General features: G+C 33.2%; 5 protein-coding genes and 2 pseudogenes across 7 annotated transcripts in view; 2 read left to right on the top strand and 5 right to left on the bottom strand.

Moving 5' to 3' along the window:
* The window catches only part of LOC116132157 (ABC transporter G family member 21), a 3743-nt gene extending 2706 nt beyond the window's left edge, over positions 1 to 1037 (bottom strand). The window contains exons 1-2 of one of the 2 annotated variants that reach the window (XM_031417817.1): positions 598 to 1037; positions 1 to 463 (exon numbers count right to left, since the gene is read on the bottom strand). The exon at positions 1 to 463 is cut by the window's left edge and continues 339 nt beyond it. In XM_031417817.1, coding sequence (XP_031273677.1) covers positions 1 to 463; positions 598 to 798 — 664 coding nt within the window. In that variant the 5' untranslated portion in view covers positions 799 to 1037. Of the gene's footprint in view, positions 501 to 597 lie in introns of both variants that reach the window. The other variant, XM_031417818.1, reaches the window with a different exon arrangement.
* Positions 1038 to 19273: 18236 nt separating this feature from the next.
* Positions 19274 to 29706, bottom strand: LOC116132097 (phosphoenolpyruvate carboxylase 4). 2 transcript variants are annotated; one of them, XM_031417772.1, is made up of 20 exons: positions 29389 to 29706; positions 28355 to 28518; positions 27695 to 27809; positions 27313 to 27390; positions 27139 to 27207; positions 26901 to 26979; positions 26719 to 26795; positions 26548 to 26643; positions 25586 to 25727; positions 24760 to 24891; positions 24248 to 24321; positions 23881 to 24141; positions 23350 to 23475; positions 23113 to 23214; positions 22893 to 23039; positions 22360 to 22458; positions 22146 to 22234; positions 21193 to 21319; positions 20900 to 21106; positions 19274 to 20383 (listed from the first exon to the last, which is right to left on the bottom strand). In XM_031417772.1, the coding sequence occupies exons 1-20, from the start codon at positions 29542 to 29544 to the stop codon at positions 19559 to 19561; spliced, it is 3165 nt and encodes a 1054-aa protein (XP_031273632.1). In that variant the 5' UTR covers positions 29545 to 29706; the 3' UTR covers positions 19274 to 19558. The 2 variants fall into 2 exon arrangements, with proteins under 2 accessions (XP_031273632.1, XP_031273633.1); XM_031417773.1 differs by having other exon boundaries at positions 24248 to 24322; positions 24788 to 24891.
* Positions 29707 to 38471: 8765 nt separating this feature from the next.
* LOC116132119 (nudix hydrolase 1-like) lies at positions 38472 to 39255 on the top strand. The gene is made up of 2 exons (XM_031417791.1): positions 38472 to 38598; positions 38960 to 39255. The coding sequence occupies exons 1-2, from the start codon at positions 38472 to 38474 to the stop codon at positions 39253 to 39255; spliced, it is 423 nt and encodes a 140-aa protein (XP_031273651.1).
* A 378-nt stretch (positions 39256 to 39633) lies between these two features.
* LOC116132165 (DTW domain-containing protein 2-like) lies at positions 39634 to 40664 on the bottom strand. The gene has a single exon (XM_031417825.1). It carries the CDS (start codon positions 40630 to 40632, stop codon positions 39886 to 39888), a length of 747 nt encoding a protein of 248 aa, XP_031273685.1. The 5' UTR covers positions 40633 to 40664; the 3' UTR covers positions 39634 to 39885.
* Positions 40665 to 43628: 2964 nt separating this feature from the next.
* LOC116132164 (protein MIZU-KUSSEI 1-like) lies at positions 43629 to 45049 on the top strand. Its single transcript, XM_031417824.1, has one exon. It carries the CDS (start codon positions 43916 to 43918, stop codon positions 44687 to 44689), a length of 774 nt encoding a protein of 257 aa, XP_031273684.1. The 5' UTR covers positions 43629 to 43915; the 3' UTR covers positions 44690 to 45049.
* Positions 45050 to 63428: 18379 nt separating this feature from the next.
* Positions 63429 to 65466, bottom strand: LOC116132118 (annotated as a pseudogene).
* Positions 65467 to 71225: 5759 nt separating this feature from the next.
* LOC116132117 overlaps positions 71226 to 72089 on the bottom strand; it is a 1498-nt pseudogene continuing 634 nt past the window's right edge.

The raw sequence follows: 72089 nt of genomic DNA, 5'->3' as shown, positions 1-72089 counted from the left end.
CCGATATGCCCCGAAAGAGAGGTCCTCCCACCACATTATTTCTGCATCTTGTTAAACCAAGCTCCACGATAACCAACTCAGCTTGTTCGATTTTCTCTTCTCTAGAGAGCTTCTTTGGTAGCCTCAACAAAGCAGCATATGTCAGCGTCTCTAACACAGTGAGGTGTGGATAGAGCACATCATCTTGTGTAACAAAGCCTGTTTTGCGTTTCATGGAGCTGGAAAATGGCTGGCCATTATATGTTATGGTGCCTGAAAGCTTTCCCGGTAAGCGGCCTGCAAGAGCGGTTAAAAGAGTGGTTTTACCGCTACCAGACGGACCAAGCATTGCTAGCAACTCACCAGGGCGAACAATACCACTAACACCATTGAGTACAATTCTTGTTGCTTTAGGCTGATTTGAAGCGAAACAGTTACTTCCCTTGCTGGTAGTCAATTTAATATTATACGCTACATCTTCAAACTGCATCATCAATTTCCATAAATGGATAAGACACACACTAAACAGGAAAAAGAAAAGAAAAGTAAATTTATAGTTCTAAGACATGCATACACGACAAAAAAAAGAAATTATGATAAGCTGATTAATTGTTTTACCTTGAGTGTTACGGGGCCTAAGGATTCACGTAGAATGGAGAATCTAGCCGGGGTTGCTTCTTGTCTTTGGTCTGAGATTGGATCTTCAGAACATGGACTTACATTGTTAGCAGATATGGATGGTTCAGCATGAACCAAAACGTTCTCGGTTCGGTTAGTGAGATTAATGGTGTTAGTTTCTTGCTGATCAGGGGGCATCATTTCAACAGGTTATGAAAGAAAAAGGAAGAAAAAGAGGAAGAAGACGAAGATGAAGATGAAGATGAAGAGAAATAGTAATTGAGCAGAGATATTGGAGAGGAGAGAAAACTGATCACATGCAACAACGGAGTCATGTGATTATAAAGTGAGGAGAAGGCACGAGAAGTAGAGCCGTGGGTGGTGATTCATGGCACAGTACTAGCCTTAACAATTACTACAAATTAAAACACCAAAAATTAAAAACATTATTAGGCTCTAGGGGAGATGTATTCATAATTTACAGTGCTGTGATGTCATAATAATAAAAAAAAAGAATTGAAACCTTCATCAAATCCAATTAATTATTCACTGTATATATTATTCGATGGGGCTGTTTTCTTTTTAACTAAACATCGAAATCGTATTATTCTTTATATTTGTAAACGCAGCTGCACGGTTATTGGACACGAAGGTATATCCACCAGTGAAGATGGGAGTTGATAAATCACCATGATTCTTTTGATGTCTTCTCCGTTAGAATGATTCACCATCCCTAAATTATTTTCGAATAATCACTTTACACTACCAACTCTGCTCTCTAATCCTTTATTTCTGAACGACACATAGTTCCTTTTTTTTTTTTTTTTTGCCTTGAAACTTACTCAAGATTTTCGCTTTTCAGTGATCAGAAAACACTTAAAGAAATTTGATATAGTTTTAAAAAAAAAATTAGGATACAAATTTAATACATTCTAATGAAGACCTTTCTCTTAAAATTTTTATGACCTTTAATTTTGAAACCCTAAAAAATATCTTATCTACTTGCAAATCAAACGTTAACTTTAATCGATATTTATCTGCATCATAATATATATTTAATCAAGCTTTTGGTTCCTGGACAAGATGTATGTGATCAGAAATAAAATATATGACTAGGGCCTCCGAGATGGAAATCAAAAGGGGTAAGAACTAAGAATTGACCCCTCAAAAACACATGATCAAAATCATAAAACAATTTTTAAGCTGGAAAATATACTATAGTACACAGAATATATACAAAAATTGATCTGTTTGATTTGAACAGCGATAATGATGAAAAAAGTGAAGGGTTTTAATCATCATCCACTGAGGTGTCGAGCTCAAATACAACTCCAACCAACCAAACACCAAATTTCTTTTATCATCAACTCTCTTTTTTCTTCAAAGGAGGTATCTTCTTTATTAATTTTGAAGAGTTTGCTTTTGAAAAATTAAAATAGGTTCCTCGTGCCCTTTATAGGTGTCAAATTTCCATTCAATAAGTAAGATAGTGGCTCAGATTGTGTCGTGTTTACTGTAAAAGGCTGGGTTGAAGAAGGATGTCACCATCATCGAAAGGTCTATGCTTTTCTCACTTCTTTTTTATTTTCTAAAATTTGTTGGAATCGATAGTCTCCACTAATTACATACGTGTTGGAGCCAAATCATCAAGACAAAGTTTTATGGAATTGGATGAATAAGTATCTTGTCCAGGAGAGCAATGATTTTGTTATTTAAAAAAAAAAAGCTGAGATTGAATTTTCTTATATTATTAATTAATTGAATAAAGATTGTACCGTCTATTATTTTATTACGAGCAAAATTGTAGTTTTTTATTCAAATTTATCTTATTACAGGGTTCGGTCAGTGGTGGACCCATGATTTTTTGGGGGAATGGGGCCTCTGCCACTCTACCATTATTTGCCAAACAACTAGTAAAATTTTTTAATAAATCATCAAACCTTAAGCAAAAGAAATGATGCAATATCAAGAATCTGAAAGGAAATAATGCAATAATATAGTACTTTCTTACTTAAATAAATCTATACGAAACAAAACATAGATAACATAAATGATAACTCAAATTTCTTTAATAATTTTGAGTAGTTAAACAGTAACGTTTAAAATATAGAAAAGTGGTGGGTGAAAGGTGAAGTGTAAAGAATAACGTCTAGTAAAATATTGTTAATGTTTAATTTGGGAAAGCAGGAATATTCGTAGACACAAAACATAAAACAAACTCATAAGATCCATGCCTTTTACCATCAAATTAGAATAAAAAATAAATAAAAAAATAAAAAACCTCCAAAAAACAAGCATGATTTAACCATAATATAAATTAAATTGAAATGAGTAATACACATACCTAAAATTGATAAAACAGAAAATGGAGATAATTGTAACACCTTGAGTAGTGAAAGCTTTAACAATTTAAGTCTTCAAAAGTTTTAAGAGCGAATAACATGAGAAAAAGAATAAAAAAGTAAAGAATTTTCGGGATAAAATTATAAAAAGCAGGTGAAGCCATGGAGAATAGTGAAGAGAGTTTTAAACTTTTAATATGATGTGGGCCTTAAATATATATATTAATAGCAAGTTTTTTGTGTGCCTGGATATAAGTATAATAGTTCTCATTTTAAAAAATTTGAGGATAAGTCTGGGTATATATATTAATAACAATTTTTTTGTGGATCTATATATTAACCATTTTTTTTTTTTTTAAACTTGAGGGTAAGCCTAGGCCTACCCTCAAAGGGGTTGGGTCTGTCCCTGGGTTTAGTATAGTATAGTATAATTTAGAAAATACATAGACATCAAACGCATAATTGAAGTACTAATTAAATACATGGGATCTATTTGATAATTTGATAAAAGACTTTAGAAAAATTGGATATAAAGTCTCCTAACCCAAGGCTTGTCCTTAGGTAGGAATAATATTGTGTATAGTTGCTCATAGACTTGTTTAGGTTTTTTTGGATCGTATCCTAAGACATGTCCTATGGTAGGATGTATTTATCTTTGTATTCTTTTACTTGTTCGTTTCCTTTTGTCTCTTATCTTTCACGTGCTTAAGAAAAATAAACCAAAGAAGATTATGTTTTCAGTCCATTAAGTTTATGTTTTTGTTCTTATCCTAGGGTCTGTCCTGAGATAGGATGACCCTTTTTTTATGGTTTCTCTGTATATTCTTTCTCTCTTTTATGATACTACTTACTTACCAGGAAAAAAATAAATAAATAAATAAATCTCTTAGCAATAGGTTACGTATCATCTTTAACAAGAGAAACAAAGATTAAATTCTCTTTCCATTAGTAGAAGGGTCGTGACCTCCTTGTCTAACTTAATTGATGCCATATTACATTACTAATTACTTCATAAAGAAATCATACAAAAAAAAAAAGAAAAAAAAAATTTGATTCAAAGGTATCATCGTCAATGTCAGATTTAACACGGTTTCTAATCCTTATCCTTTACTTTTAATCTTACCCTTCAAGGAAAAAAGAAAAATATATTCCTTTAATTTACCTAATTATATTCTCCTTATATATACTTTGTTTTTGGGCTAGCTTTAGTACTATTTAAATAGAGATTGATAGTAGAAAACCTGCGAATAAATATAAGCAATATGCCAAATATTTGGTACTGGGGACATGTATTCGTCTCCAAGATGGCTTAATATTCTGAATGGACCTTACAATGATGCATAAATAGTAACAAACACCATCTACAATGCCCCAAAAGATCAACTTCAGATGACTCTCAAATCTAATGGATTACAGTTTCAAATTGGTCTTTCCTTGGATTCTCCCGTTGAAATATCTGGGTGATGTTTACTTTTAATTTCTATTTACGTCTGTCACAGTAAATTGGATTCTCTAGTACTGAATTTGCATTTGGGAATACTTGACAAGTGTTCATGCTTAGCTTGAAGGTTCGTTTACAAGACTGTTTTTCTTTCTTTCTTTCTGCTTTGTAATCAAAAGGGTTGATATAACTTTTACACGTGGCGTTTGTCATTTTGATAGTGCTTCCTTGTTTATCTTCTCTCCTTTTTTACATTTAATTTCTATATGCATGCAATAGTGTGATGCGATTGGTTCATAAGATCCTCTATTACTGAAATTGGAATGAAAATTCCCTAAATTCCGTTTCTAATTAAATATATATGAGATATTTACAGCATAATTCTGATTCTAATTATTATTGTTATATACTTTCATCAAAGATAATTTTTTATTATAGTATGGTATGCCAGAGAGGACGAGAAGGGATGCTAGCTTTAGCTTTAATTTAGAATTACGAAATCTGAGATTGTTAGGTGCCAGCAAAGTGTTAATAATTTACCATTACTTAAATTTGTCTTCGATAAAAAAATATAGGTTTATTCCAATTTCCATTTGCAATCATAATTACAAATAAAGTAATACCTCAAAATGGGCGATTTCAATTAATGCAATGACGAATTGAACAAATATAATAATATATGGCCCTCCAAAATAAATAAGAATTGAACTTGAGATCACTTCTTATTTTTATATGTGGGAAAAAAAATGAAAGAATATCTTTTTCATAAAGCAGAGAGATTAGCTGTCCATTAATTGAAAAAATTAAGGGAAGATGATGAGAACATGACACGTTTTTCTTGGAGAAAAAAAAAAAAAGGGAGAAGATAGGAGAATTCAAGAAACGATAATTTTGGTGGAGGGTAATATTACTAACTCTTTTCATCGACGTTCTCTCACAAATATGATGTGTTAGCTCGCAACTAATCAAGTCACAATCGGTCTCGTATATCCAACAATAAATCTCTTCTGATCAAATGCGATCTACCACATTATATTTGTGAGAGAAAGTTATGAGAAGTATTTGTTAATTTATCTTTATTCTTTGGTGTAATATTAATAGTTAAGTCTCTTAATATTAACTTATTAATTTAAGAAACATATTAAATGTCCAGTTAAATCAATGATGAGGCTACTAGGAAATAAAAATTTTATCGCTGTAATGCATTATAAAATATAATCTACAGTATATGTGTAAATTGTACCTAAAAACCCGCCATGTGTATTAAACGAAGGAGTGATATTAAATCCAACGGCAAAGAGATATGAAAACAACATATTCGATTTTGTTTGGCTTATATAAAGCCTATAGTCTGAACAAAAAAAGTGGTCTTAGGCTACATAAGATAATGTGTCATTTGAAAGATTAAAGTTGATTGTGTTAGAAAATGATTCAAGAACTAGTTCCAAATTGCATTTATGTTCTCATTCACTATACGGCAAAAGCAGACCATTCTTCAAGCATATGCGGTGTCAATCGCATGCAATGCAAAGCGGTATTGAGAAAATTGATCGTGTATCTATATATTGTTGCCGACGCAAATCTTTTTAGGATTATCGGAAGAAGAGTTTGTCAAAAATTAGAAAGCAAAGCATGCCCACGTTTTTTATTGTGGTGGAATTTCCCCCAAAGAGATTATATATGTATATATATATTGATGATGAAAAACAGAAATTGGATACAATAATGTAGAACAACCGTGCACGTACGGTGCAGTGTATGAGACATTAAAGGAAACATGTAGGGAAAGACCTGCGAAAAGCTTGACCAAATAATAGTTGGATAGACTTGGACTATGGTGCTTGCACACACTTCAAACACTCTTATTGGTTATTTCTCACTTTCATCTATTTTTATTGACAGCCTTTTATTTCTTTCTGGCTAGCTTTCTGTAATTTTTTATTTAGTGGCCATTCAGAGTCACGCCTGCTTTTGTAACACCTATTATTTTGCGCAACTGTGACTTTCTTGTCTGTTTTGATTTGATAAATCCGATAAAGAATCTATTAGAATCAATATAAACGTCAAATTTTGCCTAGTCACAGCGCTAGAATATCTTTGATAAATCTAGTTTTATAGAGCTCAATTGTTTCACGATTTTCTTTTACACTACATGCATGAACCATACGCAAAAAATTTGTCCAACCACCCCTTATTACGAAAAAAGTTTTACTTCACCTTATATTATATGTTTTTAAGAGAGTATGCCTAAGATTATAATAAAAAGTTACAATGGCGTGAGATGATATATGATCATCTGCCTGACTGCCTCCATTATAACTTGGTTTGCAAGTGCATGCGGGGTGAGCAAATTAAGATGTACTTGAATCCAAAGCTCTTGCTGCAGCCACTAATGTCACATCTTATAATTGTCGAGTGAGAGACACAATATACTGTAAATGAGAGGCAGGAAAAAGTGGAGAGGACGGAAGATGGATTGAGTAGTCCTTCCCAAAATCCTTTTCCATATGGACACATTAATATTTGATTAAAAGATACAATATGACTGTCCACTCTCCGTTGGCATCTTATGCTCCTTGTCTATTTACTGATCAACAAATTAAACACCAAAGAGCCATGTCGAATATGCCAAAATCGGTGTTGTACTAAAGTGAGGCTTCCACTTTTATCATATGCTGAGATGAGATTCAACATATCTTCGTGCTTCTGAGCACTTTACAATCCTCACTAAAGAACCCATATACAGTTAATTTTTATAAATTTATGTCCAAAGGAGAGGTCTTCGTACTATTCATATAATATCCGTCTATCAATTCCATTAAATCATATATTTAAAAATTACTTTTCATCTATTTTAGTCAGTATTAACATAGTTGCATATGGGTTCTTCTAGTATGATTATGCTTTCACAGATGCAACTTGTAGCTAGCCAGCGAGGAATACTAGTATTTGAAAATGCCTTGAGGAATGGGGAAACCAAACCCAACCCTCCATCAAATAAGAAAATGAATATTCATCGTTGTTCATGCACACAATAAGAAAACAATGGAACATGCATACATTGATAGCAAGCAACTTGCTTAATGGGATGTTAATTTGTCGCACAACAAATTCATTATCACACGATGTTCCCGGTCCAGTTGAGTTGAGAAATGCTTTCAAAACACTTAACTTGGTGCAAAAGACGATAAGGAGACGTAAGAGTGTTGTTATTATTGTGGTTTTGAATCTTAATTGCTGCATGATAGTGTAACTACCGTGGAGTTTAAGCACTATGTTTAATGGACGAGTCAAAATTATCTTCACCAAAACGCATAGTGCCTTCTAAAACTGTAAGTGGTCTTAATTGTTGGTGGTGTCAATTCAAATTTCTGACCACGGATCAAGACTTGTTTGTGATCTGAGTAATTGTATATCATGTAAAGATGTTATTTGTAATTAACAAAAATGAAAATTATACTTAATAACAATAAATAAATGTATATACGAAGATCCCATCAAGCAAGTTGCATGATGCGCGGCTTTGTTACCTACCACAAAGTGGTCTGCTAATATAATAGCAAAGGAGGATCTAACATAGTCTTCTAAAGAAATTACGAAATCTGAGATTGTTAGGTGCCAGCAAAGTGTGTATAATTTACCATTACTTAAATTTGTCTTCGATAAAAAAATATAGGTTTATTCCAATTTCCATTTGCAATCATAATTACAAATAAAGTATACCTCAAAATGGGCGATTTCAATAATGCAATGACGAATTGAAAAAATATAATAATATATGGCCCTCCAAAATAAATAAGAATTGAACTTGAGATCACTTCTTTATAGTGGGAAAAAAAATGAAAGAATATCTTTTTCATAAAGCAGAGAGATTAGCTGTCCATTAATTGAAAAAATTAAGGGAAGATGATGAGAACATGACACGTTTTTCTTGAAAAAAAAAAAAAAAAAAAAAAAGATAGGAGAAGTCAAGAAAATATCATTTTGGTGGAGGGGAACACTACACCGTAAAACACTTTTCACTGATTTCTCTCACAAATATGATGTGTCAGCTCACAACTAATCAAGTTATATCAGTCCCGTATGTTAACAATGAATCTCACCTGACCAAACAGTTATGAGAGAAAATTGTGAGAAGTGTTGTTAACTTATCTTTATTCTTGGTTATAATTGAATAAAGATTGTACCGTCTATTATTTTATTACGAGCAAAATTGTAGTTTTTTATTCAAATTTATCTTATTACAAGGTTTGGTCAGTGGTGGACCCATGATTTTTTTTTTTTTGGTGGGAGGGGGGGGCGCCTCTGCGGCTCCGTTATTATTTGTTGAACAACTAGTGAAAAATTTTAATAAATCATCAAACCTTAAGCAAAAGAAATGATACAATATCAAGAACCTGAAAAGAAATAATGCAATAATACAGTACTTTCTTACTTAAATAAATCTATACGAAGCAAAACATAGATAACATAAATAATAACTCAAATTTCTTTAATAATTTTGAGTAGCTAAACAGTAACGTTTGAAATGTAGAAAAGTGGTGGGTGAAGGGTGAAGAATAGCGTCTAGTAAAATATTGTTAAGGTTTAATTTAGGAAAGCAGGAATATTGGTAGACACAAAACACAAAACAAACTCATAAGATCCATACCTTTTTCCATCAAATTAGAATTAAAAAAAAAAACCTTCAAAAAACAAGCATGATTTAACCCTAAAATAAACTAAATTGAAATGAGCAGTACACATACCTAAAACTGATAAAACAGAAAATGGAGATAATTGTAACACCTTGAGTAGTAAAAGTTTTAACAATGTCAGTCTTCAAAAGTTTTAAGAGCAAATAGCATGAGAAAAAGTATGAAAAAATAAAGAATTTTTGGGATAAAATTATAAAAAGTAGGTGGAGCCATGGAGAAGAGTAAAGAGAGTTTAAACTTTTAATATGATGTGGGTCTTAAATATATATATTAATAACAAGTTTTTTGTGTGCCTGAATATAAGTATAATAGTTCTCATTTTAAAAAAAAAAAATTGAGGGTAAGCCTGGGTATATATATTAATAACAATTTTTTGTGGATTTATATATTAACCATTTTTTTTTTAAACTTGAAGGTAAGCCAGGCCTACCCTCAAAGGGGTTGGGTCTGTCCCTAGGTTTAGTATAGTATAGTATAATTTAGAAAATACATAGACATCACTAATTAAATACATGGGATCTATTTGATAATTTGATAAAAGACTTTAGAAAAATTGGATATAAAGTCTCCTAACCCAAGGCTTGTCCTAAGGTAGGAATAATGTTGTGTGTAGTTGTTCATAGACTTGTTTAGGTTTTTTTTTATCCTATCCCAAGGCATGTCCTGTGGTAGGATGTATTTGTCTTTGTATTCTTTTACTTGCTTATTTCCTTTTGTTTCTTATCTTTCACGTGCTTAAAATAGATAAACAAAAGAAGATTATGTTCTCAGTCTATTAAGTTTATGTTTTTGTTCCTATCCCAGTGCCTGTCCTGAGATAGGATGACCCTTTTTTTATGGCCTCTCTGTATATTCTTTCTCTCTTTTATGATACTACTTACTTACCCAAAAAAAAAAAAAAAAAAAAAAAAAAAAAAAAATCTCTTAGCAATTGGTTACGTATCATCTTTAACAAGAGAAACAAAGATTAAATTCTCTTTCCATTAGTAGAAGGGCCGTGACCTCCTTGTCTAACTTAATTGATGCCATATTACATTACTAATTACTTCATAAAGAAATCATACAAAAAAAAAAAGAAAAAAAAAATTTGATTCAAAGGTATCATCGTCAATGTCAGATTTAACACGGTTTCTAATCCTTATCCTTTATTTTTAATCTTACCCTTCAAGGAAAAAAGAAAAATATATTCCTTTAATTTACCTAATTATATTCTCCTTATATATACTTTGTTTTTGGGCTAGCTTTAGTACTATTTAAATAGAGATTGATAGTAGAAAACCTGCGAATAAATATAAGCAATATGCCAAATATTTGGTACTGGGGACATGTATTCGTCTCCAAGATGGCTTAATATTCTGAATGGACCTTACAATGATGCATAAATAGTAACAAACACCATCTACAATGCCCCAAAAGATCAACTTCAGATGACTCTCAAATCTAATGGATTACAGTTTCAAATTGGTCTTTCCTTGGATTCTCCCGTTGAAATATCTGGGTGATGTTTACTTTTAATTTCTATTTACGTCTGTCACAGTAAATTGGATTCTCTAGTACTGAATTTGCATTTGGGAATACTTGACAAGTGTTCATGCTTAGCTTGAAGGTTCGTTTACAAGACTGTTTTTCTTTCTTTCTTTCTGCTTTGTAATCAAAAGGGTTGATATAACTTTTACACGTGGCGTTTGTCATTTTGATAGTGCTTCCTTGTTTATCTTCTCTCCTTTTTTACATTTAATTTCTATATGCATGCAATAGTGTGATGCGATTGGTTCATAAGATCCTCTATTACTGAAATTGGAATGAAAATTCCCTAAATTCCGTTTCTAATTAAATATATATGAGATATTTACAGCATAATTCTGATTCTAATTATTATTGTTATATACTTTCATCAAAGATAATTTTTTATTATAGTATGGTATGCCAGAGAGGACGAGAAGGGATGCTAGCTTTAGCTTTAATTTAGAATTACGAAATCTGAGATTGTTAGGTGCCAGCAAAGTGTTAATAATTTACCATTACTTAAATTTGTCTTCGATAAAAAAATATAGGTTTATTCCAATTTCCATTTGCAATCATAATTACAAATAAAGTAATACCTCAAAATGGGCGATTTCAATTAATGCAATGACGAATTGAACAAATATAATAATATATGGCCCTCCAAAATAAATAAGAATTGAACTTGAGATCACTTCTTATTTTTATATGTGGGAAAAAAAATGAAAGAATATCTTTTTCATAAAGCAGAGAGATTAGCTGTCCATTAATTGAAAAAATTAAGGGAAGATGATGAGAACATGACACGTTTTTCTTGGAGAAAAAAAAAAAAAGGGAGAAGATAGGAGAATTCAAGAAACGATAATTTTGGTGGAGGGTAATATTACTAACTCTTTTCATCGACGTTCTCTCACAAATATGATGTGTTAGCTCGCAACTAATCAAGTCACAATCGGTCTCGTATATCCAACAATAAATCTCTTCTGATCAAATGCGATCTACCACATTATATTTGTGAGAGAAAGTTATGAGAAGTATTTGTTAATTTATCTTTATTCTTTGGTGTAATATTAATAGTTAAGTCTCTTAATATTAACTTATTAATTTAAGAAACATATTAAATGTCCAGTTAAATCAATGATGAGGCTACTAGGAAATAAAAATTTTATCGCTGTAATGCATTATAAAATATAATCTACAGTATATGTGTAAATTGTACCTAAAAACCCGCCATGTGTATTAAACGAAGGAGTGATATTAAATCCAACGGCAAAGAGATATGAAAACAACATATTCGATTTTGTTTGGCTTATATAAAGCCTATAGTCTGAACAAAAAAAGTGGTCTTAGGCTACATAAGATAATGTGTCATTTGAAAGATTAAAGTTGATTGTGTTAGAAAATGATTCAAGAACTAGTTCCAAATTGCATTTATGTTCTCATTCACTATACGGCAAAAGCAGACCATTCTTCAAGCATATGCGGTGTCAATCGCATGCAATGCAAAGCGGTATTGAGAAAATTGATCGTGTATCTATATATTGTTGCCGACGCAAATCTTTTTAGGATTATCGGAAGAAGAGTTTGTCAAAAATTAGAAAGCAAAGCATGCCCACGTTTTTTATTGTGGTGGAATTTCCCCCAAAGAGATTATATATGTATATATATATTGATGATGAAAAACAGAAATTGGATACAATAATGTAGAACAACCGTGCACGTACGGTGCAGTGTATGAGACATTAAAGGAAACATGTAGGGAAAGACCTGCGAAAAGCTTGACCAAATAATAGTTGGATAGACTTGGACTATGGTGCTTGCACACACTTCAAACACTCTTATTGGTTATTTCTCACTTTCATCTATTTTTATTGACAGCCTTTTATTTCTTTCTGGCTAGCTTTCTGTAATTTTTTATTTAGTGGCCATTCAGAGTCACGCCTGCTTTTGTAACACCTATTATTTTGCGCAACTGTGACTTTCTTGTCTGTTTTGATTTGATAAATCCGATAAAGAATCTATTAGAATCAATATAAACGTCAAATTTTGCCTAGTCACAGCGCTAGAATATCTTTGATAAATCTAGTTTTATAGAGCTCAATTGTTTCACGATTTTCTTTTACACTACATGCATGAACCATACGCAAAAAATTTGTCCAACCACCCCTTATTACGAAAAAAGTTTTACTTCACCTTATATTATATGTTTTTAAGAGAGTATGCCTAAGATTATAATAAAAAGTTACAATGGCGTGAGATGATATATGATCATCTGCCTGACTGCCTCCATTATAACTTGGTTTGCAAGTGCATGCGGGGTGAGCAAATTAAGATGTACTTGAATCCAAAGCTCTTGCTGCAGCCACTAATGTCACATCTTATAATTGTCGAGTGAGAGACACAATATACTGTAAATGAGAGGCAGGAAAAAGTGGAGAGGACGGAAGATGGATTGAGTAGTCCTTCCCAAAATCCTTTTCCATATGGACACATTAATATTTGATTAAAAGATACAATATGACTGTCCACTCTCCGTTGGCATCTTATGCTCCTTGTCTATTTACTGATCAACAAATTAAACACCAAAGAGCCATGTCGAATATGCCAAAATCGGTGTTGTACTAAAGTGAGGCTTCCACTTTTATCATATGCTGAGATGAGATTCAACATATCTTCGTGCTTCTGAGCACTTTACAATCCTCACTAAAGAACCCATATACAGTTAATTTTTATAAATTTATGTCCAAAGGAGAGGTCTTCGTACTATTCATATAATATCCGTCTATCAATTCCATTAAATCATATATTTAAAAATTACTTTTCATCTATTTTAGTCAGTATTAACATAGTTGCATATGGGTTCTTCTAGTATGATTATGCTTTCACAGATGCAACTTGTAGCTAGCCAGCGAGGAATACTAGTATTTGAAAATGCCTTGAGGAATGGGGAAACCAAACCCAACCCTCCATCAAATAAGAAAATGAATATTCATCGTTGTTCATGCACACAATAAGAAAACAATGGAACATGCATACATTGATAGCAAGCAACTTGCTTAATGGGATGTTAATTTGTCGCACAACAAATTCATTATCACACGATGTTCCCGGTCCAGTTGAGTTGAGAAATGCTTTCAAAACACTTAACTTGGTGCAAAAGACGATAAGGAGACGTAAGAGTGTTGTTATTATTGTGGTTTTGAATCTTAATTGCTGCATGATAGTGTAACTACCGTGGAGTTTAAGCACTATGTTTAATGGACGAGTCAAAACTATCTTCACCAAAACGCATAGTGCCTTCTAAAACTGTAAGTGGTCTTAATTGTTGGTGGTGTCAATTCAAATTTCTGACCACGGATCAAGACTTGTTTGTGATCTGAGTAATTGTATATTATGTAAAGATGTTATTTGTAATTAACAAAAATGAAAATTATACTTAATAACAATAAATAAATGTATATACGAAGATCCCATCAAGCAAGTTGCATGATGCGCGGCTTTGTTAACTACCACAAGGTGGTCTGCTAATATAATAGCAAAGGAGGATCTAACATAGTCTTCTAAAAGAAGGATCTAACATGACCTCTCAAATTCAAGTCCTCTTGAAGATAAAAAGAGTAAGATAAAGATATAACATCGTTTCCAAAGATTGAGTTTTCACTGTTGCTAATAGGGGTGGTCAATTAAGCTCCTACCCAATCGATAATTCCAAGATCCTAATAGATTAATTAAGGTGTGTGTAAACTGATCCGGACACTACCTGTAAAAAAAAAAAAAAAAAAAAAAAAAAAAAAAAAAAAAAACACTCAGGGAAAGTTGATATCAAGAAACAAATAAAATTCCTCAAACGTGTTATGATTATAAGCATTATTCACGTACGTCCCACTTCGAACTCTGTGATAAGTTGGTTATAATGAGAAAAATGAGATTGTTGTCAAATATATAACCTTCACACAAGTAGTAAGTTTATCTAATGTGAAAATTAATATGGTTCGTGGCTAGCCCCAATTTATACGCACCACTTGTCCTTGATTACAATCTCCATTAGTGCCAATTACTTCAAGTGTTAATTAATTTGACACATTCTGAATGAAATATGGTCGATGTCAACTCCTCAAAGGGTCAAACCATATTATAAAATGCCACACACACACATATAATTATATATAGTACGATGTTCTGATATGGAAATATAAAAACGAAAGGTGTACATGTCACCAACTAAAAGGATGTATAAGTAGTGTCTTGACTTGTGGGAAAGGATTTGGTAACATTGAGGATTTGGCCTTAGTCCACCTACATATAATATTTCTTTTTTTTTTTTTTTTTGTCCATATAATAGACAGTTTAGACATGGCCAAAGAAATAATGTTGCATCCATCATTGCGTCTAACTTTCCCACATCTGTTTCTAAACAAAAACGCAGACTTCGTAAAAGTAAAATAATTCATATATTAATTATTTTAAATAAAAGTAAAGCAAGAAATTAAGGAGCTAGGAGTAATGACTGTTAAAATTGACTTTTGAAGTTCAAAATAAAGTCATTTGGTGATGTGGCAAGTCCAGGATCTCATAATAGAAATAAGGGTAAACAACGTTTTCCCACCCAAATAATAACTTAATGACATTTTTCACTCATAAATTTTTAAAATACAATTTTATTATCCATATTTATGTTCCATTTTCAATTCTAGCATTATTGCGATCTCACATCACTATCATTCTTTTTCCTGATTATCACTCATTGAAACATCTCAAACCCTACTCCTGTCAACTCTGCCAATCACCGACAATTAAGTGATTAGGATTTGCGCAACCATTTATTCCAAGTCAAATTCTGATCAATCTCAACCACTAAATTCAACCTTCTACCATCAAAAGACTCATCAGCCCACTCTCTTCAAAAATCCCAACAGTTTGGACTAAGTTTGCTCTTTGTTTGCCATTAGAATATAAATTTGGATAGTAAAATGGTATTTTAAAAGTCTATAGGTGAAAAAGTATCATTATGCCATTATTGAGGTGGGAAAAAGTCATTAACTCTAAAAATAACAAAAAAAAATGACTCCTAAGCACCCCCTCATATATGATATATACATTGATTCCCATGTAATGGTGATTAATTAATACACGTTTAATTATATGGTTAAGTAATATATATTTTGGCCTTAAAATTCCACTAACTTTACTCATTAATATCATACCCCTCTTGGCCCATGCTCCTGCCTATTTTGCCACCTTTGTACCACCTTTCTATTTTATATAATTTTAAACATTTATAGTTGCTGATGGATGTAGGTGGAAATTAATATTTAAACACTTTGATGCTTTGTAAATCAATTAATAATTAAGGTCAAAGATAGTGATAAATATGGGTTGAGATGTGAACATATATTGAAGTCTTACTTTAATCATGCACAAATAGTCCAGTTTTAAAATTAGTTTAGAGATAATTAATTAAGCTGGAAGATCAATAATTAGTATGTGTCATTATTTCATGTTAGATTAAAAAACACCCAAACTCAAACCCAAATCCCCTAAACTAAGTCTTATTTTAATCATTATTTCATGTTAGATTAAAAAAAAAAAAAAAAAACAAATCACCCACGCTGCCCATTAGCAGGTGCGTGGGGTGATTTTTTATTTTTATTTTTTTCTAACCTAGGCTTGTCCTGAGGTAGGTTTTGATGGCTTCCTTGCTTGTTCATTTTCACGTGTGCTTTTCTCCTAACCCAGGGCTTGTCCTAAGGTAAGTTTTGGTGCCTTCCTTGCTTGTACATTTTCGTGTGTGCTTTTTTCCTAACCCAAAGCATGTCCTGTGGTAGGAACAGGTGTTTCTTTTTTGTTTAGTCTAAAGGCTTTTATTTCTGCCATTTCCCAAGAGTTGTCCTGTGGTAAAATGTGCATTGGTTGTTTGAGATTTTGTATTGCTCTCTTGGCTTTTTTAGGCTCTTGTTTTTGTTCCGATCCTAAGGGTTTGTCCTGCGGTAGGCTGACAGCCTTTTAGAGGCCTCATTGTACATTCTTTTCTCTATCTATTCCAAGCCTAATTACCCAGAAAAAACATTAACAAACTAAGTTTTGCCTTGATAACCCAACACGTGTTACTCTCTGGCTGATAACTGGTTGCTGGAATTGATTTTAGTATGTATTTTGAGATACCCATATCATATGAACCAATTACAACAAGTTGCAGATCTGAAAAAGGGTACAAAGGAGATTTGATTAACTTGCGTGTTCACAGGCGCTGCCTGCAGCATCAATGGAAATTAAGGGCAGTGGTTTGGTGACGTTTGTGTTAAGGAAGAGTAGTATAGTGGTATTATCCAAGATAGAGTATTCGGGAAACATATATAAACACTGTGGCCATACAAATACTAATTGTGTCCGGAATCCATTGAAACTTGAAAGACAACAAAAGATTTCCACTGAGAGCATTTGAGATTGAACATCCGTCGCTTATATCACTATCATCTCTTCAACTTGTGTAATTAAGGCAACTAGCTAGCTAGTACTTAGCCTTTTGAAATTTTATAAACTAAGCTCCACTTTATATCTAAAATTGATTCTCCTGATAATTTGCACGTCAATTTGACAATTTATTTATTTATTTATTTGATTGCAATAAGCTCCCCCCGCGTAGGAGCTTAGTTGTTGGAATAAGCGTTCCTGAATTTTTGTCTAAAGCTGATTTGTATGTCTTAGCAACAATGTTTCAGTTTGGTAAGCTTGTGAATTAAATTCTTTTTTTTTTTTTTTTTTAATAAAAGCGGCCGCGAATTATGCCCCACTTTTTGAAGCATATATCATCCACACTTTAATTTATTTCCGTTAATTTGCATTAACATAACTAGGAAGATATATTATTATGAATGGACAAACGAACTGGCACTTAATTGTTTAAAAGTTATATGTCTCAAAAAGAGTTAATGAATTTTTCTCACTCAAATAATGGTTTAATAACACTTTCCCACCTATAGATTTTTAGAATACCATTTTGCTATCAAAATTTATATTCCGATGGTGAATAAAAAGCAAATTAGGTCTAGGCTGTTGGGGTTTTTGAAGAGGAGAGACCGATGAGTCTTTTGCTGGTGGAATGTTGGATTTTGGTGGTTAGGATTGATTGAAATTTGACTTGGGAGGAACTGTTTCGTAAACCCTAATCGCTCAATTGTCGGTGATTGACGGGATCAGTGGGAGTAGGGTTTGAGGGGTTTTGGTGAGTAGTAATCAGGAAAACGAATTGTGATGGTGTGGGATCGCAACAATGCCGGAATCGGAAACAGAATATAAATTTGGATAATAAAACAATATTTTAAAAGTCGATGGATGGGAAAGTGTCATTAAGCCATTATTTAGGTGGAAAAAAGTCGTTTAATCGTCTCAAAAACCCTTACTATAAATCAAAATTCAAAGGTTGGATCATTGAGATATATATAGTTAAACGTAGAGATCATGTGGTGCTCAAGTTAATTAATTGGAATTCAGAAGTTCAAGTTTAATGTCATTTCCATAACCGGAATAACCAAAAGAACCTAGTTAACGTGATGATACAACATTAAGTAGCTAACAATACAGGCTTTTATGATTACAAAAATAAATGTTCTTGAACAGGCATTGTCGGCAAGAAATAGAATTATTCAGAGTTTCCCCTAGAAGAATAAATTCTTGGTATACAAAGATATATGCATTATGAATATGATCATGTTTTAGTCGTACAAATAAGCTTTAAAATTTAGGCTGGTTTGCACTGAACAAATATAGAGTATATATAAATATAAATTTATATAAGTTCAATCATGCATTTAGACCTAAAAATGAGGGGTAATGGAATTCAGATTCTGATAGAAAGGAAAAACCAAGTGACTTCCCACTCAACAACACGTAAAAGACACCCTAGTACAAGATAGCTAGCAATAGCTTGCTTTGCGTGATCACCATGAAAGTGAACTGAGAGAGGTACGTAGCTTGGATCAACATTCAAAATAAAATAAAGCTGGACACCACTAAGAAGCTTCAATTGTGGTTTGTATGCAAAACATGTTGATTAAACATCACCTCCATTACCTCTGACATGGTATCTCCTTTAAAGACAATAGGCATCTTGTCAAAAAGCTTAATGGTGAAAAAATTAAAATAAAATAAAAAAAATAATGAAATAAGCAACTGGATGGATGTGATCAGAGTCCTTGTGTGGTGAACATTACAAGAATATCCTCTTAAAACACATTAATATCTAACTAGCAAAGGGTACTATACATTTATCTCTTACAAATTCGCGAAAAATCATGTGCAGCAGACCAGAGGCTAGAGCTATATATGTTGATATGCTTTTAAGTGGACAACCCTCGACAATGCTCGTACGGAGCATTTGAAAATGTAGCAAAGCTCAGCAGTGTTTGAGTACAATCGAACCGAAAATGCCACTTATTTAAGACATGTTATGGGTTAATTGAATTAATGTTAACTTGCTAGAGGTGGGCTTGGAAATAGCAATACATGTACTCAGGAGTCCATGCTGAATGATATGATGCAACAATCAATCAATGGGCTTTCGGAATGGCCTATTGGATATTGCAATTGCAAGCTTACCCAACGGCAATCACGTTGAATGAACAATTTTAGCTTGTCCCGAGGTGAATTAGTTTCTTAACCACTAAAACACCCCCCCACAATATAATACACACAAGTAAATAGATTTTTTTTTTTTTTTCTAAACAACACCTGAATTCTTAAGTATTATCTCACAACCAAGTCCATATATTACACAAAACAAATACCGTTCAAGAGTAAATGAAGTAGCTTAGAAAAATCCCACCAAAACTGTAAACTAATTTAATATCTTATCCACAAAAGCTAATCTCTCCGAGTTCAGTTGTATCAAATGATAACTAAGCCAGATATATAGAAGCAGAGTCTAATTTGCTCTCTTGAAAGTACAACCAGTAGACGTGAAGAGATTTCACTTAAACCAGTTAACCTGTATTCCTCATCCCAGCAGCTATGCCGTTTATACTGATAAGTAATGCATCTCTGAGTTTATGATTATCGTCATCACGTCTCAACCTCTTCAGTATTTCCACTTGCAACACGTTGATTGGGTTGAGATAAGGGAGCCTGTTCTCAATCAGCCTCCTCAAACTGCGATTATTCTCAGACAATATCTCATGCCCACTAACCACCAACACATACTTCTCTGTTTCTAGGAGCTCCCTCCTCAGTTCAGCACCAAGCTCTTGCCTGCTCTCTGAAACGAGCACTTCATCATAGTGCTTGGCTATAGGAATATCTGCCTTTCCTAAAACCATCTCTATAAGATCTATGGTAGATTGAAAGAAAGGCCACTCACTGTACATTGCTTTCAAGTCTTCAGTATGTCCCTTCTCGCAAACACCTTTTAACCCTGCTCCAACTCCAAGCCAAGCTGGAAGAACAAATCTGGTTTGGGTCCATGCAAATACCCATGGAATGGCACGGAGATGGCCAATTCCTGTTGAACTTTTTCTTCTAGTAGGGCGGCTTCCTATGTTAAGGAAGCCAAGCTCAGCCTCAGGTGTAGCCTCATGGAAGTAGGCAAGAAATTCAGGGTTTTCATAGACTGTGTTCCGGTAATTTTGACAACTAATATTTGAGATCTCCTCCATGAGATTTCGCCATTTTTCTTCTCGAGGTGGTTGAGGTGGTCGCAGGGTTGCAAGCAGCACAGCAGTTGTATATATCTCTAGCTGTCTAACAGCTGTGTTTGGCAACCCAAACTTTGCCTGCACCATCTCCCCTTGTTCAGTTGACCGAAGTGTTCCCTGCCAATTCAATATAGCATCAAAGTTACAGATTGAAGAGACTGTTATTATATTTCATTCCCAACATAATTTAAGCTCTAAAAGTGTTTGCTTTGCTTTCTTACAATAAGTTGTAAGTCCAGAAAACTCAATGAGGGCTTCTAAGTTTGAGACTTTTGAGTTTCCTAGACCTCAATTATGAAAGTTGATGATGACTAAGACGGTTTTAAACTAGAATTAGCAGAAATCCAAAGTTTTAATATACATGACCCATTATTAGGACAATCAAATGGTTAGAAATTCACTGATATCAATAGTCTCAAGTTTGAAAAGTAGCAGTAGCATTTTAAAATGAAATGAGCAAACTGGCCGAGTTTACATAAAACATATTCGACAATTACAGTATCAAATGTGAAGGTAAAATCAAGAAATCTCATTATTGTTTCCAATGAGAAAATTCGTTTTCAAATGAAATAGACCAAAAGGAAAAAATGATATTATGACAGTTCCATGATTTAAATTATATAAAAAACTCACCATTACAGAGCCAGGTGGTTGGGATTGAATGGCAAGATATGTAGGGCCACCACCACGACCAATACTCCCTCCTCGCCCATGGAACAAAGTAACTTTGATGCCATACTCATTGCATGCAGCCACAACATCCTCCTGGGCTTTGTAAAGTTCCCATGCAGCGGTGAAGCGACCAGCATCTTTACCAGAATCAGAATATCCAACCATAACCTGTACAGAGTAACTATATGACCTCCGCAAGATCCATGGGATCTTAAATAAAATCAATCCAGAAAATTGCTTTACATAATGCATACCTCTTGATGCCCATTATGATTCTTTAGAATGTGCTCCCTGTACCAATCGATTGATAACAATTTCCTGATCACTGAACCCGCTTCTCTCAAGTCCTTCACAGTTTCAAACAGAGGAACCACACGCAACCTATTGCATGATGTATATAAATCAGTTAAATATTCGTAATTCTTTCTTCTTAAAAACATGTTTAGGACAGTCAAACATAACCTATTGGATAAATGACTGGAGAGCAAACTCTAAGTTCCAGTGAAAATAGCTTCTAACAGAAAACTCAAGCACACACACACACAGATCTATGATCAAAAATAGGGAGCAGCCAACCGAGAGAGAGTGAGAGAGAGGCTGAGGATGAAGGTGAAGGCTATTTAGGATTTCAAAATTCAAACAATTTCAGAGTTTCCATTAATGCAAGATAAAGACATAATTCTGTTGTAAAACAAAATATGCAAATGTCAATCATAATGGTATTGCTCCTATGAGCTTATCAGCACAAAATAATCAATTTAGACAGTCCTCTGCGGTTCCATCAATGCTCATTATATACACAAGTGATTATTTATGTGTGTGTGCATACATGTGTGTAACATGATAATAGATGTCAACAGCATTCCTGATCTCACAGCACTTTTCCCTTTTACAATAAGTGAGAAGTGGCTTTAAAGCCCTGGATATGACCTCAGTAACAATGGAAAGGGGTTTGGATACTTCGATGATTCCCAAAACAAAATGAAAATAGTATCTCCGAAAAATCCCAAATTTATCTCCCCATGCATCAAAAGCTTCAAATGCCACAAGGATTATATATATATATATAATTTAAACACTATATAAAATAAACTGGATTTATCTGATGTCTACATGTGATACATATGTTTCAATAACCATGAAAAGAAAACAAATCCCATGTCACAAATTTTATGAGAAAAATATTAAACAAGAGATGAAAACTTACGTTCCACCAGGACACGGTCTCCCTAGCTCCCCACTAACAGCAAGTCGAGCATCTTTCTGCAAAAGCTCCACAGCCAGGACATCACTTGCCTGCCAAAGAACAAGCACAGGTAACTTTATTGTTTACTCTGTACATGTAGTATCCAAACAAGATCTACCTTTGATTGCACATTATGAAATGATTTACAAAACTAATTAATAGTAGTTAACCACACATTTGAAGCCATAGAAATGACATAAGCCCCAAGTGAATCACTCCCTAGCTCAGCAGCAACACGGAAGGTATCCAAAACTTCTTTAACATCAGGAGCAACCTGAAAAGACCATACCAGAGGGGAACAAATTTATTAAAAGCAAATGATGGGGAGAAAAAAAGGGTAAGAATACAAAAGGAATGTTTAAACACAAACCACTTGGGCGTACAGAAGAGATACCACCAAGAATATATTGTCCCTTAAAATGTAAATAACTGTATTTAATACCTACTTTGAATAATATCATCTCTTATAAAGAAAAACCAACCATGCTATTTGGTTCAAATCTGGTGGCTGACAGAGGGGCACGAGTGTGCCACGCTGTTCAAATTATTAAGATCCTATAAAGATAATGAGAAACCAACATTTGCAAAATTCTCATTAACTTTTTAACTGAATCCTTGAAACAAAAAAAAAGATATTTATCCAATGAAAATTCCAAAAGTTTCTGACTTGTAGGCTCAGTGATCACTGGAGTGCTCTAAACACCTTACCTCAATTGTAGGAGGAACTAGAGGCCGCTTCCCTTTTAGCTCTCTTGTCAAAAATTCTAGTTTCTTTTCTTCATCCCACTCACTATACGTACCCATATCCAAATATCTTGTAATTGCATCAAGTGTTTCAGCATGTCTACCAGATTCCTGTACATTAAAAAGATTCAGTTAAAGCAGTTTCCACAAGTAAGTTGAAGAAGAAAATCTTAAGAGACTGCACCTGACGCAAGTCAAGTTTCATTAACACCATTCCAAATGTAACAACTCTTCGAATAAGATCAGCCAGCCGACCATCAGCCAGAACACCAGATCCACATGATTGCTGTAAGTTTGCATCAATAGATAATAAGTGCACCATAAATGGATATTCCGATCTTGTTTATCCTTTCACTTTTTCTTTGGGATTTTTTTTATTACAGCATTAAAAAATTCAAAAAATAATAAGGTAAAATGTTACCAGAGAATCATGGCACATAAGTAGTGGTTCCAAAAGTTGATCCATTGTTTCATAGTAATCCCAGGAATCATATTCACAAGGAAGATCCTCAAGAAGAAGTTCCAAGCGTCTTCGTGTCTTCATAAGCTAAATCGTGCAAAAACAAAAATCTATTTACTTGACAATATGACAATCATAATTGATAATCATAGCAAGAAGTATTGGGTAAAGAGTTTCATACAATTATAGATGCATCCAGACAAACCCTAAAATGATAATCCTTTTAATAAAAAGCCATGTCCTAATGTATGGGTCCTTTTACATGCAACAAGCAAGCTTTTTTGTATAAAGAAGAACCTCTTATATCTAAAATCCGATATGTAAAACAAGAAGAAGCTATGGAAATATGTTACATATTTCTTAGCCCACAATTAAAACAAGCGCACAAAAATCTTGTTGACTACTCTTGTAGTAATACTAAGAAAAGGGATCACACATTTCCTATGAGGAAACTTAAATCCTTTTGAAATCAACTTGCCCCATAATTCTTACCTTTTCCTTCACATTTCCAAGAACAATTCTATAAGGAGCAATTCCAGGACGTTGAGATAGCCTTGGCTCCAGAAGCTTCTGGAAGCTGGACCTTCCTATCTGAGATTCTGCATATAGTTTCCTTTGAGCAAGTAGAGGAACAGAGTTGAAAGAAGAATTGTGTGACAACCCAGCTGACTGAGAACCAGTAGAATTTGCAATGCTTCCATTTGGAAAGGATTTGCCCAGTGAAGATTCTGGGCTTACAGAGTCCTGACCGTCCTAGATTATTTGAAAGAAACCAAAAGGTATATATATATATATATATATATATATATGAAATTATTATCAATGAAGCCAACATTGCAAACAAAAAATCACGCCTTACCTGACAATTCAGTGGCATGTAATCAGTCCCAGGAACATCTAGTTTGGGATAGTGAGATCCACCATTATTACATTCTACATAAGGGGGAAGTTTAACAAGAAATTATTACTCATTTGGGTACAGATTATAAATTACATTGGATGGCTAATAAAAGAAATAGCTTACCTAAAGCATGGTCATATAACTACCAAAAAAATACGAAAAGAGCCATAATTGTGAATGGCATGCATAGAAGAAGACAATATAAAAATGTTGCATATGTTTAAAACATTATAAATCCTCACTTAAATTTCAAATGGTTTCATAACCTGTGAATTCTGTTATAGTCCGACGATGGAGAACATTATGATTTGACAAGGCTAATACCGTCACTGAGTTGGTCAACTTTTCATGAATTGAACAAGGATTTCAAAGAAAACAATAATCAAGAGCTAAAAAAATCCCTACATTCATCAAAGATTCAAAATTAAATCATTTCTGGCAGAAAATATCCCGACTCCAGTTTTCCTTACCAGTGCAGGAGGGTAGATCAGCCCTGGCAGGAAGTTGAGTAGGAAGCGATGGAGCCTGCTGGCTGTGATGCTTCAATTGAATTCTGCTAAAAGCTTGATTCCAACCCTCATGTCGATCCTCTGATGAAGTTTCTGAAAAGATTTTAACCAACTATCAATACACATTGCAGTAAGAGTTTTGCAAAAGTAAAGGGGTCTAATCTTCACATATTAGAAAACGGCATATTGAAATTCCTCAGCACTACACTCAGGTCATTTAAACATACTTAAACACTCTGAAAAACAAAAATTTCATAATGGGTACAAGTCGTAGCCACCTTTCAAGTCTACAAAAGTAGCAGATGAAGGGACTCCACGGCTCAAACTTTAATATCGTTGTTTTGGATAATGCTGAGCCTATGTTGAGTATTTAAGCTCTAAAAACTATTCACTCAAGAATAGATATTATTGATAGAGGAGTAGATATAGAGAATAGAGAAGTTGAGAAGACAGATAGAATAATAGAAAGGGAAAAAAGAATATAGGAGAAAAATTAGAAGACAGAAAAGAAATTTAGATGAAGACTTAGACAGAGCTCAAAATACAACTAATTTTTCGTGTAAAATAAGCCCTGCTTATAGGCTTTGGATCCAAACCCTAATGGAAACATAATTCTAAGGAAATAAAGTTTAAAATAACTAGAACAAAATTAACTCTTAAATACAAAAATACAAAGACTAAAATAATAGCCATCAATTGGCATAAAATGACTAAATCAAATAACCATAATTTGCAAAAGCTTTCCACCAGAGCTTCAGAAAAACTTAAAATGACAAATGACCCTAACCTTTTTCAAGAACTTCATGTGCCACTCTCAACAACCTGTCACTGCATTGGTTCATGGATAACTCAAATCTGAGACTATCAACTTCCCGAATGTAGAGGTCAATGGCCATCCACCTAGATAAAAGTGAAACATCCCTTGTGACCTGAAACAATCAAAAAGTCCATTGGTGACACTCCATGCATGACAGCACATTATTAAGAATAACTATTTGTCAATCGACTGATAACAATGATTTACAGCATATCAATAGGTAAAAAAAAAACAGCTGAGTTTTTGTCTCATTCATGAATGAACTGTATGGGAAAAGAAATTTTTTGTGAATAACACTGAAATAGTGAAGAAACCTCCTGTATCCTATGAATTTTCATAAACATAATTAAAACATAACATTTGTATGATTCTGTTAAATAGTGTACTGATATTTTGCACACACACACATGGTTTTCTATTTCATTTAGGGGGAAAAACAGAAAATGAAAAAAATAAAAAAGAATAAAAATTCAAGATTAGCTTGTCAAAAAAGAAAAAATACTAAAGTTCAAAGGCTGCAAATAAACATGACACACTGAATGGTGATGGTTAAAAGTAATAAAGCATACACTTGAAATTGTTCATTAATTTTCTTCATATCCTTTTAAAAAAATAAGATTAAATATCTAGTAACTAATGGGAAAAAAGAGCAAAAATAGAACAAATTATTTGAATTAAGGATGCTTTCAGTTCACACACTAATGTTTATTCATAGAAATCACTGCAGCATGGTAGGATAATCAAATATACGAACTATATTTTTTCCTTTTTTCCCAGTTTAGTGGAAGTAAGATACCACCACTAACTCTTCATCTAATAGCACTGTAACATGGTGTGATAAGCCCATGAATGATGATACATATAACAGCAAAGTCATAGACCATATAACCACAGAAAATTCGCAATGGATCAGACAATTGAGAAAGCCTCACCTTTGCTGTCACATTTGGATTTCCATCTCTATCACCTCCCATCCAAGACCCAAATTTTATTGGAGTGCAAGTTAAAGGAAGACGCTTTCCTGTATGCTGAATGAACAAAAACAATATGAGAACATGAATGGCAAGGAACACTGTTTTTACTGAGAAAAACTGACACTGAACCTTTTTTAAAGCATTGTTGACCCGTCGCAGATAATCTGGAACAGCTTTCCAAAGAGTCTGCTCCACAATGTTCAAGCCTAGGATATTAAAATAAACAATTAGTATACCCCGTCTATGATATCAATTTTACATAGAAACAAAGTGTGCATTATTGTGACATATCCATCACTCAAGTAGTTTACCAGCCCTTGCTTCTTCTACTGGTGTAGGTCTATGTCTTCTTAGCTCATCTGTCTGCCATATTGAAGTTATCTCCCTCACCTACAAAAGCCAGAATGAATTACAGGTCATACAAAGATGCTATGAATACTTCCACATCAGCATACAAAGATGCCCCCTCTACTAAAAATGTAGCATAAGAAAATGGTCTATTGAGGCTTTTAAATAGAGGAGTGAAATGTTTTGGTACAGAAAGGATACCAGATCTTCAATTAGCAATTCTCGATCTTCATGACAAAGATCAGGTCGATCATTATAATCTAAAAGATGCTGCAAGAAAAGCCAGGCTCATATTCAGAGACTTAGTATTTACACAACAGTCAAAAATATCAAATTTCAACATAAAAAGAAAAATGAAAGCCCTTAACAACTTACAGCAATTCTAATGTGTTTATATTGTAAGGTACGTCGATTGATTTGGGTGGGATGTGCAGTAAGAACAATTTCAACCTCCTACAGCAACAAAACTTTAGTACAGGAAACTGAAAAATTAGAAACTTTCAATAAAATTATGCTCAATTTGGTTGCTGGGTGGAAAATCTGGTAAAGAGAACGAGATATTAATTTGACTCTGGAGAATCTCTACTCAACTAACCATCATATTAAAATTTTGGCTCTGCTGAGGTCAGATTCACATTTTTCCAAAACCAGAAAAATAAAAGTTATACAGTCAAAAACATTATTCACTTTTCTAATTGTTCATCTAAGCAACCAAATGAAGCATTGAAGAAAATGAGAATCCAGGGCGCCAAGAAACCTGCTTGCAAACGGTGTTATAAAGGTCATCTGGAGAAATCCCACCTTGCACTAGCTTACTGAAAATGTCATCACAAGATTTTGACAAATTTACAGCATTTCGTGATTTACGAACCCTGCAAAATGTATAATTTATCCATAAAATCGATATAAAGAGTATTTGAAATTAAAACTGAAAGTAGATCATAGACCTTAAAAAGTAAAGAGAGAGAATGTGAACTTCTAAATTGCTCGGGACCTTGCTAGAAAGATTAGTCCAGTATTTATATAAATTACAAGGAAATAAAACATCTGCAAGTAGGTTGCTAAACATGTTTTAGTAGGATTTCACCCAAAAATGACTGGAGCTCACAAAAACTTTACACTGAACTAATTTGCCAAATGCTCCAAGGGAAAAAAATAGCGAAACGCTCATGACTTAAATCTTTTCATTCCTTCTCTCTAGCTTGCAAACAAAAGCACGTCTAAATCCATGCTTTCATATTTAAAAAATATTAATAAATAAAAAAATCCACATTCCTTGTTATTACTTACACAATGAATGGAACCACAGAAAGCAACACACTATAAACAATTTCAACGTTTGCATCCTCAAAACAACATTGTTGTCCAGGATTTTTTAAACTAAGTGATCAAACAAAAGATAATAAAAACAACTTACCTGTGATGAGTCTCAGCTATTCCCATAAGATTGAGGTAATGACTGAATGCACGAGCAAGTAACAGTGCTTCCTCTAATGTCATCTTTGATATCTCCAATGCAAGCTGCTTTTCAAGCAGCTCTGCCGAATCCTCAATCCCCGCCAACCGCATATTACAAGCACTCTATAAAAAATAAATATCATTTACTTCTCAGTATCAAATAACGAGGATAATGCTAAAAAAAAAAAAAAAAAAGGTTGAAATGGTAACATATCTATCCTCTGTAATCTAGACTAATCAAGAGGAGTTTCAGAAATTATTTATAACAAAAAGAAAAAATCCACGGGCCTAAAACAATTATAAACTACATTTCAGCTTTGTAACAAAAACATTATAAAACGCCTACTTTTGTTCAGTTCCAATACTTTTAAGTGATTTCTCAGCAAACAAACAGACAGAAACCACAAGAAAATCTTATCACAACAATGAAAAAAAACAATAATAAAAACTATTATGCATGTACCTTTAATTTTTATGATCTACCAACTAACAATTTCTAAGCGCGAAAGTATTTCTAGAAAAATATGCAAAACCGCTTCCTAGAAAGCACCTATTACGAGCTTCATCAGAAAACACGAATGCTTCACTCTTAAGTAACTTTTTTATTATTATAAAGCATTAACCTGTATTTTAACAAAATATTTTAAAAAAAAGTTTCAAAAACACTCTGTTACAAAATTATAACACAATATTAAAATATTATGGAACAGGAAAAAAAACAGCTAAAAAAGATACGAAACCGATATATCCTTCTGTTATTTTTCCTATACTTTCTAAGTAACCAAACGAAATTATAAAAGAAAAATATTAAAACTGGAAAAAATAACACACAACTAAAAAATAAGATAAATAATTCCAAAAATAAATAAATAAAAATTAGCATGCACTCAAAAAAATCCAAATCTAACACTGTTTACTGCATCGTGACCTCGATCACTCAACAGAAAATAAGAAGAAAAATCATGCTCCGTTCAGTAAATAAATAATATAAACCTGAGCGAGGACTCTGTTCCGTTCAAATTTTTCCATGAATCCAGAACCAACTTCTCTCTGCAAGACATCGTTTAACAGATTTCCAAGCAGTTTACAATCATCTTCAAAGCTCTGGAACGAAATCTCCTCCGCTATGTCGTCCGTCGTATCCGTCATTGTGATGAAACGACACCGCTCACAAGAACAGAAAGCTGTGGACCAAAAATACGGAAAACAAAAACACTGAAAACGAAACTTAAAAAAAAACAAAACAGAGAGAGTGTATGTTTTATAATGGACTCTGAAGCAGTGACCAAGTGGAAGTGAAGGACAAGGACTCTCTGGGGACGATTATAACTGTGTTAATGCGGGTGTGTTTTTGTTTTTTATTTTTATTTTCTTTGAAAACGATTTTTATCTTCTCACCTGAGACTGCCAACTGTTAGCGTACACGTGGCTGTCAGTGAGGAAGTGTAGCGTTTTATGTGGGATTGAAACGCTGATTTACCGTCCCGTAAATCTATCCGTACCTTACAAATTATAAAATGGTGGGAGTCGATGCTCCGGTCCGTCCGAATTTAATCTGCGTTATGTTGTTGATCCTTAATATAAGAAAAATATATTGTGATAATTATAATTTCCGAAAATGAGTGAGAGTACTTGAATCATGATGGGATTATTCCAAAAGATTCTTATTCGAATGCTTTATGAAAGTAAAATACTAAATATAAGATAAGAATGCATATACTTTTTGAATTCTTAAAATTGTTTGGATTATGAATCAAATCATGTCATTAATTAAGTTTTATTTAATATTTTTCTAATCTTATAACATCATAATGGTAGGTCCCAACATTTTGTGCTTCCTTAACCTTTTTGTAAAGATAAATAAAAGAGTGCCACGTTTTCAGTGTCGGCTTTCAGTCATGTCGATTGATTTATAGATCATCAATTTCATTTATAAAATAATTCTAATAATATTTATTCCAAACTATTTAAGATAAAAAAATTTAGAACATTAATAATAAAAAATTGTTATATAACGATAGTTATTAACCATATAAACAATGCGCATATAAATCTTTTTTTTTTTTTTTTTTTTTTGTCATCAGGAGTGTTCACACCATTTTGCGTCAATCACAAGTAATTTATCAAGATTTTGAAGTTAATTATCAGATAAGTCTCTTAATAATCACCCCTATTAGAGTTTATAAAAACTCAAATTTAAGAGTTTATAAAATTTCTTTTTTTTTTTATCATTAAATCATTCAATAATGATTCACATAAATCATATATATGAATTATATGATTTTTTTAATTAAAAAAAAAAGTTGATATAATTTTGATGTGTGGATTATACATTTTTTTTAATTTCGAAAAGCAAAATAATTAATATGATGATATGTACCCGTACCTACCACACAACATATATACAAGAAAAGCAGACATATCACATATATAAAAATTTTAAAACAACTTGATTAATAAATATATGGTCCAGACGGCATAGCTTTCAAAGCAGGTAATCAAACTAAAACAATTGAATCACAATCAAGAGCCAAAAAGCAAATGTCGTTATCCTTCATTAAATTTGTTATCTATATTCGAAGTAATTGGACAAACGTAGTAAGAGTATGGCCAAAACTATAAATTGGGTTCATGCTTTTTATTCTTATTAGATCCACCCAATATACTTTTATTGTTGTCACAATTTTGTTGAGACTTTTCATTGCTATCAAACATCATTATTCCACTCAAGATCTGCATGTTCGGCCATAGATAATGGGATGAGATTCAACTGGCCTTCAGCTTTGGTCTCTTGGGCCTCTTGTGGAGCCATTTTCTGATTTTGCACGCATTTCGCCATATTTGAGGCCGAGGGTATCTATAAACGAAAGCAAAGATAAAAGTTATAGCAACATGATCATTTAATTCATATATACCGGTAAAACAATAAAATATCATTTGATAGGTAAAATCTGAGATGAAAACTTGGAATAAAAAGCATTATTCAATTCTCAAAGATAGTTTGTTAAAGTTCACAAAGTGGGTGTTACTTTTTATTCTCAAATGCGGCTGGGTGTTACTTTTTTCCACCCAAGGTTTGGCTTAAAGAAGTTTCTCACCCAATAAATTTCAAAATACCACTTTCTCACCCAAAGTTTATATTCTATTAATATCCAAAATACACTTTACTTTTTCAGCCGGCGTTCGGCAAGTTATCAAAAGCCAATATAAGAGGGGTTTTATATAGTGGAGGCCGGTGGATCAAATCATTGTGATCGATTGAATATTCGTCGTCGAAAATTAATTAAGAACCAAAAACTCTAGCTTCGCGATGGTCGATAATCGGAGAGAAATAGTTGCAAAGTGAGAGGGGTTTTGTAAAGAAGAAATCGGATGTTCAAATGGTGGTGACTAAGAGAATTTTCATCGTCAGAATCGACTTTGGGTAATAGCGGAATATTAACTTTAGGTGAGAAGGTGGTATTTTAAAACTCTTGGAGGCAAAAATGTTATTAAGGCAAACCTTGGGTGGAAAAAAGTCATTTACTCTACATATAATATCGAAGTTTTGGGATAATTTCAGTTAAATTTGAATTGATACGAGACTAAGACCAAAAAACATTACCAATACTATTAGAAAATTATTTTTGTTATTTAAAAAAAGAGTAATACTATACCTATAATATTTTCATATAACATGATGTAATAAAAGATGATTGAGTGAAATTTATTTTTAATTTAAAATCAATTATTTATCTTTTGTCACATCATATTATATGAAAAATATTGTATAAAAATGTAGTATATATAGTATCATGCTTAAAAAAAATCCAAAATTGACCAAATAAACATTCTTAGGTTATGCTTGTTTTTGTATGTGAGCTTAATGCATTTGTTAATTGTATCAGTCTAGATGTATAAATTATATATTTGTTTTTTATTATTCCACGTCTAATTATAAGTGTTGAATTTTTTCTTTTATGTACCGTAAATATCTTAAAATTATTTTTGACACATATACCCTTATTAAATATTATATGATTTTTTTATAAGCTTTAAACAATTTTAAATTATTAAATTATGGAAATCAAAATAAAACAAATGTTACATATAAATTAAAGCTAACTACGTATGTTATTATATTGTTTTAATTTACTATTAAAAAATGTATCATAACAAAAAATTAAAAAAGACAAAAAAATAATATAATGTACGAGGGTTTTATAAATATTGGAATCATATAAATTTGAAAGAGGGATTGTTAACAAATAAAAATTATTATTAATTAAGATGTTTTTGTATTCAATAAAGGTAAAATATTTTGACTTTTGACTTATATCTTATCGTCTAATACATGTTAAAAAACAGACAAATATAGAACATTTTAATTTATTAACATTGGCTGCATTCAGACTTAAGTTGAAAAAACAAACTAACTTTTGCTATGTTTTTTTTTTACTCATCAGGGTCTTCAGGGAAACATGCTTGCAACTCAACTAATTCTTCGAGGCTTTAGAATTATCAATCAGATAAAAGCCCTAATAGCCACTCTATTAGTGTCTAAGGAGACTCGAATTCAGGAGCTCATAGAACTTCTTTTGCTCTTTTACCATCCGACCACCCAATGGTGGTTCTTACTATGTATTTTAAAGAGTAAGCGACATTTTCCCTCCCAAGGTTTTCCTTAATGACACTTTCCCACCCAAAGTTAATATTCTATTAATATCCAAAGCTAATTCCGGTGACGAAAATTATTTCCGTCACCACCATTTGGACCTCCCGTATCCTCTTTACAAAACCCCTTTCACTCTGACACTTGATTTCTCACCGATTGCTTGCCATCGCAAAGCTACGATTTTTCTATTCTTAACTAATTTCCAACTGATTCCTGTGGCGAATATTCAATCGGTCACCACTATTCGATCCGCCGGCCTAATCCTCTCTTACCCCTGGCTCCTAGTAACTCATCGATTGCCAACTGAGAAAGTGAAGTGTATTTTGAGTATTAACGAAATATAAACTTTGGGTGAGAAAGTGGTATTTTGAAACTTTTTTGTGAAAAAGTGTTATTAAGGCAAACCTTGGGTGGGAAAAAGTGGTTTACTCTATTTTGAAAAGTTAAAAAAAATAGGTGATTATGTGCCTAATTCAATCTCTTTAGTTTTAATTAGTTTTATAATTATAAATTTACCTCTTTATTAACTAACCACTAGACATGGGGCTCGCGCGTTGCGTGAGTATGTTTATTCAATGTTTTTGAAATAGATTGTAAACAAATTTATTCTAACAAAATAAACTAATTAGATTAAGACATAATAAGTGTTAAATTATGCAAATTTTAAAGTAAATATAAATTGTATATATATACAAAGTTGTGTTAAGATAAAATTCATAATTGTATCTATATAATTATTAATATCAATTATAGGTAGATGTTATTAAATCATTCATCCAACTTGAGAAGATCATCTAAATATCATATGATCTAATTATATATTCAGGATCATCACCTTGTACAATTAATATTATTTTTGCAGACATGTCTTTTATATTCGATGTCAGTATTTTGTAATGAATTATGTATGATATTTAATATCACCTGAATATTATTAAGATCAACTATTTAAACTCAAAATTTATATTGACCTTCCGTAATTTCTGTAACTTATATTCATTTTCAAGTTGCGTTGTGCATATATGTTTATTATATTTTTTTTTTTTTACATTATTATTGGTTTTTTTGTGATTTAAATATATATTTTCTATATTGAAGTTCATTTTATATTGAATTGATAATTCAAAATCAATAAATAAAATATTCACAAATTGAACTCAAAGTTTATATCATCATGGTTCTTCTCAAATATGTTACCATTTGACATTTGCTACCAAAGTTTAAAACTTTATCAAGAAAAGCAAAAAAAAAAAAAAAAAAATTGCAAGATAATCCACTAGGTATTATTGGTAAGTTTATAAATTAATCAAGGAAAGAGAAACCTTATTGAAAAATATGAGTTTTAAGCAAGAGGCTTGTAGAGCAAAAGGAAAAAATTGATTTTGATTGTTGAGAAGAAAAAATGAATTATTTTTATCATTATTATTTTATAAATTAAAAAAAAAAATGTTGAGAAGAGAACTCACATAAAAAGCAATAACAACTCCAACAGTATAATGTGAAGTCAACTTAATTGAAGCATTGAATAAGTCATAAAGATAAATGTCCTATGACATAAATCCATTTGCTGCAATTAGAATTGACCACCACCTATAGCAAAAAAAACATTTGATGGTAGCATCCTAAAGAAAGACTATAATTGTAAAACTATAAATCAAACAACAAAATCAATCAAAAAATCAACAAAAAGAGATAGAACAAGCACAATTAAAATTACATATCAATATTCGTTTTCCTTTGTCATCACTAAAATTGAATTTGTTTTATGTATGTGATGATAAAATGAATGGTTCGGCAGTAGGTCTATAGTTATCCTAATTCATCATATAATATATCAAATTAAATCTCAATCTTTCCAGTTTCCAAAGATTCAAACCGCTCATCAATTGGATTTTTATTGAGCAGGTTATGGCTAATTTACAATTGACTATTTAATGAAAATCGAGAAACAGGGGAAACTGAAATGTGTGTGATGATAAAAGAAATGGTTCGACAGTAGGGCTACAATTATCCAAATTAAGCGTATAATATATCAAATTAAAGTTTTGTCTGTCTAGTTTCTAAATGTTCAAACCTCTCATCAATTTAATTTTTATTGAGTAAGTTATGACTAATTTATTACTGACTGTTCAGTAGAAATCGAGAAATAAGGGAAACCAAAATATTTGTGATGATAAAACAAATAGTTTGGAAGTGGGGCTACATTTATCCAAATTAAGTGTATAATATATCAAATTAAATCTCTTTATCTAGTTTCTAAAGATTTAAATCTCTCATCAATTGGAGTTTTATTGAGCAAGTTATGGTCAACTTACTACTGACTGTTCAGTGAAAACCAAAGTGTGATGATAAAAAGAATGGTTCGGCAGTGGGACTAAAGTTATCCAAATTAAGCGTGTAATATATCAAATTAAGTTTATGTATGTCTAGTTTCTAAAGATTCAAATCTCTCATCAATTGGAGTTTTATTGAGCAAGTTATGGTCAAATTACTACTGACTCTTCAGTGGAAACCAAAATGTATGTGATGATAAAAGAAATGGTTCGTCAGTGGATCTACAATTATCCAAATTAAGTTTATGATATATCAAATTAATGACCTATCTGTCTAGTTTTTAATTATTTAAACCGCTCATTGGTTGGATTTTTATTGAGCAAGTTATGGTTAATTTACTACTGATTGTTCAATAGAAATCAAGAAACTGGAGAAACCAAAATGTGTGTGATGATAAAAGTAATGGTTTGAAAGTGGGGCTAAAGTTATCCAAATTAAGCATATAATATATCAAATTAAATCTTTGTTTATCTAGTTTGTAAAGATTTAAACTTCTCATCAATTGTATTTTTATTGAGCAAGTTATAGTCAATTTACTACTGACTGTTCAGTGGAAGCCGAAATGTGTGTGATGATGAAATGAATGGTTCGGCAGTGGGGGCTACAGTTATCCAAATTAAGTATATAATATATCAAATAAAGTCATGTCTATCTAGTTTCTAAATATTCAATCCTCTTATCAATTGGATTTTTATTGAGTAAGTTATGATCAATTTACTATTGATTGATCAGTGAAAACCGAAACGCGTGTGATGATAAAATGAATGGTTTACTTAACCCAAATTTAAGGGATTATCATATTAGGACTTAGAAGAAATATTTCAAATAACACCTATTAATTGGAAAATGAAATCAGCCAAAATTAATTTATTTAACATATATACTCGCACACCAACAAGACATAAACAATAAATCATTTATATAACAAATTAAAATACACGAATGTTTTTACAGAAAACATATTCAACACAAATGAATTGTTTATACTAATATAGATATGACACATACTCACAATTCGGCTAACAATAGAATCATCATCGATTTGATCTTAGTAAAGTACATGAATATTTCCTTGAAAACAAACATAACAAAATTTAATCGATCTTCATATTAAGATTTGTTAAGGAACAATTATTCATTTGTATAACAACTGTTACCTGAAAACGAAATCAACAAAAGTTAATTAATCTTCATATTAAAATTGTTAAGGAATACACTTACCGTTTGACAAGACTAACACAATTAATCATTCAAATAGATTGATCGAACAAAAACAATCATTCAATCAAATAATAACCGTTAAAATAGTTAGGAGATATATTTACAATTTCGTATTAAAATAGTTAGAAGATATGCTTACAGTTTAGAAGAACGAATCAAAATAACAACTCATTTGACAATGTCAATCAGACACCCTGCTTTTATTCCATGTCAATTCATGAATCTTTGACTTGTAAAAAAAAAAAAAAAATACAAATAAATAAAAATCATCGATTAATAAAATCATAAAGAACAGACGTATTATTGACACAAACTAACATGACCTATAAACAATTAACAAAAGATCAAACGTATTGTTGACACCAACTAACATATTGCAATAATACACAACTGAACATACGTCCCTTTTATAACCCTTTTATTTAGACATTTCGAATGTCAACACAATTAAATACAAATTGAATACGAAGAAAGGTTTGCCATGTCAATACAATGCACATATATAATTATTAATAAACATATATATTTTTATTACCAATGCAATGCACCTATGTAATCCAATTTTTATGTCTATTTATTTAGACGTTGGAATATCAATGCAACAATTAATATTGTCTACATCATCACCAATAAAATTCAATCACATGACAATCACAAATCCAAGATGTCTTTATTGTTAGACCTTTACAATGTCAATGTAATGCACCTATATAGGGGGTGTTTGTCTAAGCTTATAAGCTGGTCAAACTAGCTTATAAGCTCTAAAATTAAGCTGACTTGTTTGTTTATAATTTTTTTGAACTTATAAGTTGAGCTTATAAGCAAAAAAAAAAATAAGTTGGGGGGGAGGTACTTTTTTTTTTTTGCTTATAAGCACTCTGCTTATAAGCTAGTTTGGCCAAGTATATTACCACATTATTCTTGTTTAATTTTAAAATTCCATAGTATACCCTTATTTAATGTAGTACCTTTTTTAGTCATTTTATAATAAAATGTACTTATAAGCCACATTTTACCAAACACGTCAATTACTTATTAGTCACTTATAAGTACTTTAACCAAACACGTAATTGTTTAAAATTTTAAATGCTTATAAGCTAAATAAGCACATGTTGCTTATAAGCTAATTTTCATAAGCTCAGACAAACACCCCCTATTAGTAATATTATTAATTATTAATACAACAATGCAATGCACCTATGTAATCCAATCTTTATGTCTATTTATTTAGACTTTAGAATATCAATGCAGCAATTAATATTATCTACATCATCACCAATAAAATTCAACCACATGACAATCACAAATATAAGGTGTTATTATAGTTAGACCTTTAGAATGTCAATGCAATGCACTTATATAATTAAAATTGTTCCCATTTTTTAATTAATTAATCATTATAGATGGAGTAATAAATACGAATCAAATGTGTCAAGATAGAGCAATTTGATTGGGTTGTCAATCCAATGTGTTAAAATAGAGTAATTCTAGAGCTTTTAAAATGTGCTATATGGCAAACAACTCGCATGGATATTCATAGCGAACAATCAGCATGGGTATTTATGAATCTTAAAGCTAAAAATATCTCATTAAACCATACATCCAAGAGACGACAATTTTAGAGCTCCAAAATAAAATAATTTTAGAGCTTAAAAAAGAAAAAGAAAAGAAAAAAGTGTCTTAGCTGTCACTATGCTTTTAAGTTTTACCAATAGGCCCGCAACTTCCAACGCTGTTTGCCACGTAAAAAATATTTAATTCAGTCAATGCTCAAGGCCCCAGCAACAGCAAAAGAACGACACCTTCCCCCTCAAAATAAGGAAGAAGGCATCAGCCAAGACAGGGAGGGTTGTCTCGTTGATTTAGTATGGAGAACGTGCCGAGAGTAGGCGTAGCAGTGTTCGTGTTGCGTGGGAAAACAGTGCTGTTGGGGCGGCGCCGCTCCTCCATCGGTGACTCTACCTATGCTCTTCCCGGCGGCCATCTCGAATTTGGTTAGTCTCTCTCTCAATCCTTTTTTTTTTAGCATCAAATGTTATTTACCCAAAAAAATGTTTTATGTTTAGGGTTAGAGTTGATTTTAGAATTAATTAAATTCATAATGAAGGTTTACTCTAATGGCTGATCGTATAAGTTTAGTTAAGCGGTTGGTAATGTGACAACATCTCGTAGTCCCATAGTTTCGAGTTGAAATCTCTCGAATATCATTCATATTTTTCTATCCATTAATTTACTTAATCAAATCTACCTTAAAATCGAATCCATTGATAGCTTTGAGGCGTACAAGATTCATTACGCCTTAAATCTCTTACCAAGTGGAGTGATACCTTAACTATTCCACTGAATTATTTCCAGGAGAGAGCTTCGAGGAGTGTGCAGCGAGAGAACTGAAAGAGGAAACTGGGTTGGATATCCAGAAAACGGACTTCTTAACCGCAACTAACACCATCTTTAAAGAACCTAAACCAGCACAGTATGTAACTATTTTTATGCGGGCAATGTTGGATAATCCTCAACAGGTGCCCCAAACTCTTGAACCAGACAAGTGTTATGGTTGGGATTGGTATAACTGGGAAGATCTCCCTAATCCACTGTTTTGGCCTTTAGAGAAAATGGTGCAAAGTGGGTTCAATCCCTTCCCGGCTGAGTAGATTTGATGAGGGGACATTCCAGTTTTAGGTACTTTCTTATGTGGGATTAGATTATGTGATTTAGTGCCTCCAATATGTTTGATGGTTTATCCTAATGTTAATTGTATCTTGATTATGGTGTGCTAAAAAATAACTGTTTTGAATAATTGGCTGCTTTGATCCCATTCATACTTATCAGTTCAGATTGTATTTACTCTGGCAGACAGTCAAAAGGGTGAAAAATCCAATCAAATACTCATTTTCTCGAATTGAAAGACTCGGTATATAACCATTGTTGTGTGAACGAATTTATTCAATCTCCAATTTTACTGCCTAAACATTGAACTTAACCCATTTTCATTTTTTTCCCACTCGTTTTTCCATCAGAAAGAGCAATTACATCGAGTCTTCTTGCACTGTCTTGCCACAATAACCTGTCAATTATGGTATCAAAATACTTTCTTGGCTCAGTGTCAGTGGCAACCGAAGTTATGTCGCATGGTTTCAATCAATTAAATTGTCCAGCTATGAAAACATTCCAATACTGTTAGTTCAAGCTATCAAAAATCTTCATATTATACGAGGCCATTCATTCAGACAACAGGGCGAGTGATTCAAAATTCTGAAAGAAAACAACACAAATACATAAAACTATTGCAATTCATTCTGTTTACTCTTTTTCAACAACTTGGACCTTGGTTTAACAGGCTTCAAAAACCCAGCCTGCAACCTAACCATCTCTCTCAAAACCCCAATCAAAACCCTCTCAATCTCCTCCCCTTCATCTTCCACCACTCTCAAACACCTAGCCACCGCCTCCAACGTACTCACACAACCTTTATAAGGCTCTTTCCTCAACACTAACTCATCATCATAAATACTCCCACCTTTTAAACTCTCATCCACATCCAAACACACCCTTATCGCTCCTAAACCCTCCAAAACCCCTTCACTCGCCTTCACCATCTCCTTCGCATGCTTCCACGTGGCATCAAACACGATTAAAAGTAAATTTCGGTTATCCCCTTGCAAATTTATTGACTCTTTGAGCTCCGATAGAGAGACGGCAGGCGAGCCAGGGGATGGCGGGAATAGGTAGATAGTGGTGGTGGGAGAAGGGGAAGGGGAATTGGACTGGTTGGTGATGTGAGAAGGGAGGAGTTTGCGTGAGAGATGGGTGGTGACGTGGCGGAGGGACTTAGTTAAGAGACGTGCAGTGTTGAGTTTGTGGTGGGACTCGTGTGGGTGGTGGATGATCATTAATTTTGTGGTGGTGGTGGTCATGGGTGGGATGGGGATGATGTGGCAGAGACAAGCTGCGATTGGACGCTCGCAGTTGCCGCACATCTGGCGGCGCTGCCCTGGTGGTGAGCTGCTGCTGGGGGCTTCTGCTTCCATTTGAATGCGTCTGTGTTTTTCGGCTTAAAGAAACGCTGCGTTTCCTTATAGTAAGGGGACAAAGCCCAAGTCCTTACTTTAGGCCTAAGCCAATTAGGCCCTTGAGCCCTAAAGTGTTGTATCAAGGCTGAAGTCCAAACCTGTACGTTAGAAATTAATTTTGGTAATTCAAAAGGGTATATTCTAAAAAGATTAACCTTTTAAGTTTTAACATCACCCTCATAAACAACTAAACAAGAGATGGACAAAATAATTGACGTGTTAATACTTAATAGATACCCATCAGATTTATGTGTTGTTAAATTTAGAATTGCTTTAAACTGATATGTAGAACATAAAATGTATTAGTTTGGATGGAAGAGAAAACCTTTCGTTTTTGTTTTTTCAATGTTATTTGCTGTTGGTTTAATTACCATTAATCCCATAAAATTGTGTTGGTTCATAAATGGTATATGATCTAAGAGTGAATTAAAGTAATTTTTGTACATTTGTTTGAATGATGTTAGCACATCAACTTGTATAATCTTAAGTTTAAAACATAAGTTAAAAGCATTACAAGAAAGGTTATAGATGGAGCTGAACAGTATAAGGCGGTCTTATGAATCATAATGCACTTAGTAGGGTAAGTTATGGTTACTCCAAGTCCAACCTAAAACTACAGTAGACAGTAGAGTTAAACATTGGTGGGCATAAATGCAGAAGCAGTCAGCACCAATCCCGGAAAAGGCGGATAAGAGTCTGCGGGCAGCTTCTCAGGCAAAGAGATGCTTAGAAGCTATAGGATACTCCGCACTTCTGCGGCTGTACCCAGAATTGGTCCAGGGAGCAGTCCTATAACCAGCAGTGCCAAACTCTAATAAAAGCTTTCAGGATACTCTTATAACCAGCGTTAGTGCGGGACTACTAGCTCAGGAGTACTCCTACAGATAGGGATGGCGTAGGGACAAATAGCTTCAAGTTAATAGGCACTATTTCCAAGTCCTGAAAATTGAATCAACCACTCCCAGTAAAATGTTTGCTTATTGGCAATCGGCATAGTTACAACATACAATGGCTTTGGTCCCAATCACATAAATTTTCCTGCAATTTACATTCGATGCTGACATATCCAACTATTCCTTGCATCACAGACATAAAACTTTGCTGAGGATTGCTTTACCATTATTTAACACTTGGATATACAGTTACTTATTAGGTGACTTACTGATATGGTTGATCAAAAGCTTATCAACTTAACCTTAAAATCACTTTATCTAACGGTGCTTATGCTGAAATTTAATTTTTAACGTTTAAGTAGGTAATTGTTTGCTTCGGATAATTGCTGACCAGTTCTTCCTGATGCATTTGTCTAATTTGTATTTAAATTTCTATTTCTTCTTACAACTGGACATTAAATAAAGCTATTATACCTTGAAAGTCGTTTGTGGAAGACACTTCAATACAAGCCATAAGCTCCTTGCCTTTTGTTTAATATTTCTGTAATTTTCTTCATGAGCTGGTGTTCATTTTTTTGACTTTCTTTTATTCATATATATTCCTTTGTCTCTTTCCCCTTAAAATTTTATATCTAGTTAGTAATACATCTTCCAAGTCTAAATCTCTTGTGGTTCAAGTCGTTGGTTATTGATCATGGTTGTTGATCCGCGGGTTTGGTCTGGTCGGTCTCTATTAGATTATTGAACAAAGAAACTTAAAATAATCTCAGAATTAAAAGCATTAGAACCAGTATATTGATGGAACTTATGATGGTAGTACAAAACAACTAATACCTCAAATTTCAACAAGATTTGACTCCACAAGGATTAAAGTGAGGAAGACATGTGGAGCACATGCAAAACCTTCACGGGGTCCTTGCTTTTAACCTTGGGATCTTGATATACATTATAAAATGGTTTAACATATGACCAGATATTTATAGAAGCGGCCCTATTTTTCACATTCTTGTGAAAGAAGAAGTTGTTTATTGGCTCGATGATTGCAGCGGTGATATGATTACTTCACTTTTGACCTTTGCTGCTAGCTTTCACTGTTGCCATCTCATCTCAATTATGACTTACCCTGTACTTCGTGGACGACTTTTGTTAGTTCTGCTTAAAAGTACTTAAAGCCCTTATAAAGCCCAATAATTTACAAATTTTTATTTTACAGAATGTAAGTTTCAAGATTCAAAGTTGAGACTGCGGTTGATTTTCTTTTTCCTGCACAGTTTGCATTCAAAAAGAAAAAATGACGGCCCTCAGTATCTTTTTCTTGTTTAATAAAAAGAATCATAGCCCTTAAACTGGTATATTGTTGCCTGGATTAAAATTATAGAGCTCTGGAATCGGAACCTTCTCCATAATTTAGTAATTTACCCACAAGTGAGAAATCATTTGCAGTTCATATAAGCTGCAAAATAGTTAGGTAGCTAATCATTCTCTCCACCCAAAGAGATAATAATAATTATAATAAACTTAACAGACATGAGAATTATGAAATCAGAATACAAAACACTATGGTGGCTAATGTTGGCTCAGTGGTATATGTGCAATGATCTGCATCGGTGAGTGGTGAGGGAGCATGAAAGGACTCAAAGGCAGTGTTTGTGCCATTGTGGTGGGTACGGTTGGTGTGGCTTTACCTGCTCTTAACTGTTTCCAAAGCTAGTCAGACTAATCAGTCAAACTTTTCTTCTTTTTTTCTACCCCACAGGGTCCTTATTTTCAGCTTCAGCCCCACACATTGATAAAGAAACAACACAAGGCTATTGTCTCCCCAGATTCCACTACTGTTTTATATCACCTCTCTTGTCTATTTTCCATCGCCCTTTCTTGTCTTTAAGCTCCTTCTCCAATTCTTTTGTTTAATTCCTGGTGCTCAGTTAGGTGGGGCTGTTCACCTTCCTTTTGTCAGGATTCTTTTNATAAAGAAACAACACAAGGCTATTGTCTCCCCAGATTCCACTACTGTTTTATATCACCTCTCTTGTCTATTTTCCATCGCCCTTTCTTGTCTTTAAGCTCCTTCTCCAATTCTTTTGTTTAATTCCTGGTGCTCAGTTAGGTGGGGCTGTTCACCTTCCTTTTGTCAGGATTCTTTTACAAGTCCCTTTAGTCCCACAGGGACAGGGCTGACAAAAATATACACAACCAAGAATAAATCCACCCTACATAACCACTACATACAAGAAATAAACGTAATCAATCTCTCTTTCTTTTTCATCTTAACTAATTGATTTCTTCTCTCTTCAAGTCTCACAAGTCTCTCCAGACTTCAACTTTCTTTGAGTCTTTTGCTGTCACAAATGAAGACAATCATGGCCAAAACCCCTCATGACTCTTCTTTCTCATTCTCCAGGAGATACTTCAACTGGAGAAAGAAAGTTGAAGATGAAGATGATATGGAAGAAATCTTAACCAACTCCCGTGAGGAGGAAAAAGAAGAGGAGCTTACAATATCAGTTCCCACTCAAATAACGGAGCTGCCAGCTCGGAGGAAGAAGTTCCCAGTTGCTGCAGTTTCTAAGCTCCGATCAGCACTTACTATATTTGGTAAGAGCCGGTCGTCTTATCATTCAGGTTTAGGCAGTCGAGTAATAGTTACCCTTTTCGGGTATCGACGTGGTCATGTTCATTTTGCATTTCAAGAAGATGCCAAGCTAAATCCAGCCTTCTTGATAGAACTCGCAACACCAACAAGTGTTTTGGTCCGAGAAATGGCTTCAGGACTTGTCAGGATCGCCCTGGAGTGTGAAAAGAAAACCGAAAAGAAAGGTGTAAAGCTGCTAGAGGAGCCTCTCTGGAGGACTTATTGCAATGGCAAGAAATGTGGGTACGCAATGAAACGTGAATGTGGGCCTGAAGAATGGAAGATTTTGAAAGCTGTGGAACCAATTTCAATGGGTGCTGGTGTGTTGCCAGCAGGAGAGGGGAATGGAGGCGGGTCCGAAGGTGAACTCATGTACATGAGAGCCAGGTTTGAGAGGGTTGTGGGTTCTAAAGATTCAGAGGCCTTTTACATGATGAATCCTGATTGTAGTGGAGGTCCTGAACTCAGTGTGTACTTGCTTAGGGTTTAGCTGTGATCAAGCCAATTGAAAAAAAAAATGGAGAATTAATGTATACTCCATGGATTTTGCAGTCTTTGTATTGGGAATGGGGCAGGCTTTACCACTTTGTAAGTTAGTAATATGCATGCTTAAGCTTTAATGATCTCTAGGTACTGCGGTTCAAATGCATGAGATCTTTATTAGAATGGGTTATGGGTATATCCATGTATAGCTATTCTCTTTTTTGGAAGTTTGGGAGCAAGAGATTCTTTTCCTTTCCGAATTTTCCCTTTCTTTTTTTTTTTTTTTTTTTTGCTGGAATCACATATTTCATATAAATCCCCTGCTTTTTTGTTGAAGACTTTACAAATATATGTATCCCGGATGACAAAACCCTTCATTTGTTTATCTTGTTCATCATAGATCAAAAAGTGATTATACTTTCCATGGGTTAATTGTGTTAATTATGCATATCATGGACGGCATTAATTCAGCATGCTATTGTTTCATTGCTTTTAGTCAAATAATGGAGCCTAGTTATAAAGTTAAGCCTTTGTACAGGGAATCTTCATGCCTTTTAAAATTCAATTTTAAAGTAACCATTTGGGTTTTTGCCGCTAAACAACTGCATTGAGGTCAAATTAATTTGCCCAAATCTTTTTAAACTTTAGATTACAGTATAATGGATGAATCTATGATATTATTGGAATGCTGAAACTGTCGAATTGGAAGAAGCCATCTTGAGAAGAGTTCGTAGAGACCCCATTTTCCAATAATAATTCATTGAGATCAATTTAAACGTTTAAACCATCTTTGTTGAATACAACTGGAGGCAATTAAATAAAAATCCATTGGGATTCCTGAAAGCCTTGGCTGTCTCAGTTTCAAAAGATTTTGCCTCTTGTCTGTTTCTTGAAGAAAAGGCCATCTTGTTGCTTTCTGATGAGCCTTCAGCCCCATCACTGAGTATAATTGCAGTTCATACCTTTTGTTGTCATCAATACAATACATTCACTAACATCTTTTATTTATTTAGACAAAATAACTTGCCTAGGAAGTTGTACATACCATTTGTTTATGTTATTTTAAAGAATAATATACCCATTTAACGAGAACTTGTGATCATATAAATATATTTATTTATTTAATTGATATAAAAACTTTGGGACAACAAATTTTATTTATTTAATTAATTTTTGTTAGGCTAAAAGATATATACACCAGTACACGTTTGTTTGTGTTGAGCTTTTCTTTGGTTGGCCAACTTCCTCTTCTTACTTGTTTCTTTTTCTAAAGAATATGTTTTGTCTTCACTTGGGATGATCTTCATTCACTTATGCTTAATTTAGGATTGCTTATAATTTTTTAAAAGTTTCGGTTAAACTTTGTCGGTTTCTTATGCACAAAAGATGTGTTTGACGATTGATATTCCGATATAGTTGTGTACATCTCCTCTTGGCAATCTTGATAGTGTCGACGGTGTCGTCAAGCACAACTTCTAGCAACAATTGCTTATCGAACGATGACACCATCGGCAAATTTTTCAGATTTTTTAATTTAATTCATATTTTAATATTTTAGTATTTTTTATGAATAAAATTTATTCATAAAAAGATAGAATTCATGTGTAATCTTGGGGCATTTTGGTAATTGAATCTTCTAAAAGCTGACTTTAAAATCTAAAAACTAAAAATATACACGCTTTTGGATTCATTTAATAAAATAGATTATAAAAGAAGTAGATTATTTTTATAGTCACTCTTGAAATATGTTTACCAAACACATTTTGAGTGATTATTTAATAAATAAGTAATCCATGTTTGTTGGTGAATCTCTTTAGTATCATAGATTCCAAAAGTTTTCGATCATCTTTGAAACCAAGATATCAATATTTTAAAATTCTTTCTCACACAAACAAATAACCCAAAATTGACACCATAAAATCTTTTTTTATTTTATTTTTTTCCAATTTCTTCAAGAAAGTAATGCCAATTGTTGTTTCACATCCGGGAAAACCAAATCAATTAGTTGTACATCTACTAGTATGATCCATGTGATGTGATTGATCACCTATTTAATTTCATTTTTTTAATTAATCGCATAGCAGAAGGCACCTAAGCTTATATAGTATTAATTAAACACAATATTAAAGTACATGGGGTAATATGGAAACAATCAAAAGAGCATAGTAGTAGGTAAACAACAAAAGTTAAATGTGTAACATTATTACAAATATAAAAATTAAAAAGATCTATATAAAGATTCATCCCTTACCAACTTTATGCTGAATTTTTTTAATTCATGTTAGTGTTAAAAGGAGAAATTATGTGTCACAAGATTTGATTTTATTATATGTCATATAAAATGAATTAATATTTTTGGTAATTTATAGTGGAAGTATCTAAAAGATGACATATGATCTACCATTATATTCACTTTTTTCATCATTAAAACCAATAAAAAGTTGTGATAAATTAGATACATTAATACATATATCATTAATTAATTAATTATATTATGTTTACTATTACTCAATTAGAAATTCTTGACTTGCACTTTTGGTTGGGCTTATGAATGTATATAGGTCCAGACCATCTTTGTCCAGGTTACCTCGTCCTCTTGTTTTATGGAACAAAGCCCATAAAACTTATAATCCTATGGAGCCTATGTGGACTCATTAAACATTGATTACGGTCCACCAAAACTCTTTTCTAACTCCTAATGAAATTCCTCCTTTTTTGTGATAATAAAGGAGTCTTCACCTATTGATACACCACTCTAACCCAATCGTTGATGCATTGCCTGAAACTTGGAGTAATGTACACACGAGCAGTAGCTAAGCATTTTGGTAAACTGAGCCTCTAAGAGATGGGCTGAAATGGGGTAGGCCTAAGAAGAAATTAAGATGCTATAACGGAGTCCAAGTAAAAGAAGAGAACAATAGAACATAAGAGTGTTAAATATTTTCAGGTTTTTGCAATGAAAGATGTCAATATATACATATACAATATAACCCAAGTAATATTTCACATCCAAACCATACAAATAAATTATATACAAATTAATATTTTATAAATTTCAAAGTCTACTTATGCATAATATGTTCTATTCACTTACCTTTTTTGTTTGGGTGAAAGTATTATATTTTTGCATGCTGTACATTTTTTTTTTTTTTAATGATCGGGAGTGTCTGTGTCAGTTTGTACGTACTTCAACTAATCTCTCAGGACTCTGAAACTATCGGCTGGATATAAACTCCAGTGGCCATCTTATTAGAGATTGTAGAGACTCAAACTCGAAAGACCATGTAAACTTAAATTCTCCTTTGCTCTTTTACCATCAAACGATCTAGTGATAGTTTTTTACATGTTGTACATGTCTTCTATATTTTTCACCAAATACTAGAAACTACTAGTATATAAAATATGAGAGGCAAATACACTGATTCCTATTCAAATACCAATTAACCTACTTAAGTAGATTTTGTTTGAATTTATCAAACTCACATAAATTTGCTTTAGGACTTCATGTGATATTCTCTTACTCAAAGCACGTTTACTTAATTGAAGGAACCAAAGGTTAGAGGATCTCGCCTCTTAGTGAAGTCTTGTCACGGCGCATTAGCTAAAAGCATTTGGGACCAAGACTCATAAAGTGGGACCTCGGATCTAAAAGCATTTTGGGACCGTGGCTAATAAATTGAGGACCTCGCGTTCTCAGCTTATAAATATTTATAGTAGTTGTATGTAACTAGTATGAATAACAGATGGGTGGAAATGTTCCATTACCAGAGCTAAGAGAAGTACCATTAGAAAATAAGGAGTTCTCATTGCGAAGTACATTTTTCATATCATAGCTAGATTATTTTATTCACAAACAAATTAATGCATCTTTAAGAAGTAGAATTATTAATGTTTGGAAAAGCAATTAATCCAAATCTTTGAATCTTTGATTGTATTTTATAACATAAACTATGAATGGATCATATTTTTGCGGTTGTCTATAATATAATGTCTCTCATTATGGGATTTCTGAATCATTCACTTATCATCTGCTAAAAACAAAATTCCAAAATTTCATTATTTTATATGATGATGAATATGCTGCTATAAATGTGAAGCAAATCAAAATTTTGGCTTTTACAGGCTTTAAAATAAAAATCCTGTAGATTATGATTATAAACCACAGGGAGTTTCTCACTTATAATGAGAATGTCTTCAACTATATGTTCTCTGTGAGTCGTTTTCGAGTTTTTTTATCAATTAAATCATTATTCCTTCATACACGTTTAACATGTATAGAAAACCAAAAACATGGTTGGTTTCTATATAAATTTTCAAAGTCTCATGATTATAACGAACTTTAACACGTTACTTTGACAGAAAATTAGGAAAAGAAAAGAGAACGTACATTACAACCTGTCTGTGATGAATTTTGAAAATCCAATGCAGATTTGAAGTTAAATTTTCATGAAAAGAGGAAGGTAAAGGTGACCTTACCAGCATCCAAAGAAATGTACTCTAGTGTTTCTACAGTAGTCTTATAGAAATTAGAACAAAGGAAATTATTTTTCTTCAATTGCATGTGCTTTCGCTTGATTTACTACCTCACATGCTACACACTTCTTTATTCTAGAAAGTTACTTAATACTTACATCAACATGACGTCTACCTTTTTTTTTTTTAAAAAAAAAAAATCCAAATATAATATTCAAGCCATATAGTTACAAAAAAAAAAAAATGTTAAATTCTTAAAAATTAGCATGCTTGGATTATATTACTACGTAAAAAAATGTATGAAGAATAATGAATTATACTTAAACGGAGATAATGCCTCCAGCATTGCGACTCACCCACGAAAACACACGAGGCGAAGAAGCACTAAAAGATACAAAAGGCTAGGATGTATAATCCTTTATAACACAGCCTGCAGCCAAAACAAAAGAGGCAAGGGTGCCTATTGTTACAAATCCCATATTGGAAGCGTATTGAGGAAGTCTTGGGCTTATAAATGGGGGGAGTCCCTCCACCTAATAGATTAGCCTTTTGGGTGTGAAACTCCCATCCCGTGACACTATACACAAACCTGATATTTCCCAGCCCAAGCAACCAGCCATCGCAAAGCACCTTAGCAGAAAATCAGCTGTAGATAACATGAAAACAAAAAAAAAAAAAAAAAAAAAAACGTAGCCTAGCAGCAGTAAAACAAAATAAATTTGATATTTATGTCGTAATGAAAATCTCCATAGAAATATGAAATTAGCTTTTCATTACCTATATACCATTTTTTTCCTAGAGAAAAAAAAAATGTATAAAACTAAAATAAACTTGATATTTAAAACATTTTATATTATGTATTATATGTCTAACTCTATAAATATTACAACTAATATCTCTAGTTTATTCAATAAATTACAAGTCTATTTTTTATGTTGTAAATTAATTAATACTGCCATTGGTCTTCGTCAATATTAAAAATAATAAACCGATATTATAGTAAAATCTTAATATATATATTATATACCCCACGCATTCAATCTACTGGATTAAGATGTTTTGGTTTTATGTATAATTCTGTTTTTTTTTTTTTTCTCTTTAATTGGACAAAATCTGGCAACAGCTCATAACGTGCATGTTGATTTACACTCAAATTTATAGCTGTCTTCTTGTCTGCAAAAACTCGGTGTAGGAACTAGGAAGTAGGAACGATTCTTCTTCTCTGTTAATATTTTGGTCTTTACATTTTTTTATTATTGATTGTTTCAAAAGAGGGTACAGAGTAGATGAAAGGGTTGAAAAGGAGACCCTTTGGCTCTGGTACGGTGGAGAAAATAGGATTGAAGTTTAGGGTTTTATATTAATTGTATAAATATTTGGCTCAATCTTTTCCATGAATAGCTAAAGAAGACTTTAGGCCATTGAGATTGACAAGAGGATTATGGATTTGGATTGGACCCACCGTATTTCATAAAGTCAGCCCAAAGATTCTCATTCTTTAGCCTGGAATTTTAGTTCTTAGACCAAGATATAAATTTTTTGCCTTACTCTTTCCATATCCATATCGTATGAGTATCCAAAATCTAATTCCGTTTCATTTTATCAAATCAATCAAACAAATTCTTACCTAACTTTTGATAAGTTTCAATCGTTTAAAAATAATAAAAAATATATATATAGATACATAGAAGAAGAATAAGAATTCGATGTATCTCACTCAAACATTCAATACTTAATAGTTTTCATCTCACATTTCCTCAATCTATAAGTAGTTTTCTAACAAAACAAACGTTTATTGGTTTTGATTTGGTTTGAATATCGAATTAGATTGTGATCTCCGTTTATAGATTTGATTTGACAAAATTTATGGGTTCCCACTTTTCCCCTAACATTTTGAACTGTTTTGAGATATAGAATCGTGCTTTATATAGTATGGAGGGGCATATATGGTACCAATTCCCTTAAAATAAAAAGAAAAAGGTTAATCAAGGTGGCATTCCGTACCATTTTTATATAAATCTACTTCCATTTAAATATTTATGACAAATATGCTTAAATTAATGAAATGTAGAGTTGAAAGTCGAGCAACTGATTTTGGGTTCAGACTTTTGGACTAATCTTAAGTCAGTAGATCATCCCATTTTATAAATTCATCATCGTCCTTCTATTTGGAGTCAATGCAATCAAATGGCAGTGCAATAATATACGACTCAAATCATCTTGACCACCCAAAATATAAATGTACCTATCTTCATCATCTGCACTTTAAATGAATATCACGTGATTTTTATTTATTTCCAAAGTAAATAGTTTGGCTGTTTCCTTTTCTTAATTATTGTTAATGTAAGTCATTAAGTTGTTTATTTTTTTTTCAATTTATTTAAAAATTTTATACATTATTTTTTCAAAGAAAAAGTCAATTCTTGGTTTTGACTTGTCCTTTAATAGATATAACATAATTATCATTTAAATATATTATCAAAATATTAGTTTTCAGTTCTTTTTTTCAATGTATTGATAACTGAATGAATAATTTTTATTTAACATTTGTCTTTATATTCAAGAAAACTTAATAAATTATTAATTCAGATTTATTCCAATTTACCAAACATTTTCGAGAACTATTCTAAGGCAAGTAGAAAGCTGGGTATCCCTTGGAGGCTTCTCGTCTACCGTCATTAAAGACTCAAAATTTATAGAAAGAGAAATGAGAAGACCCAAAACTAATCTCACAAGTTGTATTGCAAACTAAATTAATAATAAATGAATTAATACAAAATCAGATCAAAGCAAGATTACCTTGATTTGATCGATCGTTACAAAACTGCCAACAAACATTGAACACTATAAAACGAATACTGTAAGTATATCAAAAACTAAATCGTTCTATACAGTGACTTGATAATTATAAGAATCACAAAAACTAATAAAGAAATAAATCAAACTAGTCCTCCTTGTAATCTGATCATCATCATCATCATGGCCATTAGCTATGCTTCATATACAATTCAAAAACGTCTGCAACTCTTTAACTTAAACAATCCCAATTGAGAGAACCGCCCAGATGTAAAGAGAAGCAGCAGTACATGAATGTTTACTCAGGAGGTGTTGAGTCCACCACCGCGTTGTGGCGCTTGGATGGAGCAGAAGGTGGAATAGGAGTCCCTTTGGGCAAGAAGTTGAAAATCCGATCTTGAATTTCAAACCCAGTCTCGTACTTTCTGCGGTGAGGCTCCTCGTAATTCTCTGAATCCATCATGAAATTTCCAGCAAACATTGTTGGGTGCGGTCTGATAGCAGAGCAGGAGCCAATAATAAGAACCAAAATGAGAAAAACAAAGTAAATGGTTTTGCATGAGAGATGCATAGATTTAAAAGAAGAAGAAATGGGAGCCATTATTATTATTGAAGAAGAAGAAGAAGAAGAAGAAGAGTGGGGTTTAAGGAGATATTGAGGAGTTTACAGAGGAAAGGTGAAGGGCTTTTAGAATATATATTTGCATGGGGGAAGAGAAAAGGTTGAGCAAATGGGTATGAAAAGGGAAGGAAAGAGGAGAGATGGAAGTGAATTGCACGCTAATGAGAATTCAACATTTTTTTATTTTGAATGTCAACGGTTTAGAATTATTTTTGATAGTATTTGGTGCCGGCTTAGACTTTATTATTTTCATTCTCTTATTTATTTTTCCTATCTTTGTTTTGAAGCGATTTCCATGTAGTTATGCTAACGTGTACTTCCGTGAAATGAAATTTTAGGGAAAGATGAATGGCGTGCACAACACTCTGTTTTCTCACATCACTATTCCTTCACTTCACTTCTCTTTTGGGCATTGTTTTGTTTGGCAGACGAGATAACGATATTGCTAACATTACATTTTGTTGTTCATTTTTTTATACTATTTTACTACCAATAAAGTTCATCATTGGATTGTGTTTGTCAAAATGAAGTAATCTTCTCACACACGCACGGAATTGAGATTTTAGAGGCGACAAGTATGGTATGGAGATAATGAGAAGAGACAATTCTTCGTTCAATTTTTTATTCTCTCCATTGAATCAATAATTGAGGAAGGATACCAATCTGTCCTGAAATTGGTAAGCAATTGCATGATTATAAGGAATCAGTGTACTTTTCCCTTCATAATATTTACCTTTTTACATACTCTAAGTAAGAATCACGATTACATAAAACCAAAAAATAATAAATGAAATATCATATTCTTAAACTTGCATATACATATATGTGAATATGTTCCATTAAAAGGAAGCATGTTGTGCTTGGCCCCCGTTTAATTAATTATATATTTACTCATGCTATTGCTTTGTCCGTTCATGGCGTCACAATTTGAATTAGGTGTGTATTCTGAATTAAAAAACCCTTTCATCAACATGAGATGGAAGAGTATATTATAACTACTAATTTAGTTAGAAAATAAAGAAAGGAAAATTAATTATATAATAAGAGTATCTTTTGCGTGTGCGAAACTTTTGTAAGAAAACAAGGTCCACTCATCAACCCCTCTGATTTTGATGGCCATCAGTTTATTTAATTAGTACAAAATCTTAGTGTTAATCAATAATCACCTTCCCTTTTAATCTTATCTTAAAAGTCATTTAAAAATTAAATTTATTTTGTAAAAGTAATTTGAATCAATCAAATCATATAATAAAAATTGTTTAATTAAAGAAATAAAGAAAGTGGGGAGCGTTGTTAACTTGAATTGACCAAAGAATTGGTAGTATGAGAGAGGATAAATAAAGAAAGGGAAAATGGTCTACGTCAAGACTTTGAATAAGGTTTACGTGTTGAACATGTGGGTGGTGGGGAAATCAAGATGAAATCAACCAATTACGTGAAATGTCAGCGTGATATCAGCCGTTGGATTAAGCTTACTCAAGAAGAAATATTCGGAAAATACGTGACCTATTCAGACCGACATTCGGAGCAGGTAAACGTGAACGCAGGCCAAAGCCGAAGATAATGGAACCATTGTTGTTCAAGTTGAACTTTGAATGGTAAAAGTCTTTTCAATAATAATAATTATATGCAAATGAAATGGCTAAATGTGAAACAGACGATGGTCAAATAATGTGCCACATGACATGATTTTTCTTTATAATTTGTTTAAATAAAACACAAGAAAAACATTCAATTTTGGGGTGTGGTCCAATTTGTAACGTGGTGGTTGTTTCCGTAAGCATGCCTGGTAGCTTCAATTTTATTACAATAATCTTCCTCTAGTTCTATTATTTCAGAAAAATAAAATGATCTTTCTTTGTAATTTGGAAGACATAGATTGATTGAATTGACGAATAATTTTCTAAGTCTTTTTCAAGCCAAACCATACAACGACATTTATGAATTAAATGGAGTAATGCGGCATGTTGAAAGGGTTTGTGTGTCATCAAATTTTTATAATTCAAACTCATTCTACTAACTTTTTGGGCCTGAAAATGAAGACTTAAACCTAATCACTATTTTAACACGAAACCCAAATTCGATCCATTGAATCCTTTCCCTGCTTTTCTTTTTCTTTTTCTTTTTTAATCAAACAATAAAATAAAATATGCATTAGAATTCAATTTAAAGTAATTACTTATATATAAACCTTTATATGTAGCAGCACTTTGAAACTAAATCCAAAATCATTTTTTTATCACATAGAGTTATATTATGTTAACATGTGGTGTAAAATTTTACAAATTGAACAATCATTGGGCGGCCTGATGATAAAAGAGCCAAGGAGGATCTAAATTTATGTATTCTCTCGAGTTCGAGTCCCCACAACCCTTAATAGAGGTGACAATTTGAGCCCGTACCCTACCAGTAGTTCCAGGGTCTTGAGAGAATAGTTGAGATGTGCACAAGCTGACCCAGATATCCCTAGTAATTAAAAAAAAAATTACAAATTGTAATATGAATAGACCTCTCGAATTTGAATTGGGAAAATGGCTAGATAGTAGTTGAAGATAGAATTAGGTAAAAAGAAATTCGATTCTCATAATGTTTCTAAGTGGATAACAATCTTAGTCACAATGTGTCAGGCCAAGTAGTTAGTTAATAGCAGCCAAAAGCAAGGTTCACGCCTATGAAGTATGAAGTATGAATCTCACCAAATGTGTTATGCTTAAAAAATCAGGGCTAACGTAAGTTTACATCAACAAGCACCAATCAGAGTTCAAGAAGGTTTTGCGTCGTCCAGGAGCTACCACGATGCCCTATGATAGAAAGAATACAGTTGTCATCAACTTAGCAAATTCAAGTTTTATCTATAAGTGATTGAGGACCGCACACCTATCAAAGTTATAGATAATTTGAGGATATTTCCTAAGTTATCAGCCAATGGGAGGCAAGGAAGGACTTGTATGACACCTACCCACTTGCAGATTTGTAATCATTAGCTTGAATCCCATTACTATAAATAGAGGACTCCTCCTCTAATTTAAGGGATCCTGAACCCTCGTTCTGATTAGGATTGCAACTTTATTTTCAAAGCAAAGATAACCTACGAGAAATAGACTGACTTGATATTCTCTCGGATACTCAATTATTGTACCTCTGCTCGCTGTTCGCTATACGCGACCTCTTGTAATCTCTCATAGATAAAAGAAATAGTGGACGTAGGAATCGCTTTAAGCATCCGAACCACTTTAAAAATCATTTCTCATTATTATTCAGTCTTTGCATTCAATTATATTGATTAACTCTCACATAATCATATCATGTGTAATTTCTAAAAACTGCTTAGCACTTTGCACGGGCGAGTCGTTGGTGTCAAAATCACGCATCAATAGTTTGGCGCTAGAAAGAGGGCGAAATTTTATATCCGTTCTTCATTCAGAATCTCTGATCAATCAACTCGTGGTCTTGAAACCGAGCGAACTAGCACCAACAACGAGGAGATCCCCCAGATACAGGAAGTTACTTCTCCTGAAGTACCTCCACTTCCCCAAGGTACTACGACGGATATCCCCTCGATCTCACAACTCGATCTAGTTGTAATGAATTACTTGGAGAGGTTCAACAACATTCTCCAAACGGTTAACCGGAGGTTGGATCGTTTAAATTAGGTCGTATCGCCCAATTCTAACAAGGTGGTGCCACCTCAAAAAACGCCTATAGGTCGCGCTAAAGTATGGAAACGGGCAAAAACTCATACCACGCGTACTACAACGCGTAAGAATAAGGGAAAACAGGTGACTAGCAATGGGCTGAAAGGCTCAAATGGGCTAGTGAATACCGGCCGTGAAGCAAGTAGAATACATGTAGCTTTGCGACTTAGTGGTATGTCACATCATGAGCCATCTCATGCCACATCGCATGGGACCCCCACAAGAGTGCACGGCATGGAGATTCCCATTATCGCAAGAATGATGGTTCTAACCATTATTGCGAGGGAAATACCCACCATTCATTGGTCAGTTTTGACCACCACAGAGGTCGGGATAACTCCCTAAGCCATTCAGTGCCTTCACATGACTCTAGTCAGCATGTGTCAAGGTATGCCGAAGGCTCCAGCCAAGGCGTGAAAGAGTCTAATCTGCGGTCTTTCCTCAATCGCAATCGTGGGGCGCGAACCCACATTGTAGAAAGTGATCCCCAAATCCTTAGATTGAGAAGTTACAGCGAGCTCTAGATCAACTTAGAGCTTAACAGAATGAGCGAGGGCAAATCATTGAGGCGTCTCCATTTTCTCCAGCAGTTTTGACTGCTTCTCTCCCATCAAGGTTTAGAATACCCAATATGCGAGCATTCAATGAGAATTCTGATCCGCAGGATCATGTCTATGAGTTTAACGACCTCATGGAGCTTTACCAAGTTTCTGACTTGACTATATGTCACTGCTTAGCAGTGACTCTAACTGCCCATGCTAAGCGTTGGTTTAGATCACTTCTACCAAGATCTATCAACTCGTGACAGCATATGAATTCGTTATTCTTGAGACACTTCTAGGCTAATAGGAAGTTCTCAATGCCGTTGAGCTATCTTTGCAATATACAGCAGGAGAGGAATGAATTCCTCTAATCTTATATTGACAGGTTCCACATGGAGTTGAATAAGGTGGCTAATACACCCGAAAATTCAGTTCGAACTCTTATTATTGTAGGAGTTTGCCCGCAAACCGACCTGTGAAAGAAACTTCAATCTGAGGACAATATTTCCCTTACTTGCTTTTATAACCTCACTGAGAAATATCTTAGAATTGAAAATTTTGTGGCTGCTTTGAATCGCCACGACCCCGATCCTTCGACCAGCACTCCCAGTCGGAGGGAAGAAAACTGGGGAGAGAGTAGTAGAATACCTGATCACAAATGGACTAATAACGACCAAGGAAATGGAAAGAAATCGTGGTTCGAGCATAAGAAATCTTATGCCCAAGTCCCTCGTCGTGATCGTGACAAGAATCCGATTACACCACTGAACGCATTGATATCAACTATTTTGGATAAATAAAAAAAAGATAATTTGCTCGGAGAGCCAAAGCCCATGAAAAATCCCCCGTAAATAAGAAACAACAAGAAGTATTGCCTTTATCATTGGGATAATGGGCACCATACTGATGAGTGCCAAGCTGTTAAACAGACAATTGAAGACCTCGTTAAAAAGTGATACTTCAAGGAGTATGTGGATGGTCCAACTCCCATTCAGGAGAAGGATCAAGAGCACAATGGGAAGAAGAGTCATGGTCGCAAGGGTCTCTATTTCGTTGGAATTTTATTTGGAGGACCACACCTCGTTGAGAATTCTCATGGTGCTCAGGAGAAGTATGCTCAAGAAGTTTGTCATGATCTCGTGAGTGTGTTAAACATGGCGTTGCGACCTGCTAAGGTGCGCAGAGAAAAGGAGATTACCTCCAGAGAAAGACGCGGTGTGATTGCATCACCCTTATGAAGATGCACTCATCATTGTGACTGAAATAGGTCGGTGTGAAGTCCATAGAATGTTGGTGGATAATGAGAGTGCCGTGAATATCCTATTTCGGCAAGCATTCAAGGAAATGCAGTTGGAAGAGGCGGATCTGAAGCCTACCTCTATCTCCCTCTATGGCTTTACTAAGGATCATCTAATTCCCAAGGGAACGATTGCACTTCTTGTCACTTTGGATGAGACCCATGAAGTGATTAAAATGATAAAGTTTCTAGTAGTAACTGTCCGTCTGCTTTTAATGGCATATTGAGATGACCTCTACTTCGGAACTTCAAAACTGTCACCTCCATCCATCATCTGAAGATGAAATTTCACACTCTGACAGGGTGTGGGGAAGTCAAGGGGTCTCAACGTGAATCTTGAGACTGCTATGTAAGAGTAGTACAAATGACATGCAAAGGGAAATGGAAGCCAATCGGCGTCTTGAGTAGGCTATAACAATCAGCAGGATCGAACCAGATTCCAATCTTGTAGAAGACAGCATAAATCCTTGTGTTCAGGAGGAGTATTCCTACAATATGCCTATTGAGACTCTATCTGAGGTATCAGTCAACCAGAATGAGACGACTTGTGTATTGAGAATCGGAAGCAATCTCAGCCCTCGGCTCGCTATTAATCTAACGAGCTTCCTCGGGCAGAATATAGATGTTTTTGCATGAACTCATGTTGACATTGTCGAGATCAGCTTGAATGTAATATGTCATGCACTCAAGATCGACAGTGAGGTCAAGCCAATTTGACAGAAAATAAGAGCCATAGACCTAGAGCGTTATGCTGCTCTTAAAATTGAGGTGGATAAAACCCTCTCAATCGGGTTCATTTAGGAAGCTCATTAGCCGATTTGGTCACCAATCTTTTTTTGGTGAAGAAACCAATGGCAGGTGACGAACCTGTGTTGATTTCACGGATCTCAAAAAAGTTTGTCTGAAGGACAATTTCCCTTTGCCCAGAATCGATCAGCTCGTTGATGCTATTTATGGGCACAAGTTATTAAGCTTCATGGATGCCTACTTATGGTATAATTACATCTTGATATACACATTTGATGAGGAGCATGTCTTGTTTATCACAGATCGAGGACTGTATTGCTACAAAGTCATGCCATTCGGTCTGAAAAACGCTGGGGTAACCTACCAGCGTTTGGTTAACCATATATTTTCTAAGAAGATCGGGAAATCAATGAAGGTCTATGTTTATGACATGTTGGTCAAATCGCATGTCCCTTCAGATCACATAGCTAACCTCGCAGAAATGTTTGATATACTCCGGAGATATAGAATAAAATTTAATCCTCTTAAGTGTTCATTCAGAGTATCCTTAGGGAAATTCCTAGTGTATATGGTTAACCATCAAGGAATTTAAGTTAACCCCAAAAAGATTCAAGCTCTCATAGATATGAAAAGTCTTGCCAATCGAAAGCAAGTTCAAAGCTTGAATGAGAGAATAACGACTTTCAGTCACTTCAAATCAAGAGCAATAGATCGTCGTTTGCCGTTCTTCAATATAATCAGGGCCAACAATTGATTTGAATGGACTCTAGAGTATGAGCGAGTCTTCTAGAGCATAAAAGAGCATCTAAAAAAACCATATCTTCTGTCCAAGCCTCTTCCTAAGAAAATCGTATTTCTCTACCTCTCTGTCTCTTAGTATGCGGTCAGTGTAGCTCTCATTCGAGAAGATGGCAGAATTTAGTGGCCAGTATATTACACAAGCAAACGACTACTGGACGCCAAGACACGATATCCAGAGGTGGAACGATTAGCTTATGCCCTGCTGATCGCTTCCTGGAAGCTGCGACCTTATTTCCATGCCCACACCATTCATGTATTAACCAACTACCTACTCAAGCAGGTCCTTCAGAAGTCAGAGGCTTCGGGTAAGTTGCTCAAGTGGACTATGGAACTAAGCCAGTTTGATCTGCATTACAGACCGAAAATAGCAATTAAAGGGCAGGTTGTCACTGACTTTATTTCGGAGTTCTCTCATTAACTAGATCAAGAATCCGAACAGCTAGCTAGCGAAGTTGTCCAAGAAATTGTTAACTGGTAATTGATCTCATCGGACCCATGCTAACTGGTACAGGTGGCATCAAATATGTTGTGGTTATATTGGATTATTTCACCAAGTGTGTCAAAGTAGAGCCTTTGGCTGCGATCACTACAAAAAAGCTCAAAGACTTTGTCTTCAAGAATATAGTGTGTTGCTATGGGATTCCTCATATACTAATCTCTAATAATGGGAAACAGATCGATAATGAGAAATTCAAGCAGTTTTGCGAAGAGCTAGGGATTCATTAGAAATTCTTAAGAATGCTTTTCTAAATATCTGTGCCCTAAGTTTTGACTCTTAAAAGTGTTTCTTTCAAGCGCTACCCAAGAATGTTTATCATCCAAGCCTATCAAACGTCCATTCCTGCCATTACTGTAAAAACTAAGCTTTTTGATAGAAATGAAAAAGGAGAAAAAAGGGAAGAAATCTCTTTACCTCTTGATTGTTGGGAACATATGCTCTGTTGTAACGTTGAGTGCGCATTAATCGGGAAGAAGATGAACTCAATTTTTGAGTGCAAAAACGTTGTTTTCTCTTTGAAAGTTTGATTTCTGTGAAAAACTTAGAATAGGCTTTGGGTTTTATAAGGTGGAAGATGATGCTTGGTTTCTCTTATAAGCAATGTTTGAACGGGGACGCGTTTCCAATCATTGATTGTGACCATGTGTCACCAATCCACGCGAAGAGTGTACTTCGTGAAGATAAATTAGTGCTTCTTTTTATTGAAATTGCCAAGCGTCGGTATGATTATCTTCTCCACATTAAATGCACCCTCATCCGCATTTAATGCTTAAAAAAGAATGTCATTTCAGTATGGCTTGCATTTAATGCTCATAGCTGACACTCATTGCATAGAGAGACGTCTGTGAGATAAAGCTTATTTTATTGATCAAGACAACTATCAAGTGCAATGGATAACATCTGAGGAGGTCATTCGAATAATACATTTTTTCCATGTGTCAAATTCAAACACCGAGCAAGATGATTCTCAGCTTTCGACAGCAAAATGTTCTAAGTGTTTTCAGGTCGTGAATGACAGATAGAGTTCGAAACACATCTCTATAGCACTGACAGGACCTGGCTCAGGTCGTTAGACCTTTGGGAACGATCACGTCAGGTCGCTTGTGTAATTCTCAAAATCCATGTCACGATTTGCACTCAGTTCGCTAGTAGGATCAAGCCATTAGCCTCATGTCGTTTGTAACAATGTGATTGTTCTCAGCTGTTAGCTCGAGCAGACATTCCCAGAGACATGTTAGATCGCGGCATAATCATGAAGCTCTCAAGATTCAATCTTTGAATGTTAAGAACTGGGGAGGTTCTGTTATGCCTAAAAAATCAGAGCTGACATAAGTTTACATCAGCAAGTATTAATCAGAGTTCAAGAAGACTTTGTGCCGTCCAAGAGCTACCACATTGCCCTGTGACATACAAGTTGTTGGTGTCAAAATCACGCATCAACAAAATGCAACATCAATTAATATAAATCCCTTTTATATTGTATTCATTCATGTTCCCATGTACATGCCTGTCTTAAATTTTAAACCCTCTAATAATATCTTATTATAAAGATAATTGATTGACATGAAACTTAAATTAGGCTCAATATTACTATATATTATAAGGTTCCGGCAGCCCTAGATGGCTTTTAAATTATTGGTAATCTAACCTAGTAATAGAAGAAAGATGTATAAAATGTTTCATCTTTTTATTTTTTTAGTTTTTTGAGTGAAAATCAAATATAAATGTCAATATCATACAGGATGCTATACGTGTATCTCTCTACCATATCCTAAATAATTATTAGTGTAACTTCCTACCTCTTTGGCATATTCTACCAAATCAATTGTATGCAGGCTTAACCCTGTTTCCCCACCCCATTTCGACTTTTTATGGCCGGAATTAGCTGATTTTAGGCACCCAGCAATTGCATAAAGTAAGAGTACTTACCCAGTGACATAGCACATTCCTAATTTGACAATTACACTTTCTTTATTAAGTCCATTCAACGGGTTATCACCATTTGTTAAGATTAACAATTTCTGAAGTATATTTAGGTTCTATCCTAAGGAAACATGAATAGTATATATTACTATAGTAATTAAAAAAGGCAAAAAGTCAATTGATGATATTAGTAAGTTCCTAAAAATCGGCTTCTAGTTTCGGTTGTATTGACTTGGATAAATGATATCCATTTGGCTCCTTCAGATGAAGGCTCATCTGATTAATGATGTACAAACAGATAGACTCCAAAGTTCAATATGATAAGACTGTTATAGAGAAGTTTATAAGAAGAAGTTGTAAACGTATATTTTTTTTATTATATAATACTTTACTTATTCCAATAAAATGTGTATTGTCCCAAAGATATTTGCTTGTATATAAAAACAAATGAAAGAAATGTAGTATAATGTCAATAATGTATAAAAGTTTGTTTCCTTCATCGACTTCTTAGGTCAAACACTTTAAAATGTTATCTGAATACCTTGATTTAAAAAATAAAAGTGAAATATTTAACGTAAATTTATATTTTAATTTAGTATTTATTATGATCATAAAAACTCCAATGAGGGCGGCATTTTAATATTTCACAGAATGAAGGCGTTTTAATTGATGCCCCCAAGAACATCCATGAAGAAGCCAACCTAGAACAAAGTGAGGCCCACATCAACTGACAATTATCTGTTTCTTCATCATGCTCTTTAAACATGAGGTCCGAGTCCAACCGGAGAGAGGTGTTGCCAGCTAGGGTACTAAGTCTATTTCATTAGAGCCAAAGCACAGACCGGTGACCACCTGCAACTCTAATCATCCTTTACCCTTCACTTCACGTTCAACGTATTAAACTTAATGACGCCTTGCATTCAAACGCAAATAAAGTAACCAAAAATCCGGATCCCAATTTAAGTGTTTTGTGATTTTGTACCCCCCATTACCAAATTCTCACTGTTTGAAGTTCTTGGTCCGTCATGAACCAAATAGAAAACTGTCATCAAGTTTGACACGGAAAATGTTTGAAACTTCAATAAAGGAAAACATCTTTAGAATTCATGAAATTTAAACCTCAAAAGAATATGAGTTGCTTAATATATGCTGTGCTACAATATTGCTTATAATGGGCAGATCGACTACTTTGCATATATATATTTCCATGATAGCATTACTCAAGTAGCTCTCACCCATTTCATTTCAGCTAATGAAATATCATCACTGTTAAAAATTATGTTAACGAACAAAGCTATCAGCTTTGAGTTAGGTGACTGCAACGAGAGAAGATTAAAAAGATAAATGACACAACTGTTACATCTAAACAAATTAATTCTAGACCTAGCATCTTAGCACTAGATAGAAGCTTATATAAAAGAGTTGAAGAGTAGAAGAACCATGAGTATCTCAACTGTTAAAATCCAGCCAAACTCATTAAGACCAGACGTTGAGAATCCCAAAGAGACCATGACATGAGATTTTTTGTTCTCATCACCAGAAACCAACCTGGATTTGAATGGGTTCAAGCAATGTGACCTCTTGTTTGCATGGTTTAACTCCATATGGCATATGACCTGTTGAGATTACATAAAATGGGTAACAAAGGTTGGGTTGTTCCAGGCCCCAAGCGCCTCCCCATTTTTCCATAAAACCATTCAGAGAATTGAAGCTCTCTGTCAGATTGTTTCCATTTAGGTACAATGCACCAACACAGGGCATAGTTGCTAGCTTCGGTGGAAGATTGCCTGTGAGCTTGTTGTTACTAAGACCAAATCTCCACCTCTTCAACTCAGCCATGGACTCAGGAATTTCACCAACTAATCCAATGCTTGAGAGGTCCAAATCACACCAGTTTTTCATGTCTGCCACTCTATGCTCTTGAGGTCTCCACCTATTGGGTTGTTGGACGACCATCTCTTCTAAAGAATACAACTCTTGAAGTGACTGATCACACCACCGAAAAACTTATTCTTTCTAAGGTCCAAAAGGGTCACATTCTTAGATAACCAATCCCTTTGGGACCTTTCCTTCCAATTGATTGTTGCTCAGATCAAGCTTCAAGAGCGACCTCATCTCCAATAGTCAAGGGCATAGCCCCAGACAGTGAATTCCTACTTAAATCCAGAATTAGTAGTTCACTTAACCCACCAAAAATCTCAGGAAATGACCATTGAGCCAATTTCCAGACATGACTAGCCTCTTCAAGTTGATTAAGTTGCCAATATTTGTTGGTATCTCTCCCGTCATCCATTTTCTAGTAGTCTAAAGATTGGAGCTTCACTAGGCAACCAAAACTTGTAGGAATTTTTCCGACCAACCGGAGTTTGTCGAAACTCTAATGATTCTAGGCTGCCACAAGCTTTCCCAGCCGTTACTAGGGATGGTGACCGGATGTTGCGCGATGATGTGAGCGTTGAGAAGAGAGTGATTTTAGGTGCTTAGTTCAAACAGTTGTGCTCTGAATTCCACATTTGTGACACAGTTAATGGAGTTGTCATGAATGGATCCGATGCTTAAGGAAGTGACTACCAAAGGCCGTCATGACATCCAAAGACACACCTGCGTATAGAATAATGCAAAACCAAAGTAAGAAATCTCACATTGTGACCTTTCAGTACAAATGAGTATAGTTAAATCCAGTCTACATTCGAAATATGTTATCTGGTCATGAACATTCAATTTCACAAGTGAAATGAATGAAACAACTTGTGTTTTACAGTTGGGAATTAAATGGTATTGTTGTCCAAAAGAGGGTTTCTAAGAACTGTAGAAATGGCATTTGAAAGATATTTCACTAAAAAATCTGCCGTTTCCAGTTTTGGAACATAATGAGCAGTACTTATTACTAAACATCTGGCTTGACATCACCTCATTATGCAAAATCCAGAAAAAAAAAATATGTAATTCTATTCACATAGTATTCTTGATGAAGTTCAAACCGCCAGATGGAAATTATAAAGCAGCATAATTCATGAACAACTAGCAAATATTGTTTCTTAAACACCAATCTTATGAAGTGTAGGCTTGTAAAATAGAAAATAATACATTATATTTAGCGAGGAGAAGTTTCAAAGTGTCATTCAGGTTATAACTATTTAAGGGTATCGCATCACTTAAAATACTTTCTTAAATGACAAATACTTGAAATGAAGCTCATCTTTGACTTTGGCACAAATAGAGAGGGTCGAATGGAATTCAGCAATGCAACGTAGAGTTTATGAGGTTGAAAGTAGTACCTCTATAGGAGTCCAGCCACAAGGATCCGGAAAGAGATCTGACCCATTCCACCAATTCCCCATAAAGCCTTGTATGGCACTGTAGAGTGCTTCTTGCTCTGCTTTCTCCATTGGAGCCACACCAATGTCTCCTTCTCCGTAGCACCATGATACACCCAAACTAACACTAAAAACACAACCAAAAGACCCGATCCATGCCCATGCAACACTTCATTGGTATTTACAGAAACCTATAGCTCTTAACTGTCAAGAAGAACAACAAAACTAAGACAATTAAGTAAAACGAGCAAAAACAGAGTCAAGAAACTTGGCTCCAACCACCCAGTTAAACATTGTGGTCAATGACAAACGGGTCTCTTTCAGTTTTTGACAAGATGGAAGCCTTTTTGTATCAAATATCAATGTGAGGTCAAGAAAAACCAAAAAGAAAAGGAAACCGGCAGTGAAGAGTCAAGACCTCACATAGGTGCAAACATTTTGAAAACCATTGAATTGTTATAGAAAATTAATGACAAAGAAAGATGAAGAAAGAGTCAATAGTAACTACACTGAACAGGAAAGAAAACTAAAGAGAATAGAAAAGCAAAGGAAGACTTGACATCTTAAGTTGGTCATGTTTATGGAAAAGCTAAGGAAGTATATAGAGAGCAGAGAACAGAACAGAACACGACCTATGCACAGTTCTTAAAGGTAATAATAGAATGACAATAATAAGAAAGAGAAGAGCAATAAATGAAGCCGAAGGGTATAGAAAAGTGAAAGCGAAAGAAAGGGATGTGTCTTTGAAGGGCTTTTGAGTTGTGATTCTCTTTATCTGACTTTTGATTTAATTACTGTAATATTATTTGTGATAATGGTGGTTAACAAGATAAAAGGTTGTATGGAAGATAAAATAGTATATTATTTGCTGCACGAGATGGCAAAATTCGATATATAGGATTAGGGTTAGGGTTTTAGTGACGAAGTCGAGGGGACCATTGTATTTGGCATGCAAAGAAGAGATCCATGAAAATACAGCACAAAGATGAGTTTTTATCTCTTGCTCTTTCTTTTTGAGCTTCTGCTTTTCTGTTTTTGGTTTCTCACACACTCTCGCAGACACTTATAACAAACGACAAAATTACATTGAGGTTGTCAAATTACCGTTATCTTTTATTTGTATGTGATTGAATAATGAATGCCATTCAACCATCATACAAATGTTTTAATAATAATCAAACATCATATTTTGCCAAGTTCAAAGGATTTAGGTTTCAATTTTATATTTATGGTGTTTAATATCATCTTCTTCGTTTAATGAAAGGTTTGGATAAATGTAGTAAAATGTATTACTCTTACAATGATATATAAAGTTAATTAACAAAGTGATATACCATTACTCATTGATTGTATAATTTTATTTTTTTTAATAATTACTATACATTTTTATCCTTTTTGTAAGAGTGATATTATTCCTATAAACTCTAGTGAGTTCGGTCAGTAAAGACTCTTAATCTTGAGTGTATTACTCAAGAGTCATGAGTTTGAATCCTCCTCGATTGTTAATAAAAGTAACCATTGAAACTCTTACCTAATTGATAGTTTCGGTCCCGAAAAATAGTTGAAGTACGTCCGAAAACCCAATCAAAAAAATAATAAATAAAAATATTATTCATATATTCGTATATTCAATATAAAAGAGGGGTATATATTTATTGGTTTTATTTTAACAAAAAAATTGGTAAATTATTTGGTATTGCCATATTTGATGTTACATCGTTTCGATTACCTTATTTAGTAGTCACACCAGCAATCAATGGTGTAATGATATGTCATAACATAAAAGTGTCATATATCCTAGGGTCAACTCAACTTATATCTCCAATCTCCATCATATTTTCCTTTTTATTACTTTCTCAAGCTTCTTTAAAAATTTATTTATAAACTCACTGTAACAAATTACCTTCAGATTGGGAAAACAATAATAACAAGTGTTCAGATCATGTCGTTTCAAATATTAAAAGTTTGTACAATTTATTAGTTAAAAATGAAATGACGAAAATTTTAAATAATAAATTGATGGTTTTGACTAATGTTCATTAAAATCGGGAAGAGTTCTTTAAGTATTCCATGGTAGTTTATACTGAAACTGCATGGGTGATTAAATTTATCTTAATCAATAATCATACATCAATTACTTTTAAATAGTCGAGTAGTTTAATAAAAAATTTTAAATATATTATTCGAGAGCTTTGAGTTTGAATTTTTTTTTTTAGTATTAAAGCATAATCATTGAAATTCTTACTCGATTAATAATTTTAAGATTTGAGAAGACTAATTGGATGTCAACTGACCGAATACCCAATCATTAAAAAAATAAATAAAGAAGGAAGACATATTGAGGCCAGGCTGAAGAAGTGCTGGACCATGTGGGCGGTAAATTGTACAGAAGCGAACCTGACAAGAACTGAATAAAAAGGTAAAAGAAATGTAATAGTAATATGAAGGTAAGGGCATTGGGGTTGAAGTGAGTTTGGACCACACAGACACAGTAGTGTTGAGTTTGGGGCTGAGACTGAATCTATGAAGGCTACTAAGTAATAGCCCAAACGCTATTTAATTTTATGCAGGCCCTGACAAGTGACAAGTCCCTTTCTCTCATCTTGCTGCCTACACACCCACATTTACAAACCTTTTATCTAAATAAGTGCCTACCTTATCCCTATAATTAATTATTATCTAATTTAATTACCTGTTTGTACTGTGTACAGCCACTGCTTTGCGCCTTTTGCCAAGTTGGCTCACAAAATTTAGATGAAGATGGAGTGTTCAACCAGAAACACACTTTCAAGTTATTGAACTATATGGTTACATTGAGCTCTGTCTTCGTCAGGTTACTTCTTTTCTTGCTATTCGTAAATTGTTGAGTGTGTAGACAGACCTTTTTTTTTTTCTTGAACTATAAGCATATAACTACGATCTATCAACCATCATATATGAATACATGAAGACTTTCTCCGATCACAAATATATCTATACCATATAGCAGCCTGTATTGATAGTCAAAGGATGATACATCAAAGGAGATAAAACCATCGCATTCTAAAATTCTTTTATACCCATGCACTTCAGGAGAATCAAACAATCGATGTTAAACGGATACTCTCTTAACAATAATTTTGCAGATTTGTTTACTAAAACATTATCCACATCCGTCTTTTGAGAAGCTAGTATTGGAATCAACATATGGGGACTTAATAAGTAATTGAGTTTATCAATGATTTTATGCATAATATTAGATAGAGCAAATCTTTTGAAGGAGACTGATCTATGACACATGTCACTGTACTCTTTTTTCCTTTGATCAAGTTTTTATCAAGGGGTGAGTACAAGTAGCGGATAGAATCTGAACCAGAATCGAAATCTACCTAGAATCGATACTATGCGGTAGGTTCTGGTTCCATTTTTAGAATCGACATTGTGCGTTTTCTTTTCCTTTTGGTTTGGTTCCTACATGTGGAGAAACTAAACATGAAAAAAAGAACCTGCAACAGTACCCAACTTGAACCTCAGGAAATACCCTGTTTTGGAGTCTGGGCTGAAATAAAATATCTATGAAGAATACAGGGTTTATTGTATTTTACATATAATAATTTAATAGAAAAAAGTTAAATTTTTACAATAACCTAATTAAATAAATATCAATTATACTTATTACATATAAACTATACACCATATAAAACTTTAATATATTAATATTAAAGTTTTGATTAATTAAATGTATAATTGGAATTATAACAAATTAAAAGTGTTTTAATGTTATTAAAAATATTATTTTTGAATAAAATAGTATATCTGAAATAATATTAATATTTAGTTATTTACTTCAAGTTCTAAGTATATATATAGTAATTAGTATTATTAATTATATTGATAAATCGATAAACTAATACATTCTAGTTAAATGATTACTTAATCAATATAACATTACATTATAGTTAAATTATTACTTAATTAATTATAAGTTTATAACGTTACATTAGTAATTTAGTACATTATTTAATTAAATATTAAAATTTTAATTAATTATAACATTACATTATAGATTTATAGTACAATTACTAATTAATTATAACATTACATTATAAACTAATAATTACTTAATTATTATAGCATTCCATTATAAACATTAGTACATATTTAATTAAACGATAAATTTAATAATTATAATATTACATTAAAAATTTATAGTATGATTACCCAATCCATATAATATTACATTATAGTATAATCACATATTAATTATCACTTACATAATTAATTGACAATTTATTATAAACATTAGTAATGACTACATTAGTATATACTTAATTAATGATTATAATTTAATTAATTATAATATTACATTAAGATTTATAGTAGTGTTTACTTAATTCATTATAACATTACATTATAGTTGATCACATAATTAATTATAAACTATATATTTAATATTACTTATTAATTATGACATTTATTATAAAATTAGTTTTTTTAATTACATTAGCACAATATTTAATTAATATTAAAATTTATTAATTATAGTATATATTATAATTTTAGTATGTATTATCTAATTATTATAATTAGGTTATAAACAAATGATTACTAATTAATTATAACATTCTATTAAACATTAATACAATACTTTAATTAAATGATTAAAAATTTAATTAATTAAAACATTAAATTATAATTAAATAATTACTTAATTATTTATAACATTACGTTATATTATAATCACTTAATTAATTATAATATTACATAGTTAAATGATTACTTAATTAATTATAAATTTATAACATTACATTATAAATATTAGTAATTTACTACATTAGTACATTACTTAATTAAATGATAAAAAATTTAATTAATTATAACATTACATTATAGATTTATAGTATGATTGTTTAATTAATTATAATATCCTATTATAAACATTAGTACAATACTTAATTAAATGATTATAAATTTAATTAATTATAATATTAAATTATAGATTTATAGTATGATTGTTTAATTAATTGTTTGTGTTTTGGTTTTGATTGAGGAATTCTATATGAATTGTGATGAATTAATTGAATTCAAATGTTGCCTAGAGATTAGAGGATTTATGAGTCACATTGGACACAAATGAATTAGTAATCAAATTTTGTTAGGGGTGTATTTGTAAATTTTTAAGGTATTTTTGTCATTTTTTAAACTAATAGAGGATAATTGATTTTTTATAAGGTACTCAGGAAAGGAACCAGAATCTGCATTTTAGATTTCGGTTCTTTAAATTTAAGAATTTGCACTGTGCAGTTCTGATTCTGGTTTATTTTTTTTTGAAACCTGCACTGTAAGATTCTGGTTTTAGTTTTCTCGAAAAATACAGGGTAATTGAAATTGCTCACCCCTAATTTTATCCCATTGTTTTATTGGTAATATTTTTAATGAGGTAGTTTAAGCACGTCCAACATTACTTTTCAGCTTATCATAAAATTGTATTTCTTTACTTTTAAGTTTTTTCTTAGATAAAGTCAAATATAATGATATGGAAGTGGTGCCAATCAAAGGAAGAGTATTGTGTGACATCACATGTGGATTTTCCCTCACATGGCACCATGTCATTTTGACTCTTGGCCATGCATTTGACACATGTCAACAAAGGTGGCTAATTCCTATTGGCTTAGATGGCTTCTCATCTTTGGCTCACATTTTCATTTGCAAAACACACTTGAATCGGCATAAATCTTAGTTAAAGAGCAATAATTCAAGAGCCCCCCGTTATTCTATCTCTTTCTAGTCCCTATCCTATTATATGATTACAGTTTCATCCCTTCCTAGATTTCTCTTTTATTTTATTCATTTTACAACAGATATGAAATGATAACCAAGTTTTTCAGGTTCTGCCACTCTATGCTCTTGAGGTCTCCCACTATTGGGTTGTTGGGCAAGACCATTTTCTAAAGAATACAACTTTGAAGTGACTGAGTCAACACCCTGAAAAATTATCTTTTCTAAGGTCCAAAAGGGTCACATTCTTTAGATAACCAATCTCTTTGGGACCTTTCCTTCCAATTGATTGTTGCTCAGATCAAGCTTCAAGAGCGACCTCATAGCTCAATAGTCAAGGGCATGCCAGACAGTGAATTCCACTTAAATCAGAATTAGTAGTTCACTTAACCCACCAAAAATCTCAGGAATTGACCATTGAACCAATTTCCAGAATGACTAGCCTTTCAAGTTGATTAAGTTGCCAATATTTGTTGGTATCTCTCTCAACCATTTCTATTAGTACTAAAGATTGGAGCTTCACTAGGCAACCAAAACTTAGGAATTTTCCACCAGACCGGAGTTTGATCGAAACTCTAATGATTCTAGGCTGCCAGCAAGCATTTCCCAGCCGTTACTAGGATGGTGACCGGATGTTGGCGAGATGATGTGAAGCAGTTGAAGAAGGAGAGTGATTTTAGGTGCTTAAGTTCAAACAGTGTTGCTTAATTCCCCTTTGTGACACAGTTAATGGATGTGCATGAATGGATCCGATGCTTAAGGAAGTGACATACCAAAGGCCGTCATAGACATCACAAAGAGACACCCTGCGTATAGAATAATGCAAAACCAAAGTAAGAATCACATTGTGACCTTTCAGTACAAAATGAGTATAGTTAAATCCAGTCTACATTCGAAATATGTTATTGGTCATGAACATTCAATTTCAGCAAGTGAAA

Source organism: Pistacia vera, unplaced genomic scaffold (assembly GCF_008641045.1).
Source record: "Pistacia vera cultivar Batoury unplaced genomic scaffold, PisVer_v2 Contig249, whole genome shotgun sequence".
NCBI classification, from domain to species: domain Eukaryota; kingdom Viridiplantae; phylum Streptophyta; class Magnoliopsida; order Sapindales; family Anacardiaceae; genus Pistacia; species Pistacia vera.
Note: the sequence above shows the minus strand (reverse complement) of the source record. Positions and strands in the feature narration are given on the sequence as shown.

Coding starts and splice junctions, on each gene's coding strand:
- LOC116132097 (XM_031417772.1), bottom strand. CDS start 29,544: ATGACGGATACGACGGACGACATAGCGGAGGAGATTTCGTTCCAGAGC. Junction 24,892..25,585: donor ACATGAAGTTCTTGAAAAAG/GTTAGGGTCATT, acceptor AAATCTTTTCAG/AAACTTCATCAGAGGATCGA. Junction 22,459..22,892: donor TAGTTCCTCCTACAATTGAG/GTAAGGTGTTTA, acceptor TGGTCTTTTCAG/GTTGCTCCTGATGTTAAAGA.
- LOC116132119 (XM_031417791.1), top strand. CDS start 38,472: ATGGAGAACGTGCCGAGAGTAGGCGTAGCAGTGTTCGTGTTGCGTGGG. Junction 38,599..38,959: donor CGGCGGCCATCTCGAATTTG/GTTAGTCTCTCT, acceptor AATTATTTCCAG/GAGAGAGCTTCGAGGAGTGT.
- LOC116132165 (XM_031417825.1), bottom strand. CDS start 40,632: ATGGAAGCAGAAGCCCCCAGCAGCAGCTCACCACCAGGGCAGCGCCGC.
- LOC116132164 (XM_031417824.1), top strand. CDS start 43,916: ATGAAGACAATCATGGCCAAAACCCCTCATGACTCTTCTTTCTCATTC.